This window comes from Homo sapiens, chromosome X, assembly GCF_000001405.40.
Source record: "Homo sapiens chromosome X, GRCh38.p14 Primary Assembly".
Lineage (NCBI taxonomy): Eukaryota > Metazoa > Chordata > Mammalia > Primates > Hominidae > Homo > Homo sapiens.
Genome location: NC_000023.11, coordinates 30,543,448 through 30,615,536, shown reverse-complemented (window position 1 = coordinate 30,615,536; position 72,089 = coordinate 30,543,448). Strand labels below are relative to the sequence as shown.

Below are 72,089 nucleotides of genomic sequence, written 5' to 3'. Positions count from 1 at the left end.
AGTAAAATAAAGGTTACTTGAACACAAGTACTGCCATACCATGACAGTCAATCCGATAACTGAGATGAATACTAAATGACTAATAAGTGGGTAGTGTATACAGCGTGGATACACTGAAAAAAGAAATGATTCACATCCCTGGCAGGAAGGCACAAGGTTTTATCATGCTTCTCATAATGATGTGCAATTTAAAACTTATGAATCGTTTACTTCTGAAATCTTCCATTTAATATTTTTGGACCATGGTTGACTGCAGGTAACTAAAACCACAGAAAGCAAAACCATGGATAAGGGGTCACTATTGAAGTCAAGTAATATGTCCTCCTACAAATCAAGTAATATAAGTATTATAAGTCCTCCAACTTGTTTCCTACTTTTCAAAGATATTTGAGGCATTCTAGGTTCTTTGCATTTCTATATTAATTTTAGAATCATCCTGTTAAGCTTTAAAGACAATCATGCTGACATCTTATTGGGTTTGTTTCAAAGAGATGTCTTCACAATATTGAGTCTTTCAATCAATGAACATGGTATATTTCTGCATTTATTTAGGTCTTCTTTCATTTATCTCAGCAATGTTTTTTAGTTTTCAGTGTGTAGGTATCACATGCACTTTGTCAGGTTTATCCCTAACAAAGCATATATATATATGCTTGAGATAGGGTCTCACTCTATTGCCCAGGCTGGAGTGCAGTGGTGGGATCATGGCCCACCACAGCCTTAACCACCTGGGCTCAGGTGACCCTCCCATCTCAGCCTCCCAAGTACCTGGGACTACAGGTGCACACCGCCACACTAGGCTAATTTTTATTGGATTATTTTGTAGAGATAGGGTTTCGCCATGTTGCCCAAGCTGGTCTCGAACTCCTGGGCTCAAGTGATCTGCCTGCCTTGGCCTCCCAAAATGCTGGGATTACAGACATGATAGTATTTTATATTTTTGTTGTCACTGTAAATGATATTGTTATAATTTATAATTTAAATTTCCCATTTTCATTGCTAGTATATAGAAAACACAATTTATTTTTCATTCTTTATCTTGTATCCTACAACTTTGCTAAACTCATTTATTCTAGTATTTTTCTTGTAGATTTCACAGGACTTTCTGCATAGACAGGAATGTCATTTGTGAATAAAGACAGTTTTATTCTTCCCGTACAATATGAATGCCTTTCATTTTTGCCCTATTTCACTGGCTGCATCTTCCAGTATAATTTTGAATAGAATTGGTGAGAGTGGATCCTTGCCTTGTTCCTGATCTTAGGCAGAAAACATTCAGTCTTTCATCATTAATGAGGTTAACGGTAGGTTTTTTCATAAATGCCTTTTATTAGGTTGAGGAGGTTCCCTTCTATTCCTAGTCTGTTGAGTTTTATTGATTAAGTTTTGAATGCTAAACCAATCTTGCATTCCTGGGATGAACCCCACTTGTTCATGATGTATTTTCCATTTTATATATAATTGGATTCAATTGCCTGGGGCAATTATAGGGCTCACTTAGTTTGTTTCCTGTTTCTCAGCGATGATTGTCCATTGCCCAATGTCCAATGTCTTGAAAACTGCTGTTTTACAGTTTTGTCCCTGTAAATTTGGTCCCCGTTACTCCATCTTGACTAGAAGCAGAAGTTCAAATGTTGCATTATTAACGTGAACTCTGGAGAAACTGTGATAAAAAAAACTGTCTTTTCTGAATCATAAGCCAAAATGACGTGTATGTTTTCACACCAAATAGTGATAACAGAGACTCAGAAACGCAGCAAATAGAAATGGAAATCCAAGGCTCAAGAGGCATCTGTAAGTTTGAGAAAGTTTGCTATTTCATTTAAACAGCAAATTAAATATATTTTGTAAGGTTAGCAGAAACAGCTCTTTTTAAAATGATATTCATAATTTCTATTCTAAGAAAAGAAATCACTAGCGAGTGTGTATACACACACAGAGGAATGAGGAAGCAGTGAAATTAAAATTTTTTAAAAAACCAACCTTTACATCAATTGGCGTATCTCATGCAGAGAACCTTTAAATTGAACCTAGGCACTCCCAAAAAGAAAATCAATCAAGAGTGGTATCTTCTTATAGGTTAAAAAGACATTCAATATTCATAGAATTGCTTATCTGCAGAACTTTATTTATTTATTTTTTTGAGACAGAGTCTCGCTCTGTCACCCGGGCTGTAGCGCAGTGGTGCAATCTCCGCTCACTGCAGGCTCCGCCTCCCGGGTTCACGCCACTCTCACGCCTCAGCCTCCCGAGTAGCTGGGACTGCAGTGCCGGCCACCATGCCCGGCTAATTTTTTGTTTTTGTATTTTTAGTAGAGACAGGGTTTCACCGTGTTAGCCAGGATGGTCTCGATCTCCTGACTTCGTGATCTCCCCGCCTCGGCCTCCCAAAGTGCTGGGATTACAGGCGTGAGCCACCGCGCCCGGCCAAAACTTTAAAGATAAGTATACTCGTTATTAGTTATCCCACAAGTTCAGGAATACTTTGAGAATATATTCCAATTTTTGCAATTCTTATTTCTTATTAATTTACGAGGGGAAGTTAAACCTTTTTAGCAGAAGTGGTAGTTCCAGAAACATCTGGTGTTTATAAACAGCAGCTTGTGGGTGGAGACTATGTCTCCCTAATTTGTCAGCAGTTCAATGCTGCATTGATAGACAAATTGAAGTGGCCTAAAAGCTAGAACTTTGAGAATTATGTTAGCCTAGTTGAGCTTTGGATCCATTGTTCTGGAGTATTGATTTTCTTTTCCCAGGGATCTTAATTTAGTTTAGTTTTAGTTTTCAATAAATTATTTGTTCATTCATATAATGGTGCTTTGAGAGAGGATTTGATATAACGTTTCAGGATCTATTCAAAGGCTCAGACCGAGCAGGAACAAAACACTGCTACAAGGACTTCCTCTAGACACACCTCTTTTCATCTCTGCAGCAATTCACTTTTCACACTATGGACTGGACTCCCTTTGAGTAACCAATAAATCACAAAAGGTGTGTGTAAACTGTTTTTGCTTCAGTCATACTTGACTGTTTTATTAGGCATAGATCCAAGTGTAGGCTACAATCATGATTTTTTTTTTTTTTGAGATGGAGTGTTGCTCTTGTTGCCCAAGCTGGAGTGCAATGGTGCAATCTCGGCTCACTGCAACCTCGACATCCGTCTCCTGGTTTCAAGCGATTCTCCTGTAGCTGGGATTACAGGTGCCCGCCACCAAGCCCAGCTAATTTTTGTACTTTTAGTAGATACGGGGTTTTGCCCTGTTGGTCAGGCTGATCTTGAACTCCTGACCTCAGGTGATCCGCCCACCTCGGCCTCCCAAAGTGCTGGGATTACAGGCATGAGCCACTGCACCCAGCCTTACAATCATGATTTTTTAAATCTTAAATTTCATCTCCTAATTTAAGATTTCATCTCCTTTGAATAAAATAAAATCTCAGCTACTGGAGTACATTAATTAATGCACCACTTCATACACATAACAGTTTCCCATGTCAGTCTGAGATCTGACTTACATTTTCCTTCAAAACACTTTCCATTTTTTTCAAAATTTAATTATCTATGGAGCAGCTAAATCTCTCTGCTCAAAAGACCATTAGTAGAATGTCAATGTAATTTACAGAGGTGTTAACAAGATAGCATACCTTACACTCTGGTTTCAGATTGAATTTAAATATTTATTGAATTTAAATATTGGTTTTATTAATTACCAGCTGTAGGACTGTGCCTCAGTTTCCTCTTTTTTTTTGGGGAGACAGGGTCTCACTCCGTCACCCAGGCTGGAGTACAGTGGTGCTATCATCGCTCACTGCAGCCTCTACCTCCTGAGCTCAGGCAATCCTCCCACTCAGCCTCCTGAGCAGCTGGGACTACAGGCACGCACCACCATGCCCTGCTAATTTCGTTTATTTTTTTTTTTGTAGAGATGAGGTCTTGCTATGTTGCCCAGGCTGGTCTCAAACTCCTAGACTCAAGTGATCCTCCTGCCTCAGCCTCCCAAATTGCTGGGATTATAGGTGCGAGCCACCGTGCCTGGCCTGGTTTCCTCTCTCTCATTTTTTTTTTTTTTTTTTTTTGAGGAGTCTCGCTGTGTCGCCCAGCCTGGAGTGCAGCAGTGCAATCTCGGCTCACTGCAACCTCTGCCTCCAGGGTTCAAGTGATTCTCCTGCCTCAGCCTCCCAAGTAGCTGGGATTACAGGTGCCTGCCACCATGTCCCGCTTAATTTTCGTATTCTTAGTAGAGACAGAGTTTCCCCATGTTGGTTAGGCTGGTCTTGAACTCCTGACCTCAGGCGATCCGCCTGCCTCAGCCTCCCAAAATGCTGGGTTTATAAGCGTGAGCCACCATACCCGGCCAGTTTTCTCGTTTTTAAAAATGGGTAAAGGCCGGGCGCCCTGGCTCACGCCTGTAATCGCAGCATTTTGGGAGGGTGAGGCAGGCAGATCACCTGAGGTCAGGAGTTTGAAACCAGCCTGGCCAACAGGGTGAAATCCCATCTCTACTAAAAATACAAAAATAAGCCTGGCGTGTTGGCGCATGCCTGTAATCCCAGCTACTGGGGAGGCTGAGGCAGGAAAATCATTTGAGCCTGGGAGGCGGAAGCTGCAGTGAGCCAAGATAGCGTTATTGCACTCCAGCTTGGGCGACAGAGCAAGACTCTGTCTCCAAATAAATAAATAAAAATAAAAATGGGATAAGATTAGTAACTAACTCATAGGGTCGTGGAAGTGAGTAAATGAAATAAAACATATAAAGGGTGTAGTACTGTGCCCAACACATGGCAAATGCTTCACAAGTTGTTGTTTCTGCCTCAGATTAAAACCATTGCGAATGTTTTCAGTGGAGTGTAGGGTTTCTTTTAAAAAAAGATGGAAAATTTCTGATTTTGAGGGCTTCAATATTTAAAGGGGAAAAGCAGGCTGGAGGGGAAAGAGGGAGGGCATGGTCACATTACTGAATTTACATATTGCTAGAGAATAGGAGCAGGTAGGGGAATAGTCAATTATGTATTTGTCTAACGCTTAGTAAATCGGCACTTTACATAAGATAAGCTGAACATAGAGTAGTTACCTGCGGAGATATTTAACCTTTTATGTGTAGCTATTTGCTTCAAAACAAAAGGAAAGGCAGTTTCTTGCATGACTCAGCTTTTAGCTTAATTTTTTCCTTTGGCAGAGTGAATTGGGTTTCCAAGATTTTATTTTCCTTTTACACAGCACACCCAAAGTACGTGACACAATCTAATTTCATGTGGGCAACAATAACTTTCACATTGAGCATATGAGAAATCCGGAGAGACTCATGGCATAGACTGTGATATAAATAGAATCCTTAAATTGTGGAGTGTACCCACCTACACATGAACTAAATCTATTTTTATGAGATCATCACTGACTCCATATTGAGCATATTAAGGAACCCAGAAACATCTGTGGAATAGAGTGTAATATGAAAGGTCTGCCTACAGCTGTGTAGTGCACCCAACTGTATATAGAATAAGTCTACTTCCATGGGGTCATCACTTCCTTCCACACTAAGCAAATTAGGAATTTAGGAAGATCCCTAGTATAGATTGTGGTGTGATTGCTGCCTCCTTGATTTGTGTAGTCCTCTCAACCATGCATAGACTAGGTCTACTTTGATATGACTATCACTAAATCACATTCACATATGAGTAGATCTGAATAATTTATGATATATACTGTGCTATAAATGGCAGCCCTTCAGTTGTGCAATGTAACAATCTCTGCATGGTAGACCTATTCTCTATAGTTATCCATTCTTTTTTCTTCCTTGAATTTTAAAGTACAGATTCCCTGAATTTTAGCTGAAGAAATGACCACCAAAATAAAGACAACATTTCTCAGCCACTTTTGTAACAAACTGTGGCTATGTAAATTCTAGACCATGTGTGTAAGACATGTGAAACTTCCAGGAAGTGTCTTTAAAGTGAGGTAGATGCTCTTCCAGAAAATTTGAATGAGATTGGATAGTTGAGTCTAAGAAGTCATATTCGGACATGAGGCAGAAGCTATGTGTGGAAGACAGTAGAGCAACAAACTGGAATGGGCCTGTTTCTTAATGACTGGAGGGTTACTATGCCATTCCTGGGCTGCTGACTTTGACTACTTACTTGAGAACTATCTTGTTTATAAGCCACTCCTTAATGTAAGATGTGAGTCCAACGTAGCCATTCCAAATCCCAACTGTTAGGGTTATTTTTATGTGTCAACTTGGCTAGGCTGTTATGCCCAGTTGGTCAAATGCCAATCTAGATGTTGCTGTGAGGTTATCTTTTTAGATGTGATTGATATTTAAATCAGTAGATTTGAGTAAACAGATTACCCTCCATAATGTGGGAGGGCCTCATCCAATTAGTTGAAGGCCTTGAGAGAAAAGACTGGAAGGCCACTGAAGAAGAAGAAATGATGTTTCCAGATTGCCTTCAGACTCAGGACGTCGACTTCTTGCTGGAATTTCCAGTCTGATCTGTGGGTTTGGGTCTTTTTAGCCCCCGCAATCATATGAGGCAATTCCTTAAAATAAATCTCACCATCTCTGTCTTTCTCCTTCTGTCTTTCCGTGTGTGTGTATACACACGTTCTGTTTTTCTGAAGAATCCTGACTAATCCATCAACTAATTCAGTTTTTGGTTTATTTTAGTTCATATATTCTATTCTACTTCAAAGACCGCCTGCTTAAATACTATAAATAAATGTTGCAGAAACCAGCTATGAGCCAACAGTGTAACTTTTGGACAAGTGATTTTATACATCTAAAATTAGGTACAAATAATTAGGTAATAATCCTCTGCATGTATCACAGAACTATTTTGAGGACAAAATAGCTGTGTTTGGAAAACAAAGGCAAAAAAAGTACTTTAAAAAATGTAAAAGACTATAATTCTTGATATCCAGAACAAGTTATATATCAACTGTTGTGCTTAACAACTTACTCAACAGCTAAAAAGAACAGACTTTGCAGCTTGTAAAGAAATATGACTCAATTTTCAAGTCAAGCGCTTCGAACAGAACTTGAAACGTATGCCTGCAAAATTCCATTCATGACTGGGATATTTTGTCTGGTTATTGGGTCAAGTTAAATGGATAATTACTTTATTAGGTGTGCATGCCCGGCAGCCCACTATTAGGGTTTTATGGGGATTTTGGGGTCTGTAGAAGCTGCATACAAGGAGGCACACTTTTCCTACCTTTACCTCTGTAGCTGAGCCTTAGCATCAGGAGTTTACTAGCTAGAAGAGAAAGCTTGTCCAACCCACTGCCCGCAGGCTGCATGCGGCCAAGGACAGCTTTGAATGCAGCCCACCGCAAATCCATAAACTTTCTTAAAACATTATGAGATTTATTTTTTGCAGTTTTCTTTTTTTAGCTCATCAGCTATTGTTGGTGTTAGTGTATTTTATATGTGGTCCAAGACAATTCTTCTTCTTCCAATGTGGCCCAGGGAAGCCGAAAGATTGGACACCCTTATTAGAGCATCTCTTGTTCTTGACCCAAATGGTAGCGTAAGTGACTATTCTATCACTTATCTTTGTTATGAAGAAACCCCTTAAGTAATAAAACAAAACAAAAAACTTTTTTCTTTTTTGATGTATTCCATGTACATAATTATCAATATTTGGAGTGTTGCCTCAACTGGTCCTTGTGGCAGCCCTAAATTTTTTTTTTTTTTTTTTTTTTTTTTTGAGACAAGGTCTCGCTCTGTCACCCAGGCTGGAGTGCAGTGGCTCAGTCTCAGCTCACTGCAACCTCTGCCTCCCTAGCTCAAGCAATCCTCCTACCTCAGCCTCCTGAGTAGCTGGGATTACAGGTGTGTGCCACCATGCCTGGCTAATTTTTGTATTTTTGGTAGAGATGGGGTTTTGCCATGCTGCCCAGGCTGGACTTGACCTCCTTGGCTCAAGCGATCCTCCAGCCTCCGCCTCCCACAGTGCTAGGATTACAAGTGTAAACCACCATGCCTGGCCTAAACTTCTTATGTTATAAGTCTTGATTAATTCTATCTGGACTCCAAATTCCCCTAACAGATACCATATTTATCTATTCTGTTAGCCCCATTGGTTTCTGCCATATAAATGTTTTCATCATTCCTCACTAACAAGTCTTTCTCACTATGCCACAGTGATTATACACTCATCATACTAAATCTTTTATTCTCTGGGATATGTCACTCTTTGGCATCTTTCCCGTGTCTATCTGTGTGTTTTTTCTTGCCTTTACATGTTCATAATTACTGTAATATCTCCTAAGCAGGAATCTTTTTTGCAGGGCAAAGCTAGGTTTCAGCTTGCTTAATCTTAGGTATAATTGTGACTCTTGTTTCTCAGGCCATTCTTGCCATGGGGAAAAGGTTAAAGACCATCTCCTGAAAAGAGGTATTTGGAACAAGCCTGCAACAATTTTTTAAAATTTATTTTTTGGGGGAATATGTAATACAAATACATAGTACAAAAGGGCAAAAAGCTCCCTAGGCACCCAATTCCTCTCTCTGGAAAGTAAACAAAATTGTCAGTTTCATGTGACTCCTTCCAGAGATATTCTAGCATTTAAAAGATATACACAAAATAAAAAAAAATAGAAAAAGACACACACACATATATACAAACACACACAAACACGAGAGAGAGAGGGAGAGAGAAGGGAGGAGGGCATACTGCATGTACATTATATAACTCCTTTTTTTCACTTAATATATCTTGGGGAATGTTTTATATCAGTACACATAGAGCCATCTCATTCTTTTAAATAGCTGCATTATACTCCATTATATAGATGAGCCGTTATTTATCCAATTCCTTACTGAGGAACACTTGGGTAATTTCCAATCTTTTCCTATAATAAAAAATGCTGTAATGAGTGTCCTTCTACATACATCATTTCACACACCTATGAAAATATCTTTATAATAACTAAGAGCAAAACTCCATAGTCAGAGGACCTGTGAAGTTACAATTTTTTATAGACATCTTTGACCATTAGTATAAGGGGAAAATTGAATCTCTTTGTAGTTTCCATTTGCATTTCTCTGATCACAGTGAAGTTGAGTATCTTCTCCTAGCAAATTGTTTTGTTTTTGTTTTGTTTTGCTTTGAGATGGAGTTTTGCTCTTGTTGCCCAGGCCGGAGTGCAGTGGCAAGATCTTTGCTCACTGCAACCTCCGTCTCCTGGGTTCAAGCGATTCTCATGCCTCAGCCTCCTGAGTAGCTGGGATTACAGGCGCCAGCCACCATGCCTGGCTAATTTTTGTATTTTTAGTAGAGACAGGGTTTCACTATGTTGGTCAGGCTGGTCTTGAACTTCTGACTTCGTGATCTGTCCGCCTCGGCCTCCTAAAGTGCTGTGATTACAGGCGTGAGCCACCGCACCCAGCCTCTTCTTAGGCTCTTAATGCTGAAAATCCTCAAGGTATCAATATATCACTTCATTCCCTAGAGTTCTTGATATGCCTATCAAAGCCAGGTGCTTTTTATATGCAGAAGTGATGAGAATGTCCATCCTCGCTCCCCTGCTGTTCCTTATCTCCTAGGCATTGACCCAGGCCCCTGTTTGTGTCTCAGTGACATTTGCTTTTTTTTTTTTTTTTTTTTGAGACAGAGTCTCACTCTGTTGCCCAGGCTTGAGTGCAGTGGCACGATCTTGGCTCACTGCAACCTCTGCCTCCTGGGTTCAAGCGATTCTCCTGCCTCAGCCTCCAGAGTAGCTGGGACTACAGGTGCATGCCACCACACCTGGCTAATTTTTGTATTTTTGTATTTTTTCTTTTTTTGAGACGGAGTTTCACTCTTGTTGCCCAGGCTGGAGTGCAATGGCGCGATCTCGGCTCGGCGCGATCTCGGCTCGCTGCAACCTCTGCCTCCCGGGTTCAAGCGATTCTCCTGCCTTAGCCTCCCGAGTAGCTGGGATTATAGGCATGCACCACCACACCCGGCTAATTTTTTGTATTTTTAGTAGAGACAGGGTTTCTCCATGTTGGTCAGACTGGTCTTAAACTCTCGATCTCTGGTGATCCACCCGCCTTGGCCTCCCAAAGTGCTGGGATTACGGGCGTGAGCCGCTGCGCCTGGCTTAATTTTTGTATTTTTAGTAGAGACAGGGTTTCACCATGTTGGCCAGGCTGGTCTCGAACTCCTGGCCTCAAGTGATGCATCCACCTCGGCCTCCCAAAGTGCTGGGATCAAAGGCTTGAGCCACCGCGCCCAGCCAACATTTCCTTTTAAAACCAGCTCCTCAGCTTCTGCCTACAGGACATATTCTCAAGGCAGGTCAGTCTGAGAGCAGGGAACCGATATCTGGGACAGACATCAGGCTGTCTTCTTCATTATCTGAAGCCATCCTGATACAAACAGAGTTCTCCTGACCTTACTCACCAGTATATCATGTAAGCCTGAATCCCTGTTCGGGTGAAACCTGGGGTCACAACTCTATAAGGCATGCTAGGTCCATCCCTGTGTGGGTCCCTACCCTGCTTTCTCCTTCTATTCCCTGTGCCGCCCGTCTTACACCCCAACTCTAAGTCTCTGTGCTCTAAGTATAGTGGATTATTGGCTATTCCCTAAATGTGCATCAACTTTCGCATCTCCTTAACTTTCCCCATGCTGATGTCTCTTCCTGGAATCTTCTTTCACCAATTTCTACTTGAAGATTGCTTCTTCATTCTTTATGACTCAGCTTTAATGGTCATTCACCTGTCAAATCTTCCTCAAGGGTCTTCCACATTGCAGAGGCCTCTAGCATCCCCCCAGGCTCCTAAATGAATATCTAGTTATTTATTTTTTGTCTATAAATATTTTATAACTATCATACTATTTTAGTAGTGCTTTGTAAATAATTTTCCTATCAAAAAATTAATGATATTCTGACTTGGAACTATTTCTTAGTCAATCCTGGCAGTCTCTAACTGGGAAATCAAACACAGACAGTTGCTTGATGGTAGGAGTTATTTCCCAGGCACTAACACAGAAGGTATGGTCAAAAAGTATTGGCGATGTAGATGACTAAGTGATTGAATAGATAAGGAATGATGTGGCAGACAAGACGGCAAGCAGGGAGCAAATGGCAGTGCCACAGCTGGGGGCATGTAAAAATGACAAGTGTTTCCCTACTTCTGGGAGTGACAAATTACTTCAGAAAACTAAGAAGGGTATCTGTTGAAATTCTTGACTCATAGGTTAAGGTGCCTTAATGGTACATTCAAGGAGAAGAGGCAGAGTTCCTGAAATCAGGACTTGACCTAGTCTGGGCAGTGGGTCAACTAGCTACCCTTGGGAAGGGGTGTATGTCCTAGATGATTCTGGACTAAGAATATCCTAAGGAGAGGGCTCTTACGTCTCTTGGACATATGAGGATACCTTGATAGACAACAAAGATGTGCCTTGTGGGTGTGTATTTATAGTAAAAAATATGGCACTCAGTATATTTAGTGAACAAATAATAGAAAATAATTGTAACTTCCAACTGGGCAGGTATTAGGAAGGTATGTATGGAATTGGGTATGGTATATTTCAGTGACAAGTCTGTTTTCCACTTTCCCTTGCTTTTTTCTTATTCCTTGAATTTATATAATTTTGTCTTTTATATATGGCAATTTTCCAATCATCTTATTTTCTACTTTATTTATTTTTTTTTTAAATTTATTTTTTTATTGATAATTCTTGGGTGTTTCTCACAGAGGGGGATTTGGCAGGGTCATGGGACAATAGTGGAGGGAAGGTCAGCAGATAAACAAGTGAACAAAGGTCTCTGGTTTTCCTAGGCAGAGGACCCTGCGGCCTTCCGCAGTGTTTGTGTCCCTGATTACTTGAGATTAGGGATTGGTGATGACTCTTAAGGAGCATGCTGCCTTCAAGCATCTGTTTAACAAAGCACATCTTGCACTGCCCTTAATCCATTTAACCCTGAGTGGACACAGCACATGTTTCAGAGAGCACAGGGTTGGGGGTAAGGTCACAGATCAACAGGATCCCAAGGCAGAAGAATTTTTCTTAGTGCAGAACAAAATGAAAAGTCTCCCATGTCTACTTCTTTCTACACAGACACGGCAACCATCCGATTTCTCAATCTTTTCCCCACCTTTCCCGCCTTTCTATTCCACAAAGCCGCCATTGTCATCCTGGCCCGTTCTCAATGAGCTGTTGGGCACACCTCCCAGACGGGGTGGTGGCCGGGCAGAGGGGCTCCTCACTTCCCAGTAGGGGCGGCCGGGCAGAGGCGCCCCTCACCTCGCGGACCAGGCGGCTGGCCGGGCGGGGGGCTGACCCCCCCCACCTCCCTCCCGGATGGGGCGGCTGGCCGGGCGGGGGGCTGACCCCCCCACCTCCCTCCCGGACGGGGCGGCTGGCCGGGCAGAGGGGCTCCTCACTTCCCAGTAGGGGCGGCCGGGCAGAGGCGCCCCTCACCTCCCGGACGGGGCGGCTGGCTGGGCAGGGGGGCTGACCCCCCCCACCTCCCTCCCGGACGGGGCGGCTGGCCGGGCGGGGGGCTGACCCCCCCCACCTCCCTCCCGGACGGGGCGGCTGGCCGGGCGGGGCGCTGACCCCCCCACCTCCCTCCCGGACCGGGCGGCTGGCCGGGCAGAGGGGCTCCTCACTTCCTAGTAGGGGCGGCCGGGCAGAGGCGCCCCTCACCTCCCGGACGGGGTGGCTGGCCGGGCAGGGGGGCTGACCCCCCCCACCTCCCTCCCGGACGGGGCGGCTGGCCGGGCAGAGGGGCTCCTCACTTCCCAGTAGGGGCGGCCGGGCAGAGGCGCCCCTCACCTCCCAGACGGGGCGGCTGGCCGGGCGGAGGCTGACCCCCCCACCTCCCTCCCAGACGGGGCGGCTGGCCAGGCGGGGGGCTGACCCCCCCACCTCCCTCCCGGACGGGGCGGCTGGCCGGGTGGGGGGGCTGACCCCCCATCTCCCTCCCGGACGGGGTGGCTGGCCGGGCTGAGGGGCTCCTCACTTCCCAGTAGGGGCGGCCGGGCAGAGGCGCCCCTCACCTCCCGGACGGGGCGGCTGGCCGGGCGGGGGCTGACCCCCCCACCTCCCTCCCGGACGGCACGGCTGGCCAGGCGGGGGGCTGAACCCCCCACCTCCCTCCCGGATGGCATGGCTGGCCGGGCGGGGGGGCTGACCCCCCCCACCTCCCTCCCGGACGGGGTGGCTGCCGGGCGGAGACGCTCCTCACTTCCCAGATGGGGTGGCTGCCGGGCGGAGAGGCTCCTCACTTCTCAGACGGGGCAGCTGCCGGGCGGAGAGGCTCCTCACTTCTCAGACGGGGTGGTTGCCAGGCAGAGGGTCTCCTCACTTCTCAGATGGGGCGGCCGGGCAGAGACGCTCCTCACCTCCCAGACGGGGTCTCGGCCGGGCAGAGGCGCTCCTCACGTCCCAGAGGGGGCGGCGGGGCAGAGGCGCTCCCCACATCTCAGACGATGGGCGGCCGGGCAGAGACGCTCCTCACTTCCTAGATGTGATGGCGGCTGGGAAGAGGCGCTCCTCACTTCCTAGATGGGATGGCGGCCGGGCGGAGACGCTCCTCACTTTCCAGACTGGGCAGCCAGGCAGAGGGGCTCCTCTCATCCCAGACGATGGGCGGCCAGGCAGAGACACTCCTCACTTCCCAGACGGCGTGGCGGCCGGGCAGAGGCTGCAATCTCGGCACTTTGGGAGGCCAAGGCAGGCGGCTGGGAGGTGTAGGTTGTAGTGAGCCGAGATCACGCCACTGCACTCCAGCCTGGGCACCATTGAGCACTGAGTGAACGAGACTCCGTCTGCAATCCCGGCACCTCGGGAGGCCAAGGCTGGCGGATCACTCGCGGTTAGGGGCTGGAGACTGCCCGGCCAACACAGCGAAACCCCGTCTCCACCAAAACCAGTCAGGCGTGGCGGCGCGTGCCTGCAATTGCAGGCACTCGGCAGGCTGAGGCAGGAGAATCAGGCAGGGAGGTTGCAGTGAGCCAAGATGGCAGCAGTACAGTCCAGCTTCGGCTCCGCATGAGAGGGAGACCGTGGGGAAAATAACCCGTTCTAAAGTATTTTGTTATAGTAGAGTCCAAAGGGACTAAGACACACCTTCATCCAGTTGGCTTCCTTACAGCTTCAACTGGCACATGAGCTAAGTTGCCCTTCCTGTGAGTTTGCATAACCTTTTAGTTCTAGTTCTCAGAGGTCACCGGTAGACTGCCCTCTCATAAAAATTTAAAAAAGAAACGCAGAGCCTGGCCGGCCACAGTGGCTCACATCTGTAATCCCAATACTTTGGGAGGCCAAGATGGGAGAATTGCTTGAAGCCAGGAGTTCAAGACGAGCTTGGGCAAGTAGTGAGATCCTGTCTCTCGAGCACTTGGCCATCGATCTGCCTTCCTCCTGGACAGCAGACACTGGGCAACATCAAGTGTGCAGTCCCTAAAATACATCAAAGCTGGGATCACTTCCCCTCCTGGGTAGCTTGGGACCTCCAGTCCCTTTGGAAGAGTTGGTTCATTTTCTTTTTAGGAGGCCTTCTTGAATCTCTAGTCGTCGTCAGGCTTAGGTCACACTACCCATGCACTGATCAGCCCTGCCACGTGGGGGAGGCTCCAAAAAATGAAGCGGTTCCAGGGGTGCCAAGGTTCAGAGCAGAGTCTTGAGAGCCTGAGGGGCAGGAGGAGGCAAAGGTCTTTGAGGACGAAGGGGTTTGGCCACAGTCCCGGAAGATCTCAGGTCGTGGGGCTTCTGTGAGCGGGCACATCCCCTGTGCCTGTGTGATTGTGAGCTTGTGTGCTTGTGTGGTTGGGGGTCCTTCCTGGAGGAGGCATCTAGGTTGAGGGCCCCAGGCCGGGAATGGGGTGGGGCCTGTCGTCAAGGAAGGGACTCAGCCCTGGAGGTTTCTGTGAGAGCTCAAGCCACAGGAGCCACAGGATAAGAGGAGTGTGGCTGCAGAACCCAGGTGGCAGGCCTTTCCTCAGGCCCCTTACTCCTGACCTGGACGAGGCCGGTCTTCCTCAAGGAGGTAGGAGGTATCCTGGCCAGCAGATCAGCCAGAAGCTCTAGGAGGAAGGTGCTGCGGCCGGGGACTCTGCTGCCCTAGACAAGACTTCATTTCCTTCCATGCAGATGGCTGTGTGGGTTCCTGCTCTGTTGAGTGAATGTTCCCTCCACTTTATTTTAAATATACAAATAAAACATATTTATTATAAAAGTAGAAACCTCAAATAAGCAAAAATGGAGAGGGAGAAAAATTTTTCCCAAATATCGTCTTTTGAAGATAACCACTGTTAAATTTTGGTGGCTACCCTTATGAAGACAAACATTTTTCTTAGTAATCTTTTTATAATATTGAGTAGAAAATAGCTTTTCTCTCACACTATAATTTTATTTTTGAAATATTTACTCTCTTTTTGCATACCTTCCCAGAGATAATGTATTTAGAACTATAAATATATATAACATATAATCTGTTATATACATTATATTAATAATATAATATAATTATTAATATAATATATATTTCATATATGTGTATATTTCATATATTCACTTATGTGGGATATATATCCCATGTAAGAAATATATAAAGGCCGGGCGCGGTGGCTCACGCCTGTAATCCCAGCACTTTGGGAGGCCGAGGCGGGCGGATCACGAGGTCAGGAGATCGAGACCATCCCGGCTAAAACGGTGAAACCCCGTCTCTACTAAAAATACAAAAAATTAGCCGGGCGTAGTGGCGGGCGCCTGTAGTCCCAGCTACTTGGGAGGCTGAGGCAGGAGAATGGGGTGAACCCGGGAGGCGGAGCTTGCAGTGAGCCGAGATCCCGCCACTGCACTCCAGCCTGGGCGACAGAGCGAGACTCCGTCTCAAAAAAAAAAAAAAAAAAAAAAAAAGAAATATATAAAATATTATATATAAACATATACACACAGACACACGTATTATATATATGTGTGTGTATATGTATGTGTATATATTCATATATATGTGGAGTGTGCTATTCATTTATTTGGGATGAATAGCACACTCCAAATTCTTAGTTGAGAATCATCTAGGACATATATATATTTAGATATATGTATATGTATATATGTATATGCATACATATATGCATATATATGTTTATATACACACAAATATGTATATATATGCATATATATGTGTGTATATACATATGTGTGTATATATATGTGTGTGTGTGTATATATATATATCCCACATAAATGAATAGCAGACTCCAAACATTATTTAACACCTTATTTTTTTCTTATACTAGATCTTGGAGATCTATTACATTTCAGTTCACTGAAATTTCCAATGTTTTCTCTAGGTGGCAAAAACTATTAAAGTGAAAGACATCTTTTTTTGAGTGAGACTAATTAAAACAAACAAAGAGAAGGAAATATATTTTAAATGACACTCAGAACCCCTAATGTCACGAGGCACAGAGAACAGCAGTTAGGCAAAGAACAAGAGGTATGCAGTGGGTGGTAGGGGACTGGCTAGAGCTGGGAAATGGTGGGGATGGCATTGCTCAGTTCTAGCTGGGAGGATAGACTGGGAAAAACAGGAGTGGCTGAGGTCAGCCACTAGAGATAGGAAGGGAAAGAAATTTATGGAGAATGAGCAAGAACTATTGAAATCCTTAAGAATCCCTGATTTTGTTCTACTCTGTATATGTGGACAGAGGATATTTCTGCCTAGCTGCCATCCCCAGTTTATGCTTCACAGTACATCCTTGTAGCCTATCTTAGTTTCTGTCCTACTTGATTCTCCTGCCTCTTGCAGTTCTCTCCACAGCAGGGCTGCCCTGATGTGAGGCGACTCTCAAGGCCAGTCTGGGGCCTGTTTTCTCTGGCCTTGCTTGAGGTGGCTTCTTCACCATGGCTGATATAGAGGCCAGGAAGGACTCAACCTCTCCTCCCCTGAGACTCTCCTAGGGAATCCAGAATCCTCATTCAATATCTTTCCTATCACAGTGCTGTGTTGGAGCACTGGCTTTTCACAAATCCTTCTCTGTTCTTTGCCTAGAGGTGGAAAATCTTGGAGAATTAACAGCCACTCCCTGCTTTCTAAGGGAATGGCCTTCTGCTAACCTTCCGAGGGGCTCAGGTTATCCTTTGTGTAATAATTCTTGAGTTGGGGTGGGGATTTCTGCTTTCCTCCAGTGACAGTCTTCGACTTGGATCTAGGATTGGTCTTCTTCATGAAAGTAGAGGTTTTGTTTTGTACAATGCCTAAAATAGTCCTTAGGAGAATCTCTGTCTTCAGAAAAAATATGTGTCGAATGAGTGAGTGGATAAAAACGTAGTTAGGTTTCTAAGGTACCAGAAAAACTAACTTAAGCAGAGTGCAAGTGGAGTCTATGCTAAGAAAACTATGGATGAGAACCAATAAGTGTAGCAATGCTCGTAGGGGAAATGTCTTCAGAGATTCCTGACCCCTTGAGGCAGCTCTAACTGGCAGAGTACATCCTTTAGTTCCAAGCTTCCAGTGGAGTCCATCTGGGCAGAGACTGGAGTTCTAGAGTTAGGAAACAGAGACTCAAATAGACAGTGGGAAGGCCTGAGCAGGGAGAAGTCCATATTAGGTTTGGGCCTGAGGGGCTGGAGTAGGCATGAGGGAGTGGATGAGCCTGGGGAAATGAGGGTTCCTGTGGAAAGGACAGGTTGGTTGTCCCTTTCTTTTTCACTTATATCACTGGGGAGTTCTTAGATGGAATGAGTAGAGACTGAAACCTTAGAGTGGGCGGAAGAGGGTAAGTGGAAAGAGAGAGAGAGAAGAAGCAGCAGCAGTTAAAACGCTTGGAGCCCTTAGTTACAAAACAGGATTTTCACTTCTCTTTTTTTTTTTTTTTCTTGCTGGTAGATGCTGTTGCCCACTGAGGGAGGGTTTTCCTGTCCCCAAAGCCCCTTCCCTTCTTGCAGAGCCCCTTCGCCTTAATTTTACCTGGGAAAGCCAAGAAGGAGCCATCAGGACTCAGGAAGTAAGACTGAGAAAAGATGTAGATGTGGCAGGGAAACAGAGTCAGAGTCCACAGCAGGGTGTACAGTTAGGGACAGGGAGGTGATGAGGGAAGAACTTCTATTTCCCAACCCCAGCATGATCCAGAGGGAGGCAATTTCTGAGCACACAGGAAGGACCAAGTTGTTTGCCTTTGTGTGCTTTTTCATAAGTAAACATGAATAACCTTTCTTTCTAGATAAGGAGTCTTGCATTGGCTGAAGAAATGGAGTTCCATTTAGGAAAAGGAGCTCTTGTCTTGGAAGTTAACACACAAACCCATTTTAGAAGATTGAGTAACAACACCACTACCATTATTTTTAGAAAAAGGAAATACACCCCAAGACGACTAATTATTGTGATGGCAAATGAAGGAAATGGTTTTATTGTCAGATCCATGATTTTTCCGGTGCCCTGGTCTTCTCCAGGAGCAGGTGTGTTCTTTGATGGGTGTCTGTCATATGCTCAGTGTGACATAGACCACATTCCTTTCCCATCTGCAGACTTGACCACGACATCCTGATCTCAAAATCTGAAAATGTAAACTGAACTACACCCCTTTTAGGAATCTATTCTTAGTGATTTCTGTGAATTAACTTCTTGCTAAAATTTCCACACACTTAAGGTTTTTCCACACATGATTTTGTCTCTCCTCGAGGAAATGAAACAAATAAACCAAGATCTTTTGATCATATGACATTTTGGATGCAAATAGGCAAAAGTATTTGTTTCAAGCATTGAAGTACTTCCTTTATTCAAGTAATAATTACAAGTATCTTAATTATAATTTTTTTATTCAGAGTTTTTCATTACTATTTCTACTTAGGAGATTTTGTGGGATTTTTTTGTTTTGTTTTGTTTTGTTTTTTGAGATGGAGTTTCACTCTTGTTGCCCAGGCTGGAGTGCAGTGGCGCGATCTCGGCTCACTGCAACCTTTGCCTCCCGGGTTCAAGCAATTCTCCTGCCTCAGCCTCCCGAGTAGCTGGGATTACAGGCATGTGCCACCACACCCGGCTAATTTTGTATTTTTAGTAGACATGGGGTTTCTCCATGTTGGTCAGGCTGGTCTCGAACTCCCGACCTCAGGTGATCCACCCGCCTCAGCTTCCCAAAGTGCTGGGATTACAGGCGTGAGCTACCATGCCTGGCCAGGAGATGTTTTAGTAAAATGGTTTTGAAGCCATTCCTCTTGGGCTAAAATCTTAGCACCATAGTTACTAGCTGTGTCCTTGAGAAGTTCTTTGGGTCTCTGTTTCCCTATGTTCTAAAATAGGGTGTATATGGGTACCCGCCTGTTGGAATGATTAAATAAGTTAATACATTTAAAGTTCAACTGTTTTTAGTGCATAATAAATGCTTGATATGCCTTAATATCTGTTATTTACACCCTAAACGGTTCAATAGAAGGAAAACAGCTTGGCGTAGTGGCAACAGAGTAAGCTTAGAATCAGGAATATTTCGATCTAAATCCTGATCCTTGCTTGATCTTAGAAAATTATTTAGCCTTTCTGAGCTTCAATTTATTTATTTGTAAAATAGGAATAGTAACATATAGTTTGTGGATGTTACTGTGAATCTTAAGACAATAAATAAATAACCCAAGTATGGTGAATATTCTAATCTCAGCAATAAATAGGTAAATGCATGCTAAACTTGCCCCGCCTGCCTCCCCTACCAGTACTGCTTTATGTTCTTTTAGGTCAGCAGTTCTCAAAGTGTGCTTCCCAAGGCATTTCAGGGGAGTCCATATCAAAACATTCTCGTAATAATACCAAGATGCTGTTTTCCTTTTTCACTGTATTAACGATTGCACTGGTGGTGCAAAAGCAATAAACAAAATTCCGACTCCTTAGCGTGTATCAAGGCAGTGGTGCTAAACTTTACTAGTAGTCATTGTATTTTTCATCCCCACACACTCACAGTTTTAAACTCACAGGTTGCAGTGAGCAGAGATCGTGCCACTGCACTCCACCTGGCGACAGAGTGGGACTCCATCTCAATAAAATAAAATAAAATATAATATAATATAAAAAATAAAGTTAAAAAATTTAAAAAAATTTAAAAGCCTCTCTCATTTAAGAATGTCCTTGATGAAACAGCAAGAATTATTAATTTTATTAAATCTTGACTCAAGTACACTTAAAAAACTTCCCTGCAATGAAATATGAGGCATGCATAAAGCACTTCCGCTGCACACTGAAGTAGAATAGATGCCGCCAGGAAAAGCATTTGAGTGATTGGGTTGATGGCTTAACTAGTGGCTTTTCTCGTGAAACACTATTTTTACTCCAAAGAGCAACTGGCAAACCATGGTTTTTCAGACTTGGAGATCTGGCAAACATTTGCTTGAAAATGAATGAAGTCTGTTTGTCACTTCAAGGAAAACAACTGACAGTATATATGTGGCCAACAATGAAACTCAAGTGTTCAAATGAATATTACAATTTTGAAAAACCTATTCCACTATTGGGATTTTGACAGCATCTCAGTACCTACTGACTCTCCTGATGAGACTGGTTGTGATATTAACAAATGTGATGTTTTGATATTATACAGTAGGAAATGTGCCAGCATTTGGAAGGGCTGCATAACTCAGGGAACTGATATTTTTTCAAATGACCAATGTATGATATAAAATCTTGCATGAGTAAATGATGCATTAAAAGTATAAGATGGATCAATGGGTTTTAATATAATGAAGTACAAGAAGTTCATAATATACTTTCTGTTCCACATTACAAGCAACCTTTAAGAAATTGTCACTTGTCAAGTTTTGGTGTTGTGTCCAAGAGGAATATCCACAGTTATCTGAAAAGCTTTTAACACACTCTTTCCTTTTTCAACAGCATATTTCTGAGAGGCTGGATTTTCTTCATATACTTCAAGTAGAATTCTTCAATCAAAACAGCTTATCCCAATAGATTAAATGCAGAAACTAATTGTCTTCTATAAGCCAGGTGTTAAAGAGATTTGTAGAAATAGAAAAGGATGCTACTCTTCTCGTTAATTTTTTTGAAAAATAATTTTTAAATCAAAAGTACATTATTTATATTACCACATAATGGGTCTATTATTATAATTATTAAATGGGCCAATAAATGTTTCAAAATTTCTTAGTTTTAATTTTGCTTATGGACAATATCAATATAACCCACATAAGAGCTCTTTGAAATTCTCCATAATTTTGTTTGCTTGTTTTGTTTCTTTATAGACAGGGTCTTGCTTGTTGAGTGCAGTGACTATTCACAGGTGTAGTCGTAGCTCACTGCAGCCTTGAACTCCTGGGCTTAAGCAATCCTCCTGCCTCAGCCTCCCAAGTAACTGGGACTGAAGGCACGCACCACTCTCCACAATTTTCAAGTGTGTAAAGGAATCCTGACACCAAAACGTTTTATAACTGCTACTTTAGATCATTATTTCTGAACACTAGAATGGCTCAACACTAGAATCACCTAGGGAACTTTAAAAAATGACCAATGCTTGGCACCAACCCAGATAAATTAGAGTATTTGTGTTTGCAACCCAGGTATTAATATATATGTACTTTTAGAAACTCACCAGGTGGCGCACCTGTACTCCCAGCTACTAGTGGGGCTGAGGCAGGATGATCGCTTAAGCCCAGGAGGTTGAGGCTGCAGTGAGCTGTGATTGCACCACTGCACTCCAGCTTGGGTGACAGAGTGAGACCCTGTTTAAAAAAAAAAAAAAAAAACAGCGAAAAAACTCCCCAGATATTACTAATGTACATCCAAAGTTAAAAACTATTGCTGTAGGGTAGTCTAATCGTAAGAATCTTCTGAGGCAGTTGTTAAATGTGGCAGTCCCAGGTCCAAATCTAATGAACCAAATCTCCAGGGGAAGGGCCTAGAAAATCTGCATATTTAATAAGCACATCAGGTGATTCTTAAAATGAGATAATTTGGGAAACATTCCACCTTTCTCTTCCCAACTTCCTCATTCTTGATGACAGGCTCATTAGTTGCTAACAAAGGCATTATTCAACTAAATTCGACCCACAGAAGTTTGGAGTATATGCCTTAAAACCTATCTTTTAATGTGAGATTTTGCTGCAGAAATGGCTTTAAAACTTAAAGTTTTGAAAGTATAAAGACACAGTAGTTAGTTGTTTGACAAGGCACTATTCTCGTGTGGAAGGTCTCTTGTCCAGGCAACTCAAATTTCACAGTTTTGTGGGGGGCACTTTATGAATTTGAGTTGGGTAAATGAATGAATTCTGCATGGGCAGCTGACTCTTCACCTTAAATGTTCAGAGGGACCTACGTCAGAGGACCAGAAAGAACCAGTTTTTCTGACTTGATCATCTTGTAATTCAGATAAAAGCTTTGTAAATACAAAAAAACATGTCCTCATGAATTGCAAGAAGGAAAATAGACCCAAGGAGAGGTTCAAATGGATTACCTTGGAGTGCAGACTAGAAAGGGGTTTATGGGAATCACTTGAGAAGTGAAACTTGCCCGAATAGAATATATCCTCAAATTCCGACTTTTTCTCTTCTGGTGAAACAGGAAGAAGGCACTGTCAGTATTAAATAGTAATTTCCTGTCTGCAACACCACAGTCATTTTTTTTTTCCTGATCAGAGAAGTCCCTGAACTACGAGCCTTTTGGAGGTAGAAATCAAACCTTAGTGGTTTTTATGTATAAAATGCCTAATACCTGGCCCTTAATAAATGCTCAATAAGTAGTTTCTGAATTGAATAAAGTAGTGATCAAGTCTAGATCTCGATGTTAAAAAGGTACAAAAATTCTATAATTCTACATGGAGCATTTCTTTTTTTTTCTTTTGAGACGGATTCTCACTTTGTTGCCCAGGCTGGAGTACTGTGGTGTGATCTTGGCTCACTGCAACCTCCGCCTCCCAGGTTCAAAAGCAATTCTCCTGTCTCAGCTTCTCCAGTACTGGGACTATAGGCGCACACCACCACGCCCGGTTAATTTTTGTATTTTTAGTAGAGATGGGGTTTCACCATGTTGGCCAGGCTGGTCTTGAACTCCTGACCTCAGGTGATCCACCCGCCTCGGCCTCCCAAAGTGCTGGGATGACAGGCGTGAGTCACCGAGCCTGGCCTATATGGAACATTTCTTTAAGGTAACTTGTGTTCAACAAGGCTCACATTGAAAATTGTAAAAATTGTAAGAAAAACTTAGTTCTTCCAGAAAAGATACACATAAAATTGAAAACAATGTTTTCCTTTGGAAAGTGGAAATAAGGGAGTTAGGGGAGAAGACTTTTTTCTTTATAGCTCTGTACCATTATATATATTTTAAACCACGAGCAGGTAATTTATATAAATTATTTTTAAATGACAAGTTCAAAATTTGAATTGCATAATCATTTAAGCGGAGATGTTGAAGGGACTTTGGAAATCCCTCTCCCTTCCCCAGCCCCAACTCACAGAAAAGTTCCAACGGCCTCCTCACTGTTACCTACATGTGGCAGTTGTTAGAATGCCCACAGTTGTCCACTTCTTCCATCAAGAGGTAGATTAATGAGAGTTAATCCAAAGTAATTGTACAGAAATATATTAATTTTATCCTTTCCTATCCTATTACTATTTAATTAACTCAGTAATCTATACTTCTTTGATACTTGCACAATACCTTTAAAAACTGTAATTTATCTTTTTACATATTTGTCTGATTTCTGCCATTGTACTGTTGATTCTGAATGGTAGGAAGTTTTTCTCATCTCTGTCTCAAAACGCTGTGTACTAGATGTTGTATATAATACATAGAGAATAGTCCTCTGGCTTTGGAGTCAGAAAAGCCTGGGTCCAAATTCCTGGCCCTGACTTCCTGTGTGACTTTGGACAAAGTAATTAGCCTCTCTGAAATCCAAACTTTTCTTATTTTAAAAAATAATCAAACATGCTCTATAGGATTATTTTGAGGATTAAATGACATAAATCAAACCTTTTAGTCTATAATGCACGTATAGTAGGCATTCTGCAAATAAGAGCTTTTGCTATATAAAGGCTTAAGATGCAGAACGTAGGTGCCTTGAAACCTTGTTACTCAAAGTGTAGTCCTCCACAGATGAGCACCATTGCCATCCCATGGGAGATTGTTAGAAATATAGAATGTCAGGGCACACCCCAGATCTACTGAATCTGGATTTAAACAGGATTCCCAGGTGATTCATATGCGTGTCAAAGTTTGAGAAGCATTGTCTTAAAAGACCATTCTTATTGTATATGTTTAAAGTGTACAGCATAATGTTTTAATATATTGATCTTAATATACATATACATAGTGATTACTGTAGTCAAGCAAATTAACATACCTAGCATCTCATAGTTACCTTTTTCCTTTTCTTTTTTTGTGGTAAGAGTACTTAAAGTCTAAGAGATTTTAAAGTAAAGCCAAGAGATTTGTAAATCAATTTGATATGAATCTGTACAATTAAGCACTTACATCTACTGGATTAGATTCTCATTAGATTAGATTCTTATCTCATTGTTTGATGGGAATTTCTGATAATGAGCCCCCAACAGAAAGTTTGCATTGTCATATGCTTCGTAGTAATCCCTTCAAGAGACTTGATAGAAAGGATTTATTTTTGCTCTAAATTTTGAAACTAATTAGTTGACTTCTACTAAATGTGAATGTAGAGGGATTCATTAATTTAAAATTTATCTTGAAAGATGTTTTTCATTAGCCTCAAGCATTGTTCTTCTCACCTCCAGGAGTTACAGAGCAAGGGAAAGAATTACAAAGAATAGGAATTGCTTTATTGTTATAAATGTGTGCCTGTAAATAGACAGAAGTTGCTTAAACAAAACTAGCTCTTCGATCTATAATCTGATATATACATTTGCTTGAATTTTACTCATAGAGGGACAGGACCCAAAGAGGGGTTTGATGTGGTCAGTTGGAGACAGAGATGAAAAATTTCTACCCCAGAAGCCTCTCCATAGAGAGGAAATCTGGAGTCTTAAGGGCTCAACGGCACTAATTTCACTTCTCCATTGCTTTGTGAAATAACGTTACTTGGACTGAAGTTCCAGTTTCTCCTCCATAGGACTCATGTGTCCCTGACTGTCTTTATTAACATGAGCCAGTGCTATGGCATGATAAAAATAGAATCAAGGGGGGAAATAAAAACTAAGAAGCTTTCCAAAGAGAATGTAAATTGTAAAAAATTTGGAACTTTCTCTGGGGTGTATAAATCCCACCACTTGGCTTTGGAGTGTCTCGTCCCTTTTCCTTAAAAAATATGCCAAAATTGCACAATCTCGTGGGATTAGAGGACACCAAGATTATGCAGGTTTAATTTTTCTAGGCTCTTTTACCTCTGAATATAAGTCTGAGAACTGTTCAACTGGCTCTCACAAAGGAACCTCTGAACTTCTAACAACTATTTGATGACAGAAACTAAACTTTTCATAAAAGCTTGTATAAAGAGCAATATTTAAACTGCTTGGAAGCTTTGCTCTCGAGAGCCACTGTCCTAAAACAGTCAAGTTGGAAGAGAGAGATGGTTTGGGGAGCCCACTATCATCTTTAGAGTTGAAGGTTTACCAAGCTCATTCTTTCTGTTATAGTTCAAATTATCTAAACATGCAGAGAAAAGGATGCTAAGGAAAACAGAATCCATATCTTACCTCAAAATACAGTGTTAACCTATTAGTTTAATGTGTCTTTTTCATTTAATTTAGTTCTTTACAGAGTACCATATTTTGGATGTTTCTCCCTTCCAAATCTCATGTTGAAATTTGATCCCCAGTGTTGGAGGTGGGGGTCTAGTAGAGTTTGGGTTGTGGGGGCAGATCCCTTATGAATGACTTGGTGCTATTCCTGCAGTAATGAGTGAGTTCTCACTCTATGGGTTCTGTGACAGCTGGTTGTTAAAAAGCACCTCCCACCTCTTGCTTTCTCTCCTGCCATGTGATCTCTGCACACATCAGCTCACCTTCACCTTCTATCACGAGTAGAAGCAGCCTGAGGCTCTCACCAGACGCAGATGCCCGATCGTGAACTTTTCTAGATGTCAGAATCATGAGCCAAAAAACCTTTTTTTCTTTATAAATTACTTGGCCTCAGATATTCCTTTATAGCAAGGCAAATGGACAAAGACAGAAAATGGGTACCAAGGAGTGGGTTGTTTCTATAAAGAAATACCTGAAAATGTGGAAGCAGCTGTGAAACTAGGTAATGGAAATAAAGTCTCAGATGGAAATGAGGAACTTATTGGGAACTGGAGCAAAGGTCACCCTTGCTGCATAGCAAAGAACTTGGCTGCATTATGTCCTGTGCTCTATGGCTTTGTGGAAGGCTAAATTTAAGAATGATGACCTGGGGTATCTGGAAGAAAAAATTTCTAAGCAGCAAAGCCTTGAAGAAGTGGCATCGTTGCTTTGAACAGCTTATGATCAGATATGACAGCAAAAGAAGGATCTAAAGTTGGAATTTATAATTTAAAAAGAAGCAAAAATCAAAACTATAATGAGATATCAACTCACTCCAGTTAAAACGGTTTTTATCCAGAACCATTGGATAAAATAACAAGTGCTGGCGAGGTGTGGAGAAAACGGAACCCTCATACACTGTTGGTGGGAATGCAAATTAGTATAACTGTTACGAAGAGCAGTTTAGAGGTTCCTCATAAAACTAAAAATAGAGCTACCATATGATCCAGCAATCCCACTGCTAGATATATACCCCAAAGAAAGGGAATCAGTATATCTAAGAGATATCTATACTCCTATGTTTACTGCAGCACTGTTCACAATAGCTAAGGTTTGGAAGCAACCTGAGTGTCTGTCCATCAACAGATGAATGGATAAAGAAAATGTGGTACATACACACAATGGAGTACCGTTCAGCCATAAAAAAGAATGAGATCTTGTTATTTGCAAAAACATGGATGGAACTGGAGATCATTATATTAAGTGAAATAAGCCAGGCCGGGCGCGTGGCTCATGCTTGTAATCCCAGCACTTTGCGAGGCTGAGGCGGGCAGATCATGAAGTCAGGAGTTCGAGACTAGCCTGGCCAATATGGTGAAGCTCTGTCGCTATTAAAAAATACAAAAATTAGCCGGGAGGCGGAGGTTGCAGTGAGTAAAGATTGTGCCACTGCACTCCAGCATGGGCGACAGAGCAAGAGTCCATCTCAAAAAAAAAAAAAAAAAAAAAAAAGAAAGAAGAAAGAAAGAAAGAAAGAGAGAAAGAAAGAAGCCAAGCACAGAAAGACAAACATCACATGTTCTCACTTAGCTGTGGGAGCTAAACATTAAAATAATTGAATTCATGGACATAAAGAGTAGAAGGATGATTAACAGAGGCTGGGAAGGGTAAGAAGGTGATGTTGGGGGGAGTTGGGGGTGGTTAATGGCTACAAAAAATAGAAAGAATGGGCTGGGTATGGTGGCTCATGCCTGTAATCCCAGCACTTTGGGAGGCTGAGGTTGGCAGATCACCTGAGGTCAGGAGTTTAAGACCAGCCTCGCCAACATGGTGAAACCCCGTCTCTACTAAAAAATACAAAAATTAGCCAGGTGTGGTGGCTGGCACCTGTAATCCCAGCTACTCAGGAGGCTGAGGCAGGGAGAACTGCTTGAACCCAGGAGTCAGAGTTTACAGTGAGTTAGAGTGCCCACTACACCCTAGCCTGGGCAACGGAGCGAGACTCCGTCTCAAAAATAAATAAATAAATAAAAAGAATGAATAAGATCTAGTGTTTGCTAGTACAACAGGGTGACTATCGTGAATAATAATTTAATTGTGCATTTAAAAATAACTAAAAGAGTATAATTAGATTGTTTGTAACACAAAGGATAAACGTTTGAGGGAATGAACATCCCATTTACTCTGATGTGATTACACATTGTATTATTATCTATATCAAATTATCTCTTGCACCCCATAAATATATAGCCTACTAACTACCCACAAAAATTAAAAATTAAAGACAATAACAATACAAAATATTTCCTTAAAGTAAAAAAAAAAAGAAGCCGAACATCAAAATTTGGAAAATTCACGGTCTGATCATGAAGAAAGAGTGTTTTCAGGAGACAAATCTAAGGGTACTGTGGAGCAACCACTGTGGAGATTAGCATGGCTAAAAGGGAGCTAGGTGCTAATATTTAATACAATAGGATATAGGGCCTGAAGGCATTTCAGAAAATTTTGAGGCTGCTCCTCCCATCCACTGGCTCAGAGGCCTAGAAAGACAGAAAAGTTTTGGGGGAGATGTCAGGGTATTGCTGCCCTGTGCCACCTCAGGATGCTGCTCCCTAGATCCTGACCACTCCGAGTGGACCAGCCATGGCTGAAATGGCCCCAGATACATCTCCAGCTGACACTCCAGAGAATGCAAGCTGTACACTCTGGTGACATCCATGTGGTGCTAAGTCTGCAGGCATGCAAAATGCAAAAGCTGTACCTAGTGGAGCTGTAGGAGCAGGGCCGCCACTCTCCAGATCTCAGAATTATAGAGCCATTAGTAGTGTGCAACTCCAGCCTGGAAAAGCCACAAGCCCAAATTCCAGTCCATCAGAACAGCCACCTGGGCTGTACCCAAAATAGCCATGGGGGTGGGGCTTCCCAAGGCTTTGGGAGCCCAACCCTCCCACCAATGTGCTCAGTATGTAGGAAATGGAGTTAAGGGAGATTATTTTGGAGCTTTAAGATATAATATCTGTCCTGCTGGGTTTCAGAATTGCTATAGAGCCTGTTACCTTTTTCTTTTGGCCTATTTCTTCCTTTTAGAATGAAAATGTTTGCCCAATTACTAATTTTAGAAGTAAATAATTTATTATTGAATTTACAGGCTCACAACTCTAAGGAACTTACTTTAAGTCTCAGATGAGACTTTGGACTTTGAACTTTTAAACTGGTGCTGGAACAAGCTAGAACTTTTGGGGACTATTGCTATGGAATGATTGTATTTTGCAATATGAGAAGGACGTGCTATTTGGGGGCTAGAAGCAGAATGGCATGGTTTGCATGTTTGTTGCCCCAAACCTTATGTTGAAATTTGATCCCCAGTGTTGGAGGTGGAGCCTTGTGGGAGATGTTTGGGTCATGGGGCAGATCCCTCATGAATGACTTGGTGCCATCTTTGCAGTAATGCATGTGTTCTCATGGAATTAGTTCTATGAATGCTGGTGGTTAAAAAGAGCCTGAAACTTCCCTCCCTTCTGTTGCTTCCTCTCTTGCCATGTGATCTCTATACAGCAGGCTACCCTTCCCCTTTGCCTTGAGTGGAAGTAGCCTGAGGCCCTCACCAGATGCAGATGCACAATCTTGAACTTTCCAGTCATCAGAATTGTCAGCCAAATAAACCTTTTTTCTTTTGTTTATTTATTTTTGAGATGGAGTTTTGCTCTTGTAGCCCAGGCTGGAGTGCAATGGTGCGATCTCAGCTCACTGCAACCTCCACCTCCCAGGTTCAAGTGATTCTCCTACCTCACCCTCCCGAGTAGCTGGGATTACAGGCATGCACCACCATACCTGGCTAATTTTTTGTATTTTTAGTGGTGACAGGGTTTCTCCATGTTGGTTAGGCGGGTCTCGAACTCCCGACCTCAAGTGATCCACCTGCCTCTGCCTCCCAAAGTGCTGGGATTACAGGCGTGAGCCACCGCACCCAGCCAACCATTTTTCTTTATAAATTACCCAGCCTCAGGCATTCCTTTATAACAATACAAACAGACTAAGACACAGAAGCACCAACAAGAAGAAATAGCAGCAGATTCAACTTTCCCTTTTCCTTTCTTCTTTTGAAAGGCACACAGCAGTAAGGGTAATGATAGACTTGGGTTTAGGATAACAATCAATGTATGAAAACTGAGATTCTGTACAAATTTGGTTGAGTCTTTGGCCTCCTGGTCTTAACAGAAGTAAATTATTATGAGGCCAAGGCAGAGTTCATACAAATACTCATTTGTACAAGCTTCAAAGAATAGGTAAATACACAGCATAAGTACAATGAAAATTCTCAGTTGTTCAACTATCAAACAGAGCAAGTGTTTTCTCTTTAATATCAATTTATGATAGAAGGAATAAAGCATTATCTTGGCTTGAGGAGGAAGTGTCTCTGTGTCCCAAAACCTGAAAATCAGACGGGGAGAGGGATAAGAGGTTAAAAAAGGAAAATACGGGTGGGGGGAGGGGGGAGGGATAGCATTAGGAGATATACCTAATGCTAAATGACAAGTTAATGGGTGCAGCACACCAACATGGCACTTGTATACATATGTAACAAAACTGCACGTTGTACACATGTACCCTAAAACTTAAAGTATCATAATAATAAAATTAAACAAATAAAAAAGGAAAATATAAAAACGAGGGAAGTGGGGCAGAAGTTTGTCAAAACGGGCTTAAAAGAAACAAGCCCTTGTAGTAAAAACTCTGTCAAGTATTTCCAGGGGTTGATTTACCTTAGAGTTAATAATAGAGATTTGAGTTTTGGTGTTAGAGATTTTTGCGAGATTGTTAAAGCAGGTAATGTTAGGTAAAAGCAAAGGGTGACAATTAGAAAGCAGAAATCAAAACATTTCATGAGACTGCCAATTCCTTCAGCATTCAGGTATTTGTTTTACTGACTCTGTATAATGCCAACTAAAGGGTAATGGCCAAAAAAAGAGGAGCTATTCTATGTACTGTATGTGGCCTTAAAATAAAACGTATGGAGATTACATTCAATTTCCCCTTTAACTTATATCATATTTCATTATAAATCATTTTTCACCTGAAAAAAATTAAAAAATGCTTCAGAAACTTTACAAATGCCATAATCATATTATTTGATGCTGAAATGAAACTCTCTCTGAGTTGGAAAATGGGAGTTATTCAAGAGCAGACAGTATACATTACAATCAATTACATCCTAAACAACAAAATCTCTAGCGCACAAGAAGCCATTACAGCTTCATAGAAATTCAGAATGTTGTACTTAATAAAGCAGTTATAATCTGCCATCCCATCCTCAAGATAAGCAGCATTGCTCTAGAGCTTACTTTATGGATTTCTTTGGTATAAATTAGACCTACTTAAGTATAACTAAGAATTTTTAAATGTCATATTAATTTTACCCTATGGGATATGTAACATGTTCCTAAATTCTAATATGTTCATGTTAATTTTTATAGAACGTCAATTAAAATTAATCTTCTGCAGAGGAAGTGCATTAATACCTTATATGTAATACTGTAATTGTGTCTGCAGGCAATAGCGATTATAAAAATTACTAAGGTAAACTATGAAAGTGAATACGGGATAATAGGGTTGTGTTTTTAAAGATGTAATGTTAAACATTATTATGAAAAAAACTTTACTTTTATATCATTATGTAATCTCATATGGGCACCAGCACTTTTTGTTTTGTTCACTTTTCTTTTCTTTTTTTTTTTGAGACAGAGGCTCGCTCTGTCACCCAGGCTGGAGTGCAGTGGCGCAATCTCCACTCACTGCAACCTCTGCCTCCCGGGTTCAAGCGATTCTCCTGCCTCAGTCTCCCGAGTAGCTGGGACTACTGGCCTGCGCCACCACGCCCAGCTAATTTTTGTATTTTCAGTAGAGATGGGGTTTCACCATGTTGGCCAGGATGGTCTCCATCTCTTGACCTCGTGATCCGCCCACCTCGGCCTCTCAAAGTGCTGGGATTACAGGCGTGAACCACCATGCCTGGCTGTTTTGTTCACTTTTCTTAGAGGCATTTCTGATGTTATGACAGCTATGATGTCACTAGGCAATAGGAATTTTTCAACTCCATTATAACCTTATAGGACCACTGTGGTGTACACTGTCATGTATGCGGTCTATTGTTGACCAAAACGTCGTTAGGCAGCACATGACTGTACAGTGAAAATTATTATTATTATTATTATTTTGAGATAGAGTTTCACTCTTGTTGCCCAGGCTGGAGTGCAATGCGTCATCTCAGCTCACTGCAACCTCCACCTCCTGAGTTCAAGCGATTCTCCTGACTCAGCCTCTCAAGTAGCTAGGATTACAGGCGCCCGCCACCATGGCCGGCTAATTTTTGTATTTGCAGTAGAGATGGGGTTTCACCATGTTGGCCAGTCAGGTCTTGAACTCCTGACCTAGATGATCCACCTGCCTCAGCCTCCCGAAGTGCTGGGATTGCAGGCATGAGCCACCGCGCCCGGCCCTGTCTAGTGAAAATTAAACCTCTCTTCCTATCTGACATTTGTCTCTCAGATCTCCTCCCCAGAGGCAATCACTATTGTCACCTTCTTGTGCATGAATCCAAAAATTATAAGTAGTAGTGTGCAATGACACAATATCAACTGGGTGGTGGTGTGGTGACCTTCCTAAAGGTGGGGCTACATCAATAAAGAACTTGTTAAATACATTATTGTTGGAACATCCAAAACCTGGAAGTCTAAGTAGTTATTTAAAAGGATGAGGTCAGTCAGCAAGTACTAATGGTGAAAAATTATACAAAAAAGGTAAGAGAATAGCACATGTAGTATCCTACCATTTGTATACAAAGAAGGATATATATAATTTTTGGATTGATACACAAGGAGCTGACAATAGCAATTGCCTTTGGGGAGGAGATCTGAGAGATAAAGATCAGATAGGAAGAGAGGTTTAATTTTCACTGGACAGTCATGTGCCGCATAACGACGTTTCAGTCAACAATGGACAGTGTACCTGACAGTGGTCCTATAAGGTTATAATGGAGCTGAAAAATTCCTATTGCCTAATGACGTCATAGCTGTCATAATGTCATAGAACAATTATTTTATTTTAAAAATAAAACACGTGTAGCCTAACTGCACAGTATTTATAAAGTCTACAGTAGTGCCCAGTAATGTCCGAGCCCTTTGCATTCACTCACCACTCACTCACTTACTCACCCAGAGCAACTTCAAGTCCTGTATCCTCTATTCTTGGCAATTGCCCTGTACAGCTGTACCACTTTTCATCTTTTATACCATATTTCTACTGTACCTTTTCTATGTTTAGGTATGTTTAGATACACAAATACTTACCACTGTGTTACATTTGCCTACAGTATTCAGTACAGTCACATGCAGTATAGGTCTGTAGCCTAGGAGCAATAGGCTACACCATATAGCGTAGGTGTGCACTAGGCTCTACCATCTAGATTTGTGTAAGTACACTCTGCGATATTCGTACAATGAAATCACCAAATGCTGCATTTCTCAGAATGTATCCCTGTTGTTAAATGATGCAAAACTATATTTTTGTACCACTTACAGTTTTTAAAAACATGTATATAATTTTTTTAAAGAAACAAACTATTGAAAAAGCGAAGGGAATAGTGAACAGTGTCAAATACTATAGAAATGTCAAAGAGGATATAGGCTGAGATAAAGGCTATTAGACTTGATGATTAAGGGGCTTTGGTAACTTTGAGAAAATAGGTTTAGTTGAGTCATTTGAGTATTGAGAGTGGTCAGAGAGTATGCTTCAGAAAGACAAATAATTTATCCTGAGATAGTTGAAGTCTGATGGAATAAATCTGTGATTGGTCTGTTGTGTGTGTGTGTGTGTGTGTGTATATATATATATATATGCTTAATATATACTTATATATATATATACTTAATATATACTTATATATATACCTTTCTCTGGTTATGGAAAGGCAATAATGGATTTTTTTTTTTTGAGATGGAGTCTCGCTCTGTTGTCCAGGTTGGAGTGCAATGGCGCGATCTCCGCTCACTGCAACCTCCACCTCCCAGGTTCAAGCGATTCTCCTCCCGAGTAGCTGGGATTACAGGTGCATGCCACCATGCCCGGCTAATTTTTGTATTTTTAGTAGAGACAGGGTTTCACTATGTTGGCCAGGCTGGTCTTGAACTCCTGACCTCAGGTGATCAGCCCATCTTGGCCTCCCAAAGTGCTGGGATTACATGTGTGAGCCATCGTGCCCGGCCAGGCAATAATGGTTTTATATGGGACTGGAAATTGGCAAGTAGGATGTGACAGAAAGACATATTGTTGTGGAATTTAGAGTGCTACTAGGAGCACTATGAGGTGAATAGAGGGTAGCCAGGGTGGAGGAAACCTGGTGAGGATTGAGAGTGAGCTAGGAGGGATGCTATCATAATGGAAATAACTTGGAGGGTGTTTTGTACAGCAGGAAAAGTAATTGAATAATAGGAATAATGTCCATTTAGAGGCACAGATATCGAGGCAATAACTTTTACCTACTATTCAGCAGATTAATAGAAAATCATATTATAAGATTTCAGCTACAAGGGATATAATTCTATTTTATTTTAACCAGTAAAGAAAAAGCTGTTTAAAGCTGATTTTGTATGCTCAGGTTTTATCAAATGAGAAATAGTAGAAATAGTAGGTTAGCTTGGCATAGTGCCCATTTTTTCCTTACAGAATCTTTTTTCTGCAAAGGAGGTTTTTCCATCAAAGGGGTAACTTTAGAGACAAAATCAAGAGTGGGCATAATCAAAATTCTGCATATTGTATTTGAATAAAACAGTAAGTGTGACTTAAGACAACGTGGAGAAGATGGAATCACCCCACAATGGTTATTTCATTGTACTTCCAGGCGAGTTCTTGGTAACCCACCATAAAGTGTTTCTGGAGGTAGGTAAGACCTACTCTACGGTGTCTCATGACTGTGGATGAAGCAACACTAAAGTGAAATAAATCAATGTTTGGCCCTACAGGTGCTATGGTCTCTTGATCACAGCTAAATCCTTGATGAGCTAAAAATGCCTGAAGACATCACTGAACCTGATTTTGTAAGATTACACTGTAACTGAATTTGCCCCTGGGGCAATGAGTCTGGTGTTTCCTGTGATGGTAGGTCAAGTCAGATTCAGGACTAGTTGAGAAACTGTCCTTATCATGGCTCATACATGAGAGCATGCCTTCTAAAGTGGATTTAAGTAATGTTTCATGAAAAAATAATGCAGAAAATCATGACTAACAAAAATAAAAATGCTAGTATACTTTAAAATATATGACATTTTAAGATAAGTCGTTGAACAAAAGTAAACAAAATCAAACCCATTAAGTGGAAATGTTCACCTCTTAAGAGTTTGGAACTTAGCTTTGTTTTTTGTTTTGCTTTGTTTTGTTTTGTTTTGTTTTTTGTATCCATAGAACTTAGTTTTGATTGGAGTTAGGTAGAAAAAGACAGTGAAGTAGTTATGATTTGGGCAGGCTTATTCTTTGTTGGTTAACTTGAAGCAGTCAGGGTAAACCAGATAAATGATTTTGAAACCCTTAATTTTTCTGCTTTTGGGCAAGAAGAACTGACCCATTTGCAGATAGACTTGTCTGTCCTCCAGAAAAGACATAGATTATAATACATTTGGGCCGTACAATCAAAGTTAAATATGACTTAAGAATACTAGTTTTTAAAATGAAAAAGTAATACATACACACAGAAATTTCAAAAGGGTATAGAATGAAAAATGAGTCTTGTTCCTGAAACACAATTGCTTATTTCTGATTTCTTGTGTGTAGCATAAAAAAAGAAATATTCTAGAAAGGCTATAACAAATGCTGGTGAGGATAGGGAGAAAAGGGAACTCTCATACACTGTTGGTGGGAATGTAAATTAGTACAACCACTATGGAGAACACTTTGGAGGTTCCTCAAAAAACTAAAAATTGAGCCACCATAAGATCCAGCAATCGGACTGCTGGGTATCTACCCAAAAGAAAGGACATCAGTACATTGAAGAGATATCTGCACTCCTATGTTTGTGGCAGCACTGTTCACCATAGCTAAGATTTGGAAGCAACTTCAGTGTCCATCAACAGATAAATGGATAAAGAAAATGTGATACATATACACAATAGAGTACTATTCGGCCACAAAAAAGAATAAGATCCTGTCATTTGCAACGACATGGATGGAACCAGAGGTCATTATGTTAAGTGAAATAAGCCAGAAACAGAAAGTCAAACATCACATGTTCTCACTTATTTGTGATATCTAAAAATCAAAACAATTGAACTCATGCACATAGAGAGTAGAAGCATGGTTACCAGAGGCTGGGAAGGGTAGTGGAGGGCTGGTGGGGCAGGTAGGGATGGTTAATGGGTGCAAAAACTAGTTAGAAAGAATGAATAAGACAAAGTATTTAATAGCACAACAGGGATACTGTAGTGAATAATAACTTAATTTTACATTTTAGTATAACTAAAATAGTATAATTAGATTTTTTGTAACACAAAAGATAAATGTTTGAGGGGATGGATACCCCATTTTTCATGATGTAATTATTATGCATCATATGCATGTATCGAAACATCTTATGTACCCCATAAATATATACACCTACTGTATACCTACAAAAATTAAAATACAAAATTTTAAAAAGAAATATTCTATTACATAAGCATGTATATACATATATTCCTTAAAAATACAAACTGGAAAATGAGTTCTTGCTAAACAATATATGTTAGAGATCTTTTTTTTTCTTTTTTTTTTTTTTTGAGATGGAGTCTCGCTCTGTCACCCTGGCTGGAGTGCAGTGGCACAATCTCAGCTCACTGTGACCTCCACCTCTCGGGTTCAAGGGATTCTCATGCCTCAGCCTCCGAGTAGCTGGGATTACAGGTGCCCACCACCACGCGTGGCTAAGTTTTGTATTTTTAGTAGAGACAAGGTTTCACCATGTTGGCCAGGCTGGTCTCAAACTTCTGACCTCAAGTGATCCACCTGCCTCGGCCTCCCAAAGTGCTAGGATTACAGGCGTGAGCCACCGCACACAACCTACATAGGATTTTAAGTATGCATACGTTCTCATTTACTTGGCCAATATCTTATTTATGGATATAATTTTTTCTAGTCATTTATTTTCTCAAGCAATGCTGCAACAAATATCTTTTCACATAAGTCTTTGTGTACAAGTGTAAACATATAGCTTGGACAAATTTATAAAAAATACAATTGTTGGGTCAAAGGGTATGAATATTTGTATTTGAGAGATACTGGGAAATTGCCCTCTAAATATGTTTACAATCTCATCAGTAGTGTTTGAGAGTGCTTGTTTCTTCACAACTTTGCCCACACCATGTATTATTGTTTTGACCTTCGGTATTTGGAGAGGGAAAACTTTTTTCTTTTTTTTTTCTTTTGAGACGGAGTCTCGCCCTGTCGCCCAGGCTGGAGTGCAGTGGCGCGATCTCGGCTCACTGCAAGCTCCACTTCCCGGGTTCACGCCATTCTCCTGCCTCAGCCTCCCGAGTAGCTGGGACCACAGGCGCCCGCCACCGCGCCCGGCTAATTTTTTGTATTTTTAGGAGAGACGAGGTTTCGCCGTGTTTGCCAGGATGGTCTCGATTTCCTGACCTCCTGATCCACCTGCCTCGGCCTCCCAAAGTGCTGGGATTACAGGCGTGAGCCACTGCGCCCGGCCGAGAAAATTTTTTTCATTTACATTTTTAAAAATTATAAGTACCATTGAGAAATAATACTTCTTAAAAATTATAGATTAGTAACGAAACAGAATTTCCTAAAGTCATATGTGACTTTGGCTTTCTTTTGGGTGAAGGATCCCAGATAATGTACTTTTCTAGAAAGGAAATTTAATTCTGTTGCTAGGGTTCTTACAAAATGTGTAACCATAAACTATTTTAATAAGAGACAGTTTCGTAGATAGGTTTCATTTTTCGAAAAAGGGGAAGAAACACCATTCTGTGGCTTGATGTGGCTTTGTCAGTTACTGCCTCCCCACCTCCCGGGACTTCCCACTGCCTCTTTAGCACAAATCGGACTTGAACAAAAACAACTCTTTTTCCATGGGACCAATTATAAAAAGAATGGCTTTGCACTGAGCAGCTCAGTCTACTGGTCTCATCAGTGAAAGGCTTGTGAAAATTTCTGGAAAGAGCATTGGCTGGCTTGTTCATCTCTCTGTTTGGTCAGTTGCTGTGTTTCTGCCGGATCAGATGAGCAGATTGGTTAGTGAAGGTAAGAAAAAGAAAGCAAAGGACCCTAGAACTCCGCTATTATTTTTTGTCATCTGTCTTCTCACGCTTTCTTAGCCCTTTATCACGAGAGCGCTGATCCATTCTTATGACATCTAAAATGCTTTTCTAGCTTACCATATCAGAGACAAGTGGGAGTTTAAACAAGCATTCAGTGGAGTTGAAAAATAAAGAGAAATTAAGCCCAATACTTCCTTTCCTTACCTCCTCGTGTCCACATTCTAAGCATTTCTAAAACACTTATATTTTTACCTACAATTTTTGACTGATCTGAGCAAATATTTATTGTGTTATTTTTGCAGTCCTCTTTCACTAATTGCCACACTGGTTTAGCTTCTGCATTTTTAAAAGAAGGCCTAAAAACCTAAGCAGGGTTTTGCAGGGACAACACAGCTCTTGAATTCAGTTACGGTGATGCAGTTTTAGAGACGAAAACAATCACAGTCCTTTCCAATTGGATTTGACTCTCAATTATTCAGTTCAGCAAGCTTGTGATAGTGTTTTTCTGTGTGGCAGGATGTATTCAAAATGAATGCGATCTATAGTGAGGATGCTTTTCGACTTTCATCTGGGTGATTTGGGGAAAGCTTCCCTTTTGGTATTAAAGATAGCGCATGTACGAGTGGAGTTTTGTTTGAATTATCTTTAGACTCGCTCAAACATTCTTTGTCTTGCGCATATGAATCTGTGCTTAAATATAGACCTGGTTTGGACAGAATATTTATATTGATATTTTATAACATTTCTTGCATAGGTCAGTGTGAGAAGAAGATTGTTTCTGAGCTTGAGAAGCTTCTGGAGGATTGAAGAGTATTTGAAGTCTGTGTCAAACATCCATATCATAAGTGGAATTTTGGAGATATTCAAAGGTAGTACACTAATTCTATTATCTCAGAGCAAAATGATGTTTGAAGTATTTATATCAAGTCACTGAGACATTTCTCATCTCATATGTAGTGATTATTTTAGATATATAAGATATTGTCCCTCTAGGCTCTTAATAAACATTATACAATGTAAATATGCCTTCATTAACTAAATATGGTTTTTTCCCCCTCCCAATTTTTATTTAGAAATGTTTCAAATCTATATAAAAATTGAAAGAATAGTACAACGAACACCCATATTTTCATCATGTGTATTAATCAGTGGTATCTTTTTGCCACATTTACTTTCTCTCTCGCTTTGTCTTTCTCTGTCTCTGCCTGTCCTTTTCTCTCTCTCTATATGTGTATATATATATTCACACACACGCATGCACATATGCACAGTTTTTTCCCTGAATGGTTTGAAAGTATGTTGCTGACTTTAGGACACATGTCACCCCTAAATTCTTGAGCATGTATCTCCTAAAAATAAAGGCAGTCTTCTATAACACATTACAACACCACGGAAACATAACATCAACACAATACTATTATCTAAGATGTGATACACATTCAAATTTTCCTAATTATCCACATGTCCTTTAGAATCTTTTTATGTTTTAAATCCAGGATCCAATCAAGAATCTTGCATTGCATTTGTAGTTGACATGCCTACAATTAAGTAAATGTTAATGAAATTGGCATAATTAACATGATTAACAATGATTAACAATTATAACACCAAAGAAATTTATATCAGTACAATACTATTATGATAGGTTTCTTATTTTTTTAGTCCTCTCATTTTGCATCAAAATACATTGAAAGTGATTCAAAAAATGATCCAAAAGGTTTAATTTTTCAATTTATATCAAGAAGGAGTATAAAGAAAAATCCAAACTATGATAAAATATATTTACTAATATTTCTGCACCAAAGTTTACATTTTCTGAACTAAGAAAATTCACACATCAGATCGTCCTTGGAAGTAGCCATTAACTTTGGTCATAAGAATCTAAGCAGAACCAAACAAAAAATTATTTATTTACTTGGTAATATTAATATGAAGAAGAGAGGGCTTTTGATTTATGATTGTATTATCTTAGCCATAAAGTTATACTTTCAGAAATTAATTTGTTAAGAATCACTTCATATTTGATACAAGAATAGATAATCCCAAATTATATGATTTGTAACAGAAATTGAAATATTAATGAGCAATATTTTAGAGCATTCATCAATAAATTCAATACAAGCTGAAATAATAGGGATATAATCTAAGGTATGTGATTAAGTGATTATTTCCAGCTCTAAGGAACAGGTATTTTTAAAGATAAGAGTAAGGAAACTGCAGATGCTATTTTATACAGGGAGGTCCTTCCTAAAGAAGCTTTTTGTTTAGGTAAAGGTCTAGCATCATTCACTGAAAAAAAACTGGAACATGTAATACAGATTTGGTTACATTATCATAATTAAATCATGAACAAAACAATATTCAAGTTTTTCAGTGATCACTTTTCAGCAATTTACCTGCAAGTCCCCCACACCAAGAAAGTCTTAAAAAGTTTACAATGGAATTATGGGATTTAGAATTTATATTATAGGGTAATATAATATAGAGGTAAAGAGATGAAATACAGGATTTTGAGTTTTGCAGGCATTAAAAAATAACACATGACCTACATATGATTTTAACAAGACTCTCTAATTTGAGACAAACATAAATTAGCTCATTTGATTGGAAAATTAAAAAAAAATAATGTGCTAAGGAATGTCAATGAAAACAATCTCAAACATTGCTGGTGAGAGAATAAATTGATCCAAGCTACTTGAAAGGAAATTTGGCAATAGCTTTGATCTGGTAATTCTGCTCCTCCAAATCTGGCCTGTGGAAATACTCACGGAGGCATATGCAATAATTACACATAGTGGAAAAGCAAGACTAATCTCAGTGCCCCTCAAGAGAAATGATTTACTAAAATAAGATGTGTCTTTAGATGTACTATTTCAAAACTCTTAAAAATTATATCTCTGTAAGCAGACATGTTGACAGGTAGAAGCCAAACTGTACCCCTGCTAGCTAGGCTCAAGATCACAAATGTTTTCCTGTCTGTAATTCCAAGATGTTGTAGCCCATGATGGTGGAAGGCAGTCCCATCCCATTGCCTCCATTTGTGTGTGGCCACTAATAGTTTTTGCGTCCATCTCAATCCAGCCTCTTTGGGTGTCTTAGTTTGCACACCTCCAAAATGTTCTTCAAGGGGCGGGATCTGTTTTGCCTCATCATCCAAAACTCCCACACTCCCCACCAATCCTCAATCTTGTTTTTTCCTTTTGCTCGTGTCAATTTTTCCTTCTTTCCAAAGACTATTCCAGTGATTTATCTTTTCTGTTTTATTAAAGTTTCATGCAATCCTGATGAACACCTTGGGGTAGGGGAGAGAAGAGCCAAGAATCCTTTTCTAATTCAGATTCAATGATTCTGAGTAGATGGCCAAGGGTTCTGAAATGTTAACATAGGAGGTGAGACTTGAAGGTTATGGGTGGTGGACCAGAGGATGGATAGGGAACCAGAACTCTCAGGACGGAAGACAAAAAATGCACAAATCCCTGGGATAGGCATGGGGCTCAGGTGAACTGGGAAGGGATCAGCATGACTGGGGTCCTGGGTCCTGTGGGGAACAGGCAGAGATGAGATGAGGAAGACAGACAGGGAGCATACATCACAGGCCTACCCTGTATGGACTTTATCCCTGAGGTGATGGGAAGTGGTTTGTATTTAAACAGAGGATCTGTATTATTTGTTTATTTATTTAATTTATTTATTTTTTATTTTTGAGATGGAGTCTTGCTCTGTCACCCAGGCTAGAGTGCAGTGGTGTGATCATGACTCACTGCAACCTCTGCCTCCTGGGTTCAAGCAATTCTCCTGTCTCAGCCTCCCGAGTAGCTGGGACTACAGGTGCTCGCCACCACACCAGGCTAATTTTTGTGTTTTTAGTAGAGACAGGGTTTCACCATATTGGTCAGGCTGGTCTTGAACTTCTAACCTCAGGTGATCCACCCACCTCAGCCTCCCAAAGTGCTGGGATTACAGGCATGAGCCACCACGTGCAGCCTGTAATATTAAATCACCCTGTGAAAGATGGTTGCAAAATTAAAGATGAGGCGATGCCAGGCTATAGCAGTGTCATGGTTTAGGAAAATGTTCATATGGTTAGATTAAAAAAAAGAGGATAAATTAATTGTATTCCTCAAAGACATATGAGCATCGATACATAATTGGGACATATGTGTAGTCATCTGGGCCACCCCTCTGGGGTGAGTGCTGACTTTCCCCTGGAGCCTTCCTTTCTGCACTTCACTGCACCTTCCTTCTTTTATTTGGCAAGTGCTGTTGTTACTACATGGAATCAGGGCTGATGCCCTTTTCCTGGAAGGACTAATTGCGTGTTATTATGACTGCGTGATACTAACTGCTCTTAACTGTACAATAGTGTGATATGTTCTAAGAACAGAACACACACTTTGGAGTTTGTAAACTTGGGCTTGAATCTTGCCTATAGTACTTAGTAGCTGTGTGGCCTTGGAAGGGGTATTTATCATACCTGAAACTCAGTTTTCTCATTTGGAAAATCTAGATAATGATAAAGAGAAAAAAATTAAAAGATTTTTAAAAGGATATGATCATATCTAGATTATGATAATATCTAATCTGCAGTGTTGTTGGAAGGTTAAGGGCTATGCCTGGAAAGCACTCGGCATACAGCTGTCATTATTATGATGCGTATCCCATTTATTGCGTCTGCTTTTTGACTTAGGTCAAGGGTAGGTAAGCCACAGCCCAGGACCAAATTGGCCCCCTGCTTGTTTTTGTAAACTTTAGTAGGAGCCCAGACACAATCATTTGTTTACATATTGTCTATGGTTACTTTCCTGCTAGGCCAGCAGGGCTGCAACAGAGTTTGTATGATTTGCAAAGTCTAAAATATTAACTCTCTGGCCTTGTATAAAAAAAGTTTGCTGATCCCTAACTTAGGTGTTTTAAACGTTCCCCCTTATAAAGTTCTTCTTTCCTTAGGTTTTCTCTTTGACTCCACGCTTGTGTTGTTTAGATGTAAATTAAAAGTGTGTCCTTTGATCAGCATGCTCAAAGGATACAAAATTACAGTTATATAGAAGGAATAAGTTCAAAGGATCTCTTGTACAGCATGGTGACTACAGTTGATGATCTATCATATTCTTGAGAAATGATAAGAAACTGAATATAAGTATTCTCACCACAAAAATAATAACTGTGAGCTAATATATATGTTAATTAGATAGATGTTGCCATTTCACAATATACACACTTCAAAATACCATATTATACATGAGAAATTCATACAATTTTATCTGTCAATTTTAAAAAATCAATCAAAAATGTGTCTATGTGAAGAAGTGATAACAACAGCTTTCTGAAAAACTAAATGCTCATCTAGAAAGAGAACTTACATTGCAGTTTCTTCTGAAAAGCAAGTAAATGATTTAACAAGGCACTGCACTTTAGCACATATTTCTAAGTTGTGAATTTGCACATAAGGTTAATTTTGGCATTCCCCTATCTGTTAATGATTAATGTGGGCTAAAATTGCCTATAACATCTCCTCTGCAAATATTCTCAGGTGTCTTTTCCTTCACGCCTAACCAATCAGGGAGAATTTTATACATTTTATATATGTATATTTTATATGTAATATATATAGCTTTACATATATATAGCTTTATATATATATAGCTTCTCTAAGATGAGAAACAAGAATTCAAGTGACAAAATATCATTGAACAATTAAAGTAATCCATTGGGTTAAATTTTGATGTCTCAGATGAAATCAAGTCTAACAAATATGTTAACATCTGTTTGAAGTGTACCTTTTATATACCCTTGAAGAGACCCAGTGATATCTTATTAGAATTTCAAAAATAATGGAAAATTATTAAGAAAAATGCAAAAATCAGTCAAAATAAACCCAATTAACTTTTCTTGATGTCTCTACTCTAAAATTTGAGGATATTGTGATGTGCAATGCTGTCTTTATTCTAGTGGTGCATTAAAGGGTGCAGTAATGCCCCCCCCCCCTTTTTTTTGAGATGGAGTCTCGTTCTATCGCCCCGGCTGAAGGGCAGTGGCCCGATCTCAGCTCACTGCAACCTCTGCCCATGACCCCACCCCATTCAAGCGATTCTCCTGCCTCAGCCTCCTGAGTAGCTGGGATTACAGGCATGCACCACCACGCCCTGCTAATTTTTTGTATTTTTAGTAAAGATGGGGTTTTGTCATGTTGGCCAGGCTGGTCTCAAACTCCTGACCTGAGGTGATCCACCTGCCTTGGCCTCCCAAAGTGTTGAGATTACAGGCGTGAGCCACCACGCCTGGCCAAATGGGTTTCTTTCTTTCTTTCTTTCTTTCTTTCTTTCTTTCTTTCTTTCTTTCTTTCTTTCTTTCTTTCTTTCTTTCTCTTTCTTTCTCTTTTTCCTTCCTTCCTTCCTTCTTTCCTTCTTTCCTTCTTTCTTTCCTTCTTTCTTTCTTTTTCTGAGACTAAATTTTGCTCTTGTTGTTCAGGCTGGAATGCAGTGGCGCAATCTCAGCTCACCACAACCTCCACCTCCCGGGTTCAAGCGATTCTCCTGCCTCAGCCTCCCGAGTAGCTGGGATTACAGGCATGTGCCACCACGCCAGACTAATTTTGTATTTTTAGTAGAAATGGGGTTTCTCCATGTTGGTCAGGCTGGTCTCGAACTCCCGACCTCAGGTGATCCACCCACCTCGGCCTCCCAAAGTGCTGGGATTATAGGTGTGAACCACTGCACCCGGCCTTGAATGGGCCCTTTTAAGTGCATTAAAGTGGAAGATGAATTGAAGCAAAGGGCCTAAACTAGGAAATTAATTATGAAGATTAAATGTGTTAATATATGTATTTTTGTTTATAAATTTTATGTATTATTACTCTGCATAGCTTTAGAAAGGTCTTTTAAAAGCCTCCTTAGTGTGCTCTCTGCTGCCCTCTGCTGCTAATTTTCAGAAATTAATTTTGATTCTGATTAATGCTCACTTTATTCTTCATAATCTCATTCAAAATTAAAGTTTGATGGTACTCTAGACATAATTTAATCCCACATTCTCAATTTACAGATGATAAGTTGAGTGTCTGAGAGGTTAAGAACATGAACTTGGGCTCTGTTTCCTGACTGCTGGTGATTTTGGACACTACTCAATTTTGTCATCTGTAAAATGAGCATAATAATAGTACCTAAATATTAGAGTTTTTTTGTGATGATCAATTAATTTAGTACATAAAAAGCACTTAGAATATTATCTGGGTTGTAGCTAGTACTATGTTAGCTATTTTATAGATCTGGCAACAACTAAACTAAAACCACTGCTAGTGACAAGATCAGAGAACTCTGGTCTCTTAAATACTAGTGCGTGCTCTCTCTCTTTCTCTTCATATATATGTGTGTGTGTGTGTGTGTGTGTGAGAGAGAGAGTATTTATGTACACACACATATATATTTTATAAAATATATACAATTCTCCATGATTTGTTAAGTGTGAAGGAAAAGACACTGGAAGACGTTTGTAGATGAGATGTTCTAGGTAACATACATATATTTATATATATACACCACATATGTATATTGCCTGAATGAGTATGAAATTAAATTTTGCCTTCAAATATAGATTTTTTTTTTTCTTTTTAGACAGAGTCTTGCTCTGTCGCCAGGCTGGAGTGCAGTGGCGCTATCTGGGCTCACTGCAATCTCCAATCTCCACCTCCTGGGTTCAAGTGATTCTCCTGCCTCAGCCTCCCGAGCAGCTGGGATTATAGGCACACGCCACTACCCCCAGCTAATTTTTGTATTTTTAGTAGAGACGGGGTTTCACCATGTTGGCCAGGATGGTCTCGAACTCCTGACCTTGTGATCCATCCACCTCGGCCTCCCAAAGTGCTGGGATTATAGGTGTGAGCCACCGTGCCCGGCCCGAATATAGATTTTTAAAATGTGACTTGTTCAATGCATCCAAAGCTCTTGTAGTCTTTACAAAGCCCTTGCTGCTGCTCCTTCCTCCTTGTACTGTTCCAGGTAGGCTCCCCATAGAAGAAGTTACAAACCTAGAAAGCTCCTCAAGCCCCCAATATAAATTCCTACTGCCTGCAAGTGGAAGGTGACTTCACTGTGGACTTTAAGTAGCTTCTCTAATGAGCTGCCTACCTGAATTTCCAATGGACAATTACACACTTGCACCCAGACAGTCTATCTCTTGTCAGGCTCAAGAAGAGCTAAGCTAAACCCATTGCTTCCTCCACAGCTCCTCCTGATCTTCCCATTTTGGTCAATGATGGTGCCATTTCCCCTACATACCCACACTCAGAGTTACTTTTGGCTCCTCTCTCTCCTTCACTTCCATGTCTGGGGGTCTTGGTCTCTCAAATGCATTCCTTCTCTTTCTTTTCTCCTACCTCCCTCCTGGTTCCTGTCCCAGTCATCTCAGGCTGGGATGAATCCAACAGCCTCCTAACTTGGGTCCTTAATACCAATCTCACTCTGCTGAAATTAATTTTGCACTTTATTGCCATATTATATCATGTGGTGAATCAGCTTCCTTACCTGCCAGAACGTTGCAGTGCCTACAGGATGAATCAAATGTACTCAGTCTTGGATGTCCCAACTTACCTCCCTGACCTGACCTTATCTCCCACTCCTCCCTCTCAGAAATCTTTTTTCCTTTTTTTTTTTTTTTTGCTGGGGACGTGTCTATCCCTAGACACTAGGATGCACTTTCTGTTTTTCCGTCATCAGACCCACCACTTTACTGGTCTGTCTTGGGTCCTACACATCAGAATGATAGGGTTCTTATTCTGCCAGAATTAAGATACCAGCAAACCTCTCAGTTGACAACCAATAGGAAAAGGGGCCCATTACTGTACTCAAAATAAAATTCTAGGCCCTTTTCCTTCATTGTTATGAAGGAGTGTGGAGATTATCAGGAGTACTTATAAAACTCATCTGCATACAATGAAAGAAGACTCTGTTAGGGTTGATTGTTTAATATGAAGAAAAATAAGATAAATAGTGGGAGACTTGGAGTGTGTCTGAATGGGGATAAGGGGTCCTAAAGGGGGGATTCGGCAAACTGGGACATTTCAAGAAAGGCTCTTAGGTGAGCATGACACTGACAAACAATGCTTGCGCCCCACCTACATTGGTGTCTGTTACTGACCCACATGAAATTGACAACACAAACCTCTTCACTTTTATTGCCCTTCTCTCCTCTGTCTGCAATGTTTTCCCTCTTTTCACTGCCATTGGAATCCTTTCTGTCTGTAGGGCCAAATAAAGGTTAACCTGTCACACAGTCATCTCTCTCTCTTCTTCACCCTTAGAATATGCAATATCTTTAACCACAAACAGCTGTACAGGAAATGCCATCTTCTTCTCCCCCCACCCCCTTAGTTACTATTTATTTATTTATTTGAGACAGAGCCTCACTCTGTCATCCAGGCTGGAGTGCAGTGGCACGATCTCGACTCACTGCAACCTCCGCCTCCCCAGTTCAAGTGATTCTCCTGCCTCAGCCTCCTGAGTAGCTGGGATTACAGGCGTCTGCCACCACGCCCGGCTAATTTATGTATTTTTTAGTAGAGATGGGGTTTCATCATATTGGCCAGGCTGGTCTCTAACTCCTGACCTCAGGTGATCCGCCCTCCTTGGCCTCCCAAAGTGCTGGGATTACAGGTGTGAGCCACCGTACCTGGCCCTTAGTTACTTTAAAATATTTATCTTTAGTTTTTATTTTAATTAAAAATTTAATCACAGTTATACTTGCACATAAATTGGGTCAAATAATTCTGAGAAATTTGTTATGAAAAACTGCTGTCCTTGACTCCTTTTCCAGAAGCAACTACTTTTATCTCCCTTAACTAATTACTTGATATTTACCATCATTTCTTTAAATAGCATGCTGTGTTGCAACTTTTGGATTTTTCAGTTTGGGGCATTATTTCTTGACTTGTCATCATGAAGAGGAGGATTTATTTCTCCTTCCTCCCCTGGCTTCACCAAGCATATACAACTTTGTCCCCTTCCTCTCACTATACAGAGTGGCCGCCTAGTCTGGACTCACAGGCAAATGCCTAGGATGATTTTTATTGGTATCACTGTACTATATGTACATTAAAATAGTATTTTATATATACATGATATTCTGCCATATATGATAAAAATATTTTATCTTTGTGTACTGACTTCATGGTCACCCTGTGGTTATATTTTAAATTGAGTTAGATCTATTTTCAGTGCTTTATATTATCATGTGCTATATTATCATGACTATATAAAAGCTATTTATAACTCAGCCATATAGTAGACCATGGGTTGTTTTTGTTTTGCTTTGTTTTTTCACAACACAACTTTCTTTCTTTTTTTTTTTTTTTCTTGAGACATGGTCTGGCTCTGTTGCCCAGCCTGGAGTGCAGTGGCACAATCACAGCTCACTGCTGCCTCAAACTCCTGGGCTCAAGCGATCCTCCCACCTCAGCCTGCCAAGTAGCTGGGACCACCACGCCTGGCTAATTTTTGAATTTCTTGTAGAGATATGATCTCCCTACATTGCCCAAGCTGGTCTCAAACTCCTGGGTTTAAGTGATTCTCCCGCCTCAGCCTCCCAAAGTGCTTGGATTACAGGCATGAGCCACTGTGCCTGGCTTTACTGCTACACAACTTTCTTAACATTATCAATTGGAGATTATAATTGTCTAGATCTGTGATGTCTATATGGCAGCTACTAGCCAAGTGTGGCTATTTAAATTAAATTATATTAAATCAAATTAAAATTTCAGTCACAGTAGCCACATTTTAAGCAGCTATTGGCTATCATATTGGAAAGCACAGATATTGGACATTTTCATCACTTCAAGACGTTCTATTGGATAGCACTTTTGTCACCTCAGAGATGACCTAAAAGAATGCACAATTAAAATGAAAATATCTTTACAATTTTTCGTTGAACAATTCACACAGGCATTCCAGACTTCTCCAAATAGAAGCATTTAAAAAACTTTAAAAGAAATTCTATATCATCTTTGTTTCAAAATAATGAAACAAAAAAAAGTCTCAAATAAGTGTTCTAATCCCATTTCATTACCCAACATCTAATAGTTTATGCTCTGGCTTTACCATCTCTCTTTTTTTTATTTGTTTGTTTTTGAGACAGAGTTTCACTCTGCCATCCAGGCTGGAGTGCAGTGGCTCAATCTCGGCTCACTGCAACCTCCACCTCCTGGGTTCAAGCGATTCTCCTGCCTCATCCTCCTGAGTAGCTGGGATTGCAGGCATGCGCCACCATGCCTGGCTAATTTTTGTATTTTTAGTAAAGACGGAGTTTCACTATGTTGGCCAGGCTGGTCTCAAACTTCTGACCTCATGTGATCCACCTGCCTCGGCTTCCCAAAGTGCTGGGATTACAGGCATGAGCCACCACGCCTGGCCTGGCTTTACTATCTTTTGTTAGCTCCTTTCTGACATCCCTTGAAAGGAATACAGAAACAAATTAATTACTCAGATGTTACTTTAGTATGCTAAAAATAACTGTCATAGTATGCTATAATGGCGATCAACCAATGAACTTTAAATTGCAATTATAGGCTGGGTGCAGTGGCTCATGCCTGTAATCCCAGCACTTTGGGAGGCCAAGGTAGGTGGATCGCTTCAGGTCAGGAGTTCGAGACCAGCCTGGCCAACATGGTGAAACCTCATCTCTACTAAGAATACAAAAATTAGCTGGGAGTGGTGGCGTGCACCTGTGGTCCCAGCTACTCGGGAGGCTGAGGCACAAGAATCACTTGAACCTGGGAGGTGGAGGTTACAGTGAGCCGAGATCACACCACTGCATTCCAGCCTAGGTGAAGGAGTGAGACTGTCTCAAAAAACAAAAAAACAAAAAAACAAAAAAAATACTGCAGTTATAATTAGCAATCTTCAGTATTTAAAAATTTTATGTTATCACCTTCACTATTTTCTAAGTCTTTGCTGTTCCATAGAGTAGTCATGTGACAATTAAAATTAATTTAAACTAAATTAAAAATTGAGTTGCCTTAGCCATATTACAAGTACCCAATAACTACATGTAGCTATTGGCTGCCATTTTAGACAACACAGATATAGATCATTCCATCATCCCAGGAAGCTCTGTTGGACAGTGCTGGTCTAGATTTTTCATTTGCTTAGCTTTTTCTAATTTATCCCCAAAGTTTGTAGTCAATTGTATAAATTGTATTTCATGATGGTCAGACCTTTTCAGTTGTCTTCAATTTTATCTTTAGCTTCAGAAGCCTTCCGATCTGTTCTAATCAGCCTGGTTGCCTTTTAAGCCTGTTACATATGCAGCTTTCATCCCAGAATGTCTTTTCACTGTCATCATGGGTAGGTCTCCTCTTCACAACTTCTGGGCCTAGGACAAAAAATGGGGAGCCTCAGTCTTCAGCCCTTCCATCTGCTTTTCCCAGTCCTGGCTATCCTTGACATTCAGCCCATACACCTAAGCTCTGTCTACAGCCCTCACTAAAAACCACCTCTTCATCATCTTTTGGGCCTAGAGGTGTGTGCATGTTCAGTTTCCCCAAGTCTGCCCTAATCATGATGGATTTGGGGAGGAGCCTGTGCAGACTCTGTAATTGGGTCTGCCATCTGAGCAGGGAATTCTGAGGTCCTGAATACTAGAAGTGTGAGATAGAAGGCAGCAGTATAGAGGCTGGGTGGCCTCCCATCATGTTGGACTCTAGAACTCCTTACCCTGTTGGGAGAGGTGCAACTTAAGGAGGGCCAGAGTGAGGCCCTTTACATTGCAGGGTTTAGAACAAGGGCTCAGGCTATCCGAGTTTAAGGGCTGTTTGTTTCTCTCCTGTGCTGGATTTCCTGTTTCCTGTATCCTTTGTCTCCATTTTATTGTTTTACTTACTCCTTTCAGTGGAGCACATAGTCTATTGACTTTCTGAGAAAGGTGCTTGGAAAATCAGCTATTTGAGACTTGTAACCTAGAAATATATTTATTCTATCATCATACTTAATTGATAACTTGGTCTCGGTTGAAAATAACTAGTTGAATTAAAATTCAGAATTTGTAGACATTTTTTCATTGTCTTATTGTTTCTTATGTTGCTGTTGAGAAGTCTGAAGATTCTGGTTCTTGGTCTTTTTTTGTGACTCTTTTTTTCATTCTGGAAGCTTATAGGATCTTCTCTTTGTCCCAAGTGTTCTATCATTTCACATTCATGAGAGGAGGTATAGATCGATTTTCACTCACTATTTTGATAACTTATGTCTTTCCATTCTGGGAAATATTCTTAAGTTGTGTCTTTGAATTTCTCCTCTGTTTTCTCTGGTCTCTCTTTCTGAACCTCCTATTATTCAGATAATAGATCTCCTGGACTGGTCCTCTCTAGTTTTATTTTCCATCTTGTAATTTTGTTCTGCTTTCAAAATAATAATTTGCCTCACCTTTACTTTTCAATCCTTCCATTGAGGTTTAAAATTATCATTTTTAATTTCTAACAGCTTCAGAATTCTTCTTTTTTATAGCATCCAATTTGTAATTCATGATTATATTATACCTTAACTCTTTAAGAATATTGATGGTAGAATCTGCCACCTCCTTCACCCTACCCTAAGTTTGTTTCCTCTAAATGACTATTTTGATGTTTCTCATATCAGACTTTTCCTCAGATGTTTCAGAATTCTACTCATACTTAAGGATAAAGATCCAAAAAGCTCAATAGGCTCTATTAATTGTGGGCTTAAATAAAGGATGATCTGGTTGCCTGTTGAGTTGGGGAACCTCTGATGTCAATTGCTCTTCTTCTCAGACAAGTCAGATTCCCCAAAACATTCTTCCCAATATCCTGCCTAGAAGGTGGATACTCCTCTTGCTAGCATTCTTGGAGCTGAGTAAGGGGAGAGAGGTCATGGATCTCAGCAAAAATATGCGTATGTTTATTTAATTGATCTATTATCAATTCAGTAACTTTACCCTCAACTGGTATTCCCTACTCCAGAGACCCTCTGTTTCACTCTTTAGAGACTACATTTCAAGTTTTTCTTTGGGGTTAAGGATGGGGAGTGTCACCTGGCTGCATGGCCAGGTGTGAAAGATGATCTGGGTTTCTGACTGCTTTTTAAATAGATTTTCGATATTTCTTACTTTAGGTATATCCCCTTTACTCTCATTCCAAAAAGGCATCTGGTACCACCAATTCCTCAACATTTAGGGGAATTTAAGTCAGATTGGCTCTTCGCTTTCCCCATGTGTATTAGTCCATTCTCATGCTGCTATAAAGAACTGCCTGAGACTGGGTAATTTATAAAGGAAAGAGGTTTAATTGACTCAGTTCTGCAGGGCTGGGGAGCCTCAGGAAACACAATCATGGTGGTAGGCACCTCTTCACAGGGTGGCAGGAGAGAGAATGAGTGCCCAGAGAAGGGGAAAACCCCTTATAAAACCATTGGATCTCGTGAGAACTAACTCTCTATCACGAGAACAGGATGGGGGAAACCACCTCCATGATTCAATGATCTCCACATGGTCCCTCCCACGACACGTGGGGATTATGGGAACTACAATTCAAGATGAGATTTGGGTGGGGACACAGCAAACCATATCACCATGGCTCTTGTAAGATTCAGTTTTCTTAGGTCTCCTGTCATTAATCCTCAATCTCCTGCTTCTCAGCTTCTAAAATGTTGTTGTACTGGTCTCTTCTCCTGTTGTTTTTTTTTTGTGTGTGTATTTGTGTGTGTGTGTGTGTGTGTGTGTGTGTGTGTATTATACCTTTTTAAAAACCATTTATTGTTGTTTTAGTGAAGTTTGGAAAGGAAAAAAAAATACATGCATGTGCCTATTCTGCTATCTTTCCTAGGGATCCTTGCTTTCTTCAACCTCAATTGGATATCTTTTTTGAGCTCACTTTCTCCAGAGTGGTGGGAAAGTACTCACTGTCAATCAGGATTTCCTCAGTCACTTCAGGGCTCCCTCCTCCTTGGATGTGCGTCTAAGTTTTAGATTGTTTATATAAAACCTTAGGGTCAGCTGAGGATGGGAGTGGGTGGGGGATATCTTTGGTTGTCATCATGTAGCCATACTGGTATCCATGGCAACTTACCATTCATCTGGTCCCTGGTTTGTAGTCTATGGAGATCATGTCTGCGATCTTTCCACCCCAACTGTAGGTCTTCTCCAGGATTTGAGGCTCTCAGCAGCATGCTGATGTGTGAGCAGACTTGATGAGGCAGCCTCATGCTGGCCCGCCCAGGTGATCTGTGTGGCTGTCTCTCCTTCTGCTCCTGCACCATGCCGGGCATGAGATAATTTTGCAAACCTGTCTACTCTTGGCTCCCAAATCTCTCTGGAGACATACTTTTTCCCTCCATGGGGGACTCAGTCTACTTAAGTTTATTATTAGTGCATAAATATTATGCCTTAAGTCCTTCATGGTTCTGGATTCTGAGGTGTAAAAGCTCAGGTTATGGTTTCTCAAAAGTCATTTCTCCCAAACGATTATTTCTGCCAGGAGTTTCTAAAGCCCATTTAGATACTCAAAAGTCAACGATCATTTATGCTCTGATTTTCCACAATGATATTCTGAGGACTTGAAGGCAGAATGCCCTAGCTAAAGCCTAGGTGGGGGTAGGGTGTTGAGGGCCAGGAAGTAAGTGCATCCCCATTAGTTCTTTATGATAAACTCTTTCTCTGTTTCTTATCTTTCCGTGTAGGTAAGATTGGCCTTTTCACCTGCATATTAGGTTTGAGGGCAGAACTTCACATAGATTTTAAAGGAGAGGACAACTTTTTTTTTTTTTTTAATCCTTATAAGTGTGTTCAGCATACAGAAATTACTTCATGGATTTGTTGAAGACCTTTAGCTTAGTGTCTTCATGGCACATAACTGTGCCCAGAATATAGTAAACATTAAAAAAATTGAGATTTGCTAAATAAACCAGGAATAGTTCCAAAAGAGAAAAAAAAAATTACTATCTTACCCTTATACAATTTTTAAAAAAGGGAAACATTTTATTTACCTGGGAAACAATAATTACATGAATGTAAAAGAGATGTTAACAATTTTTAAAAGGACCTTTATGTATGGTTAAAAAAATCCTTCTTTTCTTATTTGACATTACAAGTTCAGGCTCAAGTTGACAGGTCTGTTTCAGAAGCCCAGCTCTCGAGGCCCAAGAGGACCAGTTTTCCTTGCTGTTGCCTTTTGCCCCAGTGCCGGGAATGCCAGTGTGTTCTGTTTTTAGAAAATGCAGCTGCTGGTTTCTAGCCTGTTCTAGCCACTCTAGACCAGTGACAATTGCTGGGGGTAGGGAGGGGAGGCAGATGTGGGGAAAGTCTATGGTCAGAAAAGCTCCTTGGTAACTAGGAGGTAAACACATCAGTTAGATACAGAGACATTTTCAGGATGTATTCTGAGAACTGGGAGGGAGAGAGAAGGAAATTTATTCTGGGATACAAAGGCAGGGTAGGCTTTGTGGTACTTCATGATGTGTTGAGCACAAATTAATTTCATACCATGTCATTGTTGAAAATTCTTTAACTCAAATTAACAAATACCTTTTGAGTCTCTGTAGAAATGCAAGTAACTGTGCTAGCTCCTAGGGATCCAATACAAAGTTAAGTAAGACACAGCACTTGTTTTCAGTAGAATTTGCCACAGATTTTCTCATTGTTTTGCTCATAATCCACTAGCCATGTTTCTCTCCAATCTGCAACTTCTAGATCACTGTTCATTTCCTACGGGGCAGAATGTAAATGCTTTTGCCTGACTGCCAAGGCTCTTCACGATCCAATTTCAGCCTATTTTCCCAATTCCTTCTGCTTGTGCTCAGCTTCTTTGTATGTGGTGAGTAGGTCATGCCACCATATTATCTTATAAGCCTGTTCCTATGGCTGGAACTCCTAATTACTCTTTAGCATTCAGCTGAAATATCACCTTCCCTATGACACATCCTGTGACTTCTCCCCCTTTGCCCCAGGCTAAGTTAGGGACCCCCCCACCCCTGTACTTCCTTTTTACCTATCACTATTATAATCCTCAGTGATACAATGTTGGAATTGTTTATATCTAGTTGATTTTTTCCTATAGTGGGAAACTTCCTGAAGGATGGAATTGTGTGCTTTTCATTTTTATATCCTTAGCACATGCCATAGTCCTGGTACACAGTAGGCACAGAATTAGTACGAGCTTGGTGAATGAATAAAGTGAATTTATTCATTGTCCTTATTTTTTGATATATCAAGTGCCAACTTCTAAAATTTCAGTATTCTTTTTCCCCATTCTTACTCATCAATTCTCTTTCCAGAATGCTGTCAGAAGGGTATCTCAGTGGACTTGAGTACTGGAATGACATCCACTGGAGTTGTGCCTCTTATAATGAGCAGGTGGCTGGGGAAAAGGAAGAGGAGACAAATTCTGTTGCTACCCTTTCCTATTCCTCTGTGGATGAAACACAAGTCAGAAGTCTCTACGTGAGCTGCAAATCATCTGGCAAGTTTATCTCTTCAGTGCATTCAAGAGAGAGCCAACATAGCAGAAGTCAGAGAGTCACAGTGCTGCAGACAAACCCCAATCCTGTGTTTGAAAGCCCAAACTTGGCTGCAGTTGAAATATGTAGAGATGCCAGCAGAGAGACCTACTTGGTTCCATCTTCTTGCAAAAGTATTTGCAAGAATTATAATGACTTACAGATTGCAGGGGGCCAGGTGATGGCCATTAATTCAGTGACAACAGATTTTCCCTCTGAGAGCAGTTTTGAATATGGCCCTTTGCTGAAGTCATCTGAGATTCCTTTACCCATGGAGGATTCCATTTCTACTCAGCCCAGTGACTTTCCCCAAAAACCTATCCAGCGGTACTCATCCTATTGGAGAATAACAAGCATCAAAGAGAAAAGCAGCTTGCAAATGCAGAATCCTATTTCTAATGCAGTTCTGAATGAGTACCTGGAGCAGAAGGTTGTGGAGTTATATAAACAGTACATTATGGACACCGTGTTTCATGACAGTTCTCCTACCCAGATTCTGGCGTCTGAACTCATCATGACAAGTGTAGACCAAATCAGTCTTCAAGTGTCTAGAGAGAAGAATCTGGAGACCTCAAAAGCCAGAGATATAGTCTTTAGCCGCCTATTGCAATTGATGTCAACTGAAATTACTGAAATTAGCACTCCTAGTCTCCATATTTCTCAGTATAGCAATGTAAATCCATAGAGAGGATGCTTCCATTACTGTCTCGCATTTACTTAAACATGAAGCAACACTTTATCCATTTATTCTGAGAATGTGCAGGAGGGGTTAGTGAAGGGGAATTAAGGGCTAGAGAAGTAAAGATCAGCTGGAAGTCATGTGTGAATCATGGAGAAATCTCATAATATTACACTTGATGAAGGAATATGGTAAGAGGAGCCATAAGGAATGATTTCAAAGAGAGGTGTGTACAGCAAGGAAGCAAAAATAAAAATGATCAAAAAAGAAACGGTTAATTCATTTGAAGAAACATAGGAATTAAAAAAGAAGACAGTCAAATGAGATGAAACAAAAAGGCCAAAAGGTGGCCGGGTGTAGTGGCTCACGCCTGTAATCCCAGCATTTCGGAGGCTGATGTGGGTGGATTACCTGACGTCAGGAATTCGAGACCGGCCTGGCCAATATGGTGAAACCCCATCTCTACTAAAAATACAAAAAATTAGCTGGACATGGTGGTGGGTACCTGTAATCCCAGCTACTAGGGAGGCTGAGGCAGGAGAATCTCTTGAACCTGAGAGGCAGAGGTTGCAGTGAGCCGAGGTCGCTCCATTGCACTCCAGCCTGGGCAACAAGAGTGAGACTCCCGTCTCAAAAAAAAAAAAAAAGTCAAAAGGTTTCAGGGTAAAGAGTTAAGAATATATTTGTTACCCAAATAAATTCATCCAACTTGTTTCTTTTTGAAGGAGATGGACTGTAGAAGGCTGCTATATTTGGGTAGAAAGATAGGGTCAAACAGTTTTCAAAATATGTTTATCTCTCCTTTGTCTATTCTGTATCAGATCATTTAAAGGTATATTGTTTGTAAATATTAAAACTGTAACAAATTATAATTGTGTTTTTATTTTTGAATGGTTTCTTAGTTACAGACACAGCCACAAAACAGCCACTCAAATCTCCTACATCTGTTTCCTGGTAGAGATGAAGTTGTCTAAATGAAAAACACCACATAGCACTAAACCATTTAGTGTTATTTTGCTGTGTTTGATTTTCTTGGTACTAAGCTTCAAAAGAAATTATGAGACCAGGTGCGGTGGCTCATGCCTGTAACCCCAGCACTTTGGGAGGCCGAGGTGGGTGGATCACCTGAGGTCAGGTGTTTGAGACCAGCCTGGCCAACGTGGCGAAACCCTGTCTCTACTAAAAATACAAAAATTAACCGGGCATGGTGGCAGGCGCCTGTAATCCCATCTGCTTGGGAGGCTGAGGCAGGAGAATTGCTTGAACCCAGGAGGTGGAGGTTGCAGTGAGCCAAGATTGCACCATTGCACTCCAGCCTGGGCGACAAGAGCGAAACTCCGTCTCAAAAAAAAAGAAAGAAAGAAATTATGAATCTTATTGTTTCCCTTTTTTTACCTCTTCCTTTTCTCCATGCCCTCTTGACCTGGAGCCAGGAAGGGGTCTTCCATGTCCTTGGAACAAGGTTACAAGCTGTAGGGTCCCATGATATCAAATTCTGTAAACTCATTCACTAGAATAGTAGCTTCACTGCTCTGCATCGCATCTTTCCTCTGGCTCAGGGATTGTCAAACTATGGCCCATTGACCAGATCTAGCCTGCTGCCTGCTTTTGAACTCCCACGAGCAAAGAATGATTTTTCCAATATTTAAATGGTTGAAAAAAAAAAAGCAAAATAAGAACAGTATTTTGTGATGGGTGAAAATTATATAAAATTCAAATTCAGTGTCCATAAAATAAAGTTTTATTGGAACACAGCAGTGCCCATTTGTTTATGTGTTGTCTCTGGCTGCTTTCACACTAGAATGGCAGAGTTGAGTAAAAGTGATAGAGAATATGGCTCACCAAAGCCTAAAACCCTTACTGCCTGGTCCTTGACAGAAGAAGCTTGCCAACCCTGCCTAACAGTAGTGCGTTGTCCATATAGTGGTTACTTGGCTTAATTCAGGTTCGCTGGGAAGGCAGACTCTGAGATGGAGATTGGTAAGTTCCTTGAGGAGTGGTCTTGGGAACAATGTCTGTGATGGAGTGAAGGAAGCAGAAGAGATTTCCACAGAGGCTTCCGCCCATCTCACAGGGAGCCCCTGGAGCTAGGGTGACCCTTCAAAATGGTTACAAATGGAAACAAGAGGGTCAGCTTTTATACTCCAGCATCTACCAGGAGCGGAGTGTAACCTTAGCCTAGGCAGTTCAGTGGAGGAGGGCAATCCCCAAAGTAGGAATCGACTGTGTCTTCAGCAGCCAAATTCCAAGCAGCTACTGGGGGAATGAGCTCCTCACCCCGAAAGAGCAATCTGGGTGGAGCAATCCTCTGCATTTAGCAGTATTTGTATTTGTAGAGTGAATGGATATATATATATATTTTGGATATATGTTTTTTCACAATATATGCTATTGTGTAAGGAAATCTGGTTTTGAAATAATTATTAGAAATGTTATTCACTGTTTCAAAACTATCACAATAATAAATGCAATATACTAATTGCTTGCTCTGTGTCTAGCACCATGTTAAGAATTTTACAAGAATTATCTTACATAATTCTTATAATAATCTTATGAGGTGGAATGTCTATTATTATCCCCATTTTACAGATGAGCCTGCTGGGCTCAGGGAAATTAAATAATTTGTCCAAGGGCACACAGTAAATAGTGGAATTGGCTTTGAGTTCAGTTTTATTTAACTTGAAAGCCCTGGTTCTTAACCACTATCACCTGCTTTTTCTGTTCACCACTCTATTTGTCTCACTAAAGATTTTTTTTCTGCTCTGAGTGGAGTCAACTCATTAATTTCTTATGTTATCTCATCTTTCCTTTTTAGTGTTTTGCTTGATATACTATTTATTTGTATGTCTTCCTGCCCAGAACATGAACTTTGATTTATCCACATGCTTTTCCACATCCTAAACATTACTTGCACACAGTAGGCAACCATTTCATATTTGTTAAATGGATAAATATGTTTTGGTCATGTTGGCTACTGCATTTGGTGATTGAAGTAAAAGACCATCAATATGAAAACCAGATAATTCTGACTAGAAAAAAAATGCTATTGAGGTTTTCTCAAGGCATAAACTAACTAAATAAATGAGCCTAATTTATTACAGCAGGTTAATAAATGGTACAATAGAATGCATGGTTATTTTCCGTTGATTCCCAAGATATAATTTGTTACAAAGTAGGCTGCATCAGTTTTTTTCAATGAATATTTATTTGATGTTGTGTTTTTGTTTTGCTTTGTTTTGACTTTTGAGTTGGAGCACTGTGTATTAAGCATATGGAGGGAAGACATACGTGTGTATACACACACAGGAGTAGGCCCTGCTCTCTGAAAACTTACCATATTGTCATGGAGACCTGGAAGATAACTAAGGAAGAAGTAACAAAGCCATTTATTAGGCAAGAACTTGGCAAAGTGATACAAACAGGAATAAGATGATCAATTATTGCAACTCAAGTGTAGTGAGTGCTGAAAAGGAGACATGGTAGGGAGTTCTAGACAGTTGGGGAGCCCAATGTAAGAAAAGCTTCCAAGGGGGGAAGTGATGGTTTAAATAACTCTTGAAGAACAAGATCAGATCTAAGCAAATGGGTAGGAGAAGCGTTCAGGTAGAAGTATGAGAGGGTTTGGTGCAACAGGAAACTGCAAGTCGATGGCTGTAACTGGAACTGAATGAGTGTATGAATAGGCAGGATATTCGGTTTTTAAATTGCTATTGTGACAAATTAATAGAGTTTAGTGGCTTGAAACAACAAAAGTTTATTATCTTACATTTCCAGAGATCAGAGGTTCAAAGTCATTCTCACTGGGCTAAAATGAAGTTATGGGCAGGGCTGCCTTCCTTCTGGAGTCTCTAGGAATAAGTGAGTTTCCTTGCTCTTTCCAGCTTCCAGAGGCTGGCAGCATTCCTTGGCTCTGGACTTTGATCTCTGCTTCCATCCTCACATCTCCTTCTCTGACTCTGATTCTTCTGCCTACCTTTTATAAGGACCCTTGTAATTACAACTGGGCTCACCCGAATAATTGAGGATAAGTTTCCCATCTCAAGATGCTTCATTTAGTCATACTTGCAAAGTCCCTTTTGCCATGTAAGTTAACAGTTTCACAGGCTCCGCGGATTAGGACGTAGACATTTGCAAAGGGGGAAGGTAGAATTATTCTTTCCAACACAGACAGTAGCAAAAGCATTTGTGACTCTTAATTGTCAGAACTTTGCCTCTCTAGCACTAATTCTCTTTATTTAAGATGGATAAATCCATGTTTGTTTATATATAAAATAGTTTGCTTCTCTTTTTGTCTCCTGTCATCTAACACTATATATATTTTTTCTGTATACTTTAATTCACTCTATCTCTTGCTCATTTTAGTTGCCCAGGCTGGAGGGCAATGGTGCGATCTCAGCTCACAGCAACCTCTGACTCCCGGGTTCAAGCGATTCTTTTGCCTCAGTCTCCCAAGTAGCCAGGATTACAGGTGTGTGCCACCACGGCTAACTAATGTTTTGAATTTTTAGTCGAGACAGGGTTTCCCTATGTTGGCCAGGCTGGTCTCTAACTCTTGGCCTCAGGCGATCCACCCGCCTCGGCCTCCCAAAGTGGTAGGATTATGGACGTGAGCCACCACGCCCGGCCAAGACTATTTTCTTAAGTAAGGTAAATTGGGTGGTTGTAGGAAGAAAACATGGCCTGTGGGTCCTAGAAAATCAGGAACCTGGAACTGACAGTCTGCTGTGACTCCCACCCCTCCCTCTGCGGAGGTGGCATGGATTCAGAGAGGACCAACCTGTGGAGAATGGGATCATAGGAAACCCTGAAAAATTACTGGGTTCCTTCTGTAATCTAGAAGCAGGAGACACTTGAGGACCAGAAGGTGCCATGCAGACAGAATAATGAGCTTCTTGGTAACCTGTAGTAACCTGTGTCCACTGATGACCAATAGTCTATGGCTTGAAGATCATCCACAATCTCCTGCCTTGCCCTTCACTGGCACTGTATGACATTCTAGGACTGTGAACCAACCCTGGGGAGGATTGAAGAAACCAAGAATAACTGAAATGAAATTTTCTGCCACCATGGAAGAATGGAGGTCCAGCTTCAGAAATTTAGCCATTCTGGAAAGAAAAAAAAAAGAAAGAAATGAAGAAAAGAGGAAAGGAAGGAAGAAGAAAGAAAGAAAGAAAGAAAGAAAGAAAGAAAGAAAGAAAGAAAGAAAGAAAGAAAGAAAAAAAGAAAGAAAGAAAGAAGAAAGAAAAAAGAGAGGTGTTATTAATTATACTTCTGAGTTTGTGGAGAAGTTGAAGTTAATTAGACTCCTATTCCTCCGCCCTGTCCTGGGACGAAATAACCTAAAGACAGAAACCTGTTACTTCTGAAGTAACATTATGAAGTAACTTCTGAAGTAGCATTATGAGAGGGACAAATGAGAAACTAGCTTTAGATCTAGTCTAGGAGGAAGAGGCAATGGAAATTAGGAAATTGTGTTTCTCCCCTCCTTCTCCCTTCCTCTTCTTTTTTCCTCTTTCTTTCTCTCTCTCTTTCTTTCTTTCCTCTTTCTTTCTCATTCCTTCCTTCCTTCCTTTTTGTTTCTCTCTCCCTTCATTCTTTTCATTCATTCTCTTTCTCTCTCTCCCTCTTTCCATCCTTTCCCTTCCCCCTCCCACTCTCCCATCCTTTACATTTCTTTCCTTTTCTTCTTCTCTCCCTTCTTTCCCCACCTTTCTTTACTTTTATCTTCCCTACTTTTTTCTCTCTCTGTTACTATTTATTTTGTTATTTTTTAATTTTTTTTGAGACAGAGTCTTGCTCTGTCGCCCAGGCTGGAGTGCAGTGGCGCGATCTCCGCTCACTGCAAGCTCCGCCTCCCGGGTTCACGCCATTCTCCTGCCTCAGCCTCCTGAGTAGCTGGGACTACAGGCGCCCGCCACCACGCCCGGCTAATTTTTTGTATTTTTAGTAGAGACGGGGTTTCAGCGTGTTAGCCAGGATGGGCTCGATCTCCTGACCTCGTGATCCACCCACCTCGGCCTCCCAAAGTGCTGGGATTGCAGGCGTGAGCCACCGCACCCGGCCTACTATTTATTTGATAAAATGCTAATTTCTGAAATTCCAAAAATGTTTCTCCATTTTATTTTATGTAATGCTAATGAATAAGAAGTTAATTCACGAATATTGCATAAAAGAAATCCAAATAGTGATGACTTCTCACTTCAGCACCCCTTTGCCTTCCAGATTCCCTGCCAGCAAGGCTCACAATATTCTACACTTGTACAAATATATAAATTTATATATTATATACACACACACACACACACACACACACACACACATATATATATATAATTTTTTTTTTGAGACAGAGTCACGTTCTGTTGCCCAGGCTAGAGTGCAGTGGCACGATCTCGGCTCACTGCAACCTGCGCCTCCCAGGTTCAAGCAATTCTCCTGCCTCAGCCTCCCGTGTAGCTGGGACTACAGGCACTGGCCACCACGCGTGGCTAATTTTTGTATTTTTAGTAGAGACGGGGTTTCACCATGTTGGTCAGGCTGGTCTCGAACTCACGACCTCAGGTGATCCGCCCGCCTCAGCCTCCCAAAGTGCTGGGATTACAGGTGTGAGCCACCAGGCCTGGCTGTAAGTTTATATTTTTAAACAAATGATACTGTACTATTCTGTCCTTTTGTCACTTAACTATACACATTTCCATAGGAAGGAGTGTTGTAAAGGGTTTGAATCATATATACTCTGTGAGGAGGACACCAAGATCCCATTCTACTACAGCTTTCTCTAGAATGGGAAATATAGAAATCTGAATAGACAAACCTCAGTACAGGAAAAACAATGAACACTATCTCCCTGTAGGCCATCTCTTTCCTAATGGAAAGAATATTCACATAAAATAAATAAGCCTTTTTCTTTTTTTAGGCACCTAGTGTTAGAGAGTGTAAAATTTAGCTAAAACACACAGGCATTACACTGAAATGGACTGACAGATTGACACTGGTCCATTAACAAACTCCTCAGTTATGGTCCACAAATTCTAGACTGTATTTTTATCTAGCTCTTATTTCTATGTCTTGTCCACAATGATATTATGTTGACTAATGTGTTATCGTGTGACAACTTGACTGGACCATGGGGTGCCCAGATATCTGGTCAAACAAATTTGGTTCTGGATATGTCTGTGGCAGTGACTTTAAATGAGACTAACATTTGGAAAGGTAGACTGAGTAAAGCACATTGCCCTCCCTAATGTGGGTGAGTCTCATCCAAGTAGTTGAAAGCCTTAATAGAACAAAAAGGATAACCCTCCCCTGAGTAAGATAATTTCTTCTACCTGACTGCCTTCAAACAGGGACATTGGCTTTTTCTTGCCTTCGAACTCAACCTGAGACATTGGCTATTCCTTGGTCTTGAGGCTACCAGCTTTCAGATTAGAACCACATCACTGGTTCTCCTGGGTTTCAGGCCTTCAGACTGGAACTACACCCTGCAGATTTTGGGACTTGTCACTTTCCATAATTGTGTGAGCCAATTTCTTATAATAAATTTATCTATCTATGTATCCATCCTATTTGTTCTGTTTCTCTAGAGAACTCTAACTAATAAAGATTTTATGACAAATTTTCCAGATGCCTTCTTGAAAATAGGATACATTAAGCCTATGGCCCCTTCTTGAGCTATCAGCTTGGTGACACTATCAAAGAGTACAATGAGCTTGATTTGGCATAACTGGTTTGTGATGTGCCATCCGGTAATTAGTCTTTATTTGAAGGCACTCACCCAACATCCTTTAAACCAGGGGTGTCCAATCTTTTGGCTTCCCTGGGCCACATCAGAAGAAGAAGAATTGTCTTGGGCCACACATAAAACACACTAACACTAACAATAGCTGATGACTTTAAAAATTGCAAAAAAATCTCATAATGTTTTAAGAAAGTTTATGAATTTGTGTTGGGCCACATTCAAAGTCATTCCAGGCCACATGTGGCCCACGGGCTGTGGGTTGGACAAGCTTGCTTTAAACAATCTGTTTAGCATTTTCCCTTGATTAATACTAAATTCAGGATACATATTTTTGAGATCTTAACTTAAACAAATTTGGACATTTCATTTCTCTAAACTTCTAACATTTCCCTCATTCTGCTTTATATATGGAGAAGGATTGAAGTGGTTTAGTCATCACGTTTGTTAAGCTGATTATACCTTGGGTGGTGATGTGCCTGAATTTGGAGACTTTAATTCATTGAAATGAACTTTGCATACACAAGCATACATATTTACATATATTTTAGTACATTTCTTGTTGCAAATATTTTAAAATTATATTTCTACTCTTTCCTCTAATTGGAAAATCACTTTTCTAAATACAGTTAAACTATATGTTCAAGGTGGCTTAAGTTACATCTGTTTGTTTTAAAATAGACTTTATTAGGCCAGAGAAAGATTGTTTATTCATGTTCTGAGCACAGAATCTGAAATTGAAATCACGTTATGGAAATACAATCAGGAAAGCAATATTTACATCTTAACTAATGTCATGTGGTGTAAGTAAAAAAAGATAAGGTAGTAACTATCTTCTTATATTATGAAGAAACATTGCTTTTTGATAAATGACATAGATTGAACAGAAATAAGTATATGTAATTCTGAAAACATTTAGAGCTGCCACTAAAATAAACTTCCCTAAATTATAAAATCGTAAGAAGACACAATTGCTATGACGTTTTTAACCCTCTGCCAGTCCTCCTGGGGCAGTTTCCCAGTAGTTTATAAGAAGTAGTTTAGGGCGTCTTGCAGCTTTGGGGAAAGAGATTTGGCACTTTTCGCTCTCTCTGAAGTTTTTTTCTTAAGGGGTACAGGTAAATTTGGTACCCTTCTGATCCCATTAATCGTTTTAAGTTATAGATCAGGATACAGTCTGTTAGATTTAAAGAAATACTGCATCAAACATGGTATCACTCCATGTGGACAATTCACAGTTTAATACAAAAGAAACTGAAATTCCGGATGTTTCAAATATAATCTAGGATTTCCACTCATTTAAAATTAGATTCAAACCTGGTGTGGGGGCAGGTGCCTGTAGTCCCAGCTACTCTGGAGGATAAAGTGGAGGACTGTTTGAGCCCGGGAGGTCAGGGTCAGCCTAAGCAACATAGTGAGACTCCATCTCTAAAAAATAAAATTAGATTCACTTTTAAATAAAATTAATCTATTATCTATTTAGTATATTAAATTATTTAATTCATTATAAAAAGTATTTCATTAATGAAAATTTGTTGAATTAAAATATCATTATTTTATACCCTCCAGTGAATTAAATGGAGCTAGGAAGTGAGCATGAATGTCCACTAATATAAAAGAAGAGAACAAACTGGACATTATGTGCTTCCTGACTAAGGAACAAAATACCACCCAATGGATGGAACCTGAGTCTGATCAAGCCTCTAAATCCAGCTGTCAATTTTCAGAAAATACAGGGGAAAGATGAATATGTTAAAGTGCCCCATGAATACGTAGTCTATGAAACTCAGACTAGAGGAAACTAGTGTCAATCTTTTCAATAGGTAAATTGTAAGTAAAAGAAAGAGATGAAGGGGACAGTTGTAGATTTAAAAAGACTTAAAAGGCATATCAACTTATTTCTAAATGGGCAAGACTGAATTAGAATGTCTAGGGATGCACATTTGGGTGAAAATACCATCAAGAAAGACAAGGACATGATTACTTTGTAAGTCAAGATAATGGTTACTTTTGATGGGAAGAGGGGACTGTGATTAGGACACATGGAGTGATTCTGCAGTGTCTGGCAAGTTTCTATTTTTAAAATTTGAATCAGGATCCAATAAAGTTCATATATTGCCATTGGTTAATACGTTTCTATAAGTATCTTTTAACCTATAAGTTAAATGTTCATCCTGATTTCTTAGTTTTCCTTACAGTTTATTTGTGAAGGAACTTGGTCACTTTACTTGTCCTACAGTTTTCTAGATTTTGCTGATTGTATTCCCAGGGCATTATTTAACAAGTTTTTCTATACTCTGTCTTTCTTTTAAATTAGTAGTGAGATCTATAGGCTTGATCAGATACAGGTTTTATTTTTTCTTTTCCCAAGGAGAATTCACGGGTAGTGTTGTGTCCTTCCATGCGAAGGCATATAATGGCTGGTTGCATGATATTTTATTTGAGAAAATATTATTCCAACTGCTAAATGGCAAGTTTTATACTTTTTAAAAAATATCAAAATGTATATTTCCCAGGTGCTCTTTCTGACTCCGTTTTTCTTTTCATTTTTTAAAATACTGAGATTAGGTCTATGTTGCCCAGGCTGGCCTCGACCTCCTGGGCTCAAGCAATCCTCCCAGCTCAGTCTCCCAAGTAGCTGGGACTATAGGTGCACAGCTCCGTTTTTCATGCCCAGCTCCGTTTTCAACAAATATTTTTACAAGACAAAATGGGTCCAGTACATTGTCTCTATTTATGATACTTTGGAATGTTTTGCCAAATTTAAATGTTGCAAAATTAGAACCTTCTCGGTCTTCTTCTGGTAATGATAATACATTTACCCAATTAAAATTCAGAGCTCCACCAGAATATTCTTTCCACAAGTGGAGATATTCCAAGCCCAAAAATAGAATTTCAAAATTAAATCTTGCATATTATTTGTGCTATCATCATTCCATTTGTTTAGTTCCTCCTTTCTTTTTTGCAAAGATAAATTTCCAGTCTTTCCTTTTGCAAGTTCTATTTTCAATAATCACAATTTTCTAGAAACTTCAAAGATTTCCAGTGACCAAATTTGAGAGCGCTAATTTACATAAAAGTGTAATATTATTTATTGTAAGGCACATAGGTTGATCTACATGGTCGTTTTTCAAAGGTGCAAATATTTCTAAAATCTGACGATGGGAAGCTGAGAAGACTCATGCTGCCATGTTAAAATACTTTCAGTTTTCAATATTAGTTTCATCACGAACATTTACTTATTCTGTGTATTTATAAAAATACTTTTTTTTTTTTTTTTTTTTGAGACAGAGTCTCGCTCTGTCGTCCAGGCAGGAGTGCAGTAGCGTGATCTCGGTTCACTGCAAGCTCCGCCTCCCGAGTTCACGCCATTCTCCTGCCTCAGCCTCCCCAGCAGCTGGGACTACAGGCGCACGCCGCCACGCCTGGCTAATTTTTTGTATTTTTTTTAGTAGAGACGGGGTTTCACCGTGTTAGCCAGGATGGTCTCGATCTCCTAACCTTGTGATCCGCCCGCCTCGGCCTCCCAAAGTGCTGGGATTACAGGCGTGAGCCACGGCACCCGGCATTTTTTTTTTTTTTTTTTTTTTTTTTTTTAGACGGAGTTTCACTCTTGTTGCCCAGGCTGGAGTGCGATGGTGCGATCTTGGCTCACCGCAACCTCTGCCTCTCGGGTTCAAGCAATTCTCCTGCCTCAGCCTTCCTGAGTAGCTGTGATTACAGGCATGTGCCATCACGCCCGGCTAATTTTGTATGTTTAGTAGAGACAGGGTTTCTCCATGTTGGTCAGGCTGGGCTCGAACTCCTGAACTCAGGTGATCTACCCGCCTTGGCCTCCCAAAGTGCTGGGATTACAGGCGTGAGCCACTGCGCCCGGCCTATAAAAATACTTTTAATATTAATAGCTTTCATTTCAACTGGTAGAGTATTACTTCTTGTTTGGATGCAATTAAAAGTTTTGTGTTCACTTGACCTATTGTATTTTCTTGCTTTCAAAGTTCCTTAATTTAGTGAGAACATTGCTTTTACTATGATGCTGTGCCCTAGCAAAATTAGTAATCATTTCATCCCCTCAAAAGTAAAAACTTTTTCTTCAAAGTTTAACTTTTTAATTGAATTTGCAATAATACTGACATTGTCAGATGTTTTATCTTCAATAGAATGAACACTTAAAAGCTTTACTTTAATTACATAAATTGAATGGAAAGAAACCACTATTGAAATTAACCTATTTTCTACTTGAAACGTCTGGGGTTATTTAACCCCGGATGAAAGAGAGAAATTTCTCTTATGTTCACGGTAAAAGCATATTTATAACTATTGCATTATCTTTTTTTGTACATGACAAGAAAACTCAGCACTGAAAATTATCACAATTAATTTCACATGGGTATTTGATCTCAATGAAAAGTGATGGTGTCATATACCTTTGATCTTCTTCAGGTATAGTCTTTTTAAATAAGTATAACGTTTTGTGGTACTTACTGATGCTTTTTCAGCAGATTTGTGTTTTCATGTACTCAGTAATAACATTGTAACCCCCAAGATTGATGACAAACGTTAATACATATTTTCTCAAAAGTTACTCATTCACCATATTTTCTTGAGAAATGAGAATCCAGTTCTTAGTTACACTTAATACAATTCCTTTCTCATACAAAAGTTTAGTACAAAATGAAAAGCATTACCATACAATAAAATAGATATATGAAAGTAGATACACAGTATTCAACTTTGTAGTAAGAATGTTAATATTTCTCTGAGCATCTTTATCCCATACATGTTTCATATACACCTCACTTAACATTTTTTAGGTTTCCCACTGCTTTCACTAACTGTTGGCCTGGTGGCACTGTGTGTGTGTGTGTGTGTGTGTGTGTGTGTGTGTGTGTGTGTATGTGAGAGAGAGAGAGAGACAAAGACAGAGAGAGAGACAGAGACAGAGAGACTGAGTTTCTCCTGGGTGTACACCTAGGAGTTGAATTGCTGGGTCATAGGTTACATGAATTTTCAAATCAAAGTGAGAGAGAAATCCATTCATTATCAATAGCAATATATAAGATGTCTTGTCAAGCAACATCTTTGCCAAATCTTGACATGGTAAAACTTTAAATTTATGGCCAATGGAGTATATACAAAATGGTATTTCACTGTTTGTCTGTTATTGGTGTATAAGATTGCTTGTGATTTTTGTACATTGATTTTGTATCCTGAGACTTTGCTGAAGTTGCTTATCAGCTTAAGGAGATTTTGGGCTGAGACAATGGGGTTTTCTAGATATACAATCATGTCATCTGCAAACAGGGACAATTTGACTTCCTCTTTTCCTAATTGAATACCATTTATTTCCTTCTCCTGCCTGATTGCCCTGGCCAGAACTTCCAACACTATGTTGAATAGGAGTGGTGAGAGAGGGCATCCCTGTCTTCTGCCAGTTTTCAAAGGGAATGCTTCCAGTTTTTGCCCATTCAGTATGATGTTGGCTGTGGGTTTGTCATAGATAGCTCTTATTATTTTGAGATACATCCCATCAATACCTAATTTATTGAGAGTTTTTAGCATGAAGGGTTGTTGAATTTTGTCAAAGGCCTTTTCTGCATCTATTGAGATAATCATGTGGTTTTTGTCTTTGGTTCTGTTTATATGCTGGATTACATTTATTGATTTGCGTATATCGAACCATACTGCCCAAGGTAATTTATAGATTCAATGCCATCCCCATCAAGCTACCAATGACTTTCTTCACAGAATTGGAAAAAAACTACTTTAAAGTTCATATGGAACCAAAAAAGAGCCCGCATCACCAAGTCAATCCTAAGCCAAAAGAACAAAGCTGGAGGCATCACACTACCTGACTTCAAACTATGCTACAAGGCTACAGTAACCAAAACAGCATGGTACTGGTACCAAAACAGAGATATAGATCAATGGAACAGAACAGAGCCCTCAGAAATAATGCCGCATATCTACAACTATCTGATCTTTGACAAACCTGAGAAAAACAAGCAATGGGGAAAGGATTCCCTATTTAATAAATGGTGCTGGGAAAACTGGCTAGCCATATGTAGAAAGCTGAAACTGGATCCCTTCCTTACACCTTATACAAAAATTAATTCAAGATGGATTAAAGACTTAAACGTTAGACCTAAAACCATAAAAACCCTAGAAGAAAACCTCGGCATTACCATTCAGGACATAGGCATGGGCAAGGACTTCATGTCTAAAACACCAAAAGCAATGGCAACAAAAGACAAAATTGACAAATGGGATCTAATTAAACTAAAGAGCTTCTGCACAGCAAAAGAAACTACCATCAGAGTGAACAGGCAACCTACAGAATGGGAGAAAATTTTCGCAACCTACTCATCTGACAAAGGGCTAATATCCAGAATCTACAATGAACTCAAACAAATTTATAAGAAAAAAACAAACAACCCCATCCAAAAGTGGGCAAAGGACATGAACAGACACTTCTCAAAAGAAGACATTTATGCAGCCAAAAGACACATGAAAACATGCTCATCATCACTGGCCATCAGAGAAATGCAAATCAAAACCACAATGAGATACCATCTCACACCAGTTAGAATGGCAATCATTCAAAAGTCAGGAAACAACAGGTGCTGGAGAGGATGTGGAGAAATAGGAACACTTTTACAGTGTTGGTGGGACTGTAAACTAGTTCAACCATTGTGGAAGTCAATGTGGCGATTCCTCAGGGATCTAGAACTAGAAATACCATCTGACCCAGCCATGCCATTACTGGGTATATACCCAAAGGACTATAAATCATGCTGCTATAAAGACACATGCACACGTATGTTTATTGCGTCACTATTCACAATAGCAAAGACTTGGAACCAACCCAAATGTCCAACAATGATAGACTGGATTAAGGAAATGTGGCACATATACAGCATGGAATACTAAGCAGCCATAAAAAAGGATGAGTTCATGTCCTTTGTAGGGACATGGATGAAATTGGAAATCATCATTCTCAGTAAACTATCGCAAGGACAAAAAACCAAACACCGCATGTTCTCACTCATAGCTGGGAATTGAACAATGAGAACACATGGACACAGGAAGGGAAACATCACACTCTGGCGACTGTTGTGGGGTGGGGGGAGGGGGGAGGGATAGCATTAGGAGATATACCTAATGCTAAATGACGAGTTAATGGGTGCAGCACACCAGCATGGCACATGTATACATATGTAACTAACCTGCACATTGTGCACATGTACCCTAAAACTTAAAGTATAATAATAATAAAAAAAAGAAAAAACATGGTATTTCATTTGGCTTTAATTTATATTTTCCAGACCACCAACAAAGCTGAAAATCCTTTTATATGTTTAATGGCTATAGGTATCTCCTCTTCTGTAAAATGCTTATACAGGCCTTCAACTCATTTTTTTCTCCTTTTAAAGAACTGAACTTTATTGTTTTAGAGAAAATGTATGTTCACAGCAAAATTGAGTGGAAGATACAGTAAGTTCCCATATACCCTATATTACTTTGTTACTATTGATAAACCTACATTGACAGCTCATCATCCGAAGTCTATAGTTTACATTAGCGCTCATTCTTGGTGTTGTTCATTCTGTGGGTATTGGCAAATATATAATGACATGTATCCACCATTATAGAATCATACAAAGTAGTTTTGTTGCCCTAAAATCTTCTGTGTTCTGCCTATTCATCCCTCCTTTCCCTCAATTCTTGGCAACCATGAATTTTTTTATACCTCTATAGCTTTGCCTTTTCCAGAATGTCACATAGATGAAATCATGCAGTATGTAGCCTTTTCAAATTGGCTTCCTTCTCTTAGTAATATGCATTTAAAGTTCCTCCATTTCTTTTCATGTCTTGTTGCTGATGCATCTTTCAATGAAATTATTATAAACTGTGGTGTGTCTAGACAATGAAATATTATTCACAGCTAAAAAGAAATCACAGTTTATCCATGTAACTACTGAAGAACATCTTGGTTGCTTTAAAGTTTTGGCAATTATGAATAAAGCTGCTATAAACATTAATGTGAAGGTTTTTATGTGGACATAAGTTTTAAACTTCTTTGGATAAATACCAAGGAGTGTGATTGCTGGATCATATGGTAGGAGTATATTTAGTTTTGTAAGAAACTTCTAACTATCTTCCAAAGTGGCTGTATTTAATATCATTTTGCATACCTACCAGCAATGAATGAGAGCTTCTGTGGCTCCATAACCCCACCAGCATTTGGTGCTGTCAACGTTTTTCATTGTGGC

The 72,089-nt window shown here is 40.3% G+C and overlaps 1 protein-coding gene across 1 annotated transcript, besides 3 other annotated features; it reads left to right on the top strand.

The window, feature by feature from the left end:
• Positions 18,021–18,070: an enhancer, noted in NCBI's record as "active region_29509". NCBI's record gives its function as "activates an Ori minimal core promoter by ATAC-STARR-seq in GM12878 lymphoblastoid cells {active_cell/tissue: GM12878}" and the evidence as "EXISTENCE:reporter gene assay evidence [ECO:0000049][PMID:35858748]".
• Positions 21,581–21,690: a silencer, noted in NCBI's record as "silent region_20724". NCBI's record gives its function as "represses an Ori minimal core promoter by ATAC-STARR-seq in GM12878 lymphoblastoid cells {active_cell/tissue: GM12878}" and the evidence as "EXISTENCE:reporter gene assay evidence [ECO:0000049][PMID:35858748]".
• Positions 37,540–37,749: an enhancer, noted in NCBI's record as "active region_29508". NCBI's record gives its function as "activates an Ori minimal core promoter by ATAC-STARR-seq in GM12878 lymphoblastoid cells {active_cell/tissue: GM12878}" and the evidence as "EXISTENCE:reporter gene assay evidence [ECO:0000049][PMID:35858748]".
• On the top strand, positions 37,771–56,728 carry TASL (TLR adaptor interacting with endolysosomal SLC15A4). Its single transcript, NM_025159.3, has 3 exons — positions 37,771–37,899; positions 38,671–38,785; positions 55,181–56,728. Exon 3 carries the CDS (start codon positions 55,182–55,184, stop codon positions 56,085–56,087), a length of 906 nt encoding a protein of 301 aa, NP_079435.1. The 5' UTR covers positions 37,771–37,899; positions 38,671–38,785; position 55,181; the 3' UTR covers positions 56,088–56,728.

What these genes read in the sequence shown, in the direction of transcription:
- TASL (NM_025159.3), top strand. Translation starts at nt 55,182, where the DNA reads ATGCTGTCAGAAGGGTATCTCAGTGGACTTGAGTACTGGAATGACATC.